Source organism: Cyanistes caeruleus, unplaced genomic scaffold, assembly GCF_971803275.1.
Source record: "Cyanistes caeruleus unplaced genomic scaffold, bCyaCae1.hap1.1 HAP1_SCAFFOLD_271, whole genome shotgun sequence".
Classification (NCBI taxonomy): domain Eukaryota; kingdom Metazoa; phylum Chordata; class Aves; order Passeriformes; family Paridae; genus Cyanistes; species Cyanistes caeruleus.
The window spans coordinates 5,467-67,943 of NW_028256046.1; the positions used below are offsets into that span (position 1 = coordinate 5,467).

At 36.0% G+C, this 62,477-nt stretch overlaps 1 pseudogene across 1 annotated transcript; it reads right to left on the bottom strand.

Moving 5' to 3' along the window:
* Nucleotides 1–3,668: 3,668 nt before the first annotated feature.
* On the bottom strand, nucleotides 3,669–57,174 carry LOC147645473 (rho GTPase-activating protein 7 pseudogene; annotated as a pseudogene). The gene is made up of 4 exons (XR_015282342.1): nucleotides 57,101–57,174; nucleotides 24,305–24,342; nucleotides 23,213–23,413; nucleotides 3,669–9,859 (listed from the first exon to the last, which is right to left on the bottom strand). The product of XR_015282342.1 is annotated as a rho GTPase-activating protein 7 pseudogene (transcript).
* Nucleotides 57,175–62,477: the final 5,303 nt, after the last annotated feature.

The window sequence follows — 62,477 nt, forward strand, 5'->3', positions numbered from 1 at the left end:
TTTCAGGGTATCTGGATGTAGGAAAGTAGTTTGATTTAGTTTGCCAAAGTTTGGCTTCTGGCCATGCTTTTTCATTTTCAGTGTAATAAAGGTATCAGCTTTTAAAATATTTTGAAGCTAAAATTACATGCAACACAAGTCATGAGCTTTAACACTGCTGAATTTTTTCATGCCTTCATATCACATGTCAATGATCAGTACTGTATGCAAACCATCTTTTTATAAGAATGTTGAGGGTGCATCCAAGAGATTAAAACACATAGTGCAAGAATATAATCAGTTCCTTCAAGATCTTTTTGTTGGGTAGAGGAGATAATACATTATCAAAATATTCAGGATATTCAAATAGAAACCTTTGTTTAATTGGATGTGCTGTGTGAAAAAAACAGGTTTAGGAAGGAGGCAACTTACAGAAAAGGATAAATAGACTTCTGTTTAACATAAATACATATGGTCTTTGCTATTCTAAGTCTTATGTGAGTCTGCAAAGACAGTGCAAAACTTCAGCTATGACAGTTATTGCTGTAATATTGAAGGACATCATGTTACAGTGAGACAATTTCTCATTAGCATGTGTGTAAACCAAGTTCTTATGTTCTATTGTTGTAAAAGCTTTAGATATCAGCTGTGACAGAGTTATGAACAGCAGGATCTGGTATACATTTGCCATACATTTACCTCAGTGCACATAGACCCTCACACATGCATTGCTGCCTAGATTTTTTTCAAAGGAAAAAGAATATCCCTCTGAATTTCAATTCATAACCATTTTTGGCCATATCCTCTGGAGCTTGGAATAGCTTTTGGCAGCAGAAGTAGTATTGTTTCATTTTCTAAAGCCATATCCAATACACCATGTGTATTTTCTGTGGCAGAAACCTCCTTGCCTTCACAAATGTCTTATGTCACCTTTGAGAGAGAGCAATAAAAGGAGATGATCATGGGCAACACATTTTAGGTGTTTCAATCATATGTACCATTATGATGGGAAGCAAAAAAAAAAATCTCCCCCCAAACCAAACCCCAAAAACCCAACCAAAATAAAAGAAAACCAAGAAAAAAATCCCACAATAAACGTTGTAGATGGCTCCCATCTTGCCACAGTTCAACTCACAAGAATGGTTCTCCTTGTTTGTTTGCTTTTAACTATCACACGGGAATTGGTTGTGTACCTGTGGACTAACCCACCACCAAACTTCTATGGTCAGGTACTCATTGATAGCAGTGGAAAAGATTCCATTGCTCAGCTTCAGCTCCCAGATCTGAAAAAGTTCGGCTGTTTTCTGTCTCCCTCTTTGATGTTGCAACATTAAAAAGCCTTTTACTTTTAGCACAGATCATGTCTGTAGTAGACAGCTGTGCTTAAAAAAGCTGTTCTGCCATAGCTATGGCATCAAAGACTCTTTAATATAGGCAGCAGTGCTCTAATAGTATCTTTTCTAATTACTGCTGTAAGTCCTGGTTTTGGATGGAAGCTGTATCTCAGTGTGCCTCTTGGATCTCTCTGTTTTCACTTGAAGGTTAATTCAAAGTGAACATTATGCTTGTGAAAGTGCCAGAAGAACAGCCCTAGGAAGCAAATTCCTTTTTTAATTTTTTTTTTTTTTTAAATTTAACCAACAGAAAAGTGTGTTGTGGACAGTGATCTCATGTAATCCAGGGTGTTTTGTCCAAGTGCTTAACTCCACTTCCCATTTGTTAAAGGTTTTACATACTATTAATTCCTTCCAAAACCTCTTCCCTCAAAAGTTTGATCTTAATTAAAAATCTGGTGTCATTTTAGCAAGTGTTCATTGGCCCATTTAACATGATCTACCACTGACAATTTATAGAGTGCGGACAGTAAATAATTGGCCGATAAGGAGTTTTTAAAGATTCATTTTAAAAACAAAATGAAAGATGTTTTAGAAGTTTTCTTCCAATCAATATTGCAGAACTGAACAAAATTAGAAATCTCTGAGTACACACTGTATGAAACTAAAGCTCTCTAGACTGGTCCCTAGAAACATGATTTTGGTGAAGCAGTAGTGAGTGACTACAAACTGCTTATAAATATAAATACTTTCATGACCATTTTAGGTAGCTCAGCTCCAAGCATAATTTGATGTGCAACAGTCTCTTGGTTTGCAGTCTAGACAACACCGTCAGCCTTGAAAATTTATTGCTGAACACTGTCACAAAAATGTGCCAAAGTAAAATTTGCATAAAGGTTATACTGTAATGGCCTGGCAATCATCCCATCCTGTTCTGAACTTGTTTTAAATACTTTTCACATTGTTTGGAATACATCATACTTCTGTCCAAACATAAAGGAAGTCTGTGGGAAAACATTCTTTAGCTTCCCAGATGGAGATAATATTTATGATACATATTTTTGTGAAAGAAGAGAAAATTCGTGATCATGTAACCACAATAATAGGAGTGCTTTACGATCACCACTTTCTACTAATTACTATAGAAAGCACAAATAATTTTAAAAAATATAAATACATCTGTTTCAGTCCATTTATATTTTTGAGCCATGTTTTCATTATTAAATGGCAAATTTAAAAAGCAAGTTTTCAGTGCAGAAAAGAGAAACAAATATTCATGACAGCCAAGAAGATTTAATTTTTTTTTCAAAGAAGTCATACTATTTTTTTTGCTTCACTTGCATCTCTTGCCAGATTCTTCCCAATGCCTTCAAAACCAGGACCATTTAATAGCAATGTGCAAATGCAGCAAATTCCTTGTGGTGAAGCAACTGTGGATTTCAGTAATAATTGCCCACTGTACTAATACTACAGACTGTAGCTCTGAGTTGTGGGTAAGAGTTAACCTTTCAAAAAGCTGTTGTGGCTTAAGATCTCTCACCAGTTTTTGATGGTGCTCATATTCACATTATGAATTTGGATAAACAGATCCATGCTCTTCTCTAAAGCCTTTATAAAGTTTGAGAATCTTTAAAAAAACCTATATGAAATTTGAGAATTATAAGAGATGCAGAAATGGAAAAAAAAAAAAATCCTAATTTCACACCTGATAAAATAGATTACTACTATTTGAAAGACCATCTTTAAAAAGAAATGATCATATTTCCAATATATGCATTTGCCATTGTCCTTTAAAAGAAGGTGCAGGTGTATGAATAGTACAGGAAAAAGGGAACCATATGATTTGAGAGTAATTTTACTGTGATAATACTATGATAGTAACTAGCTTCTACTGTCTACAAAATTACAAATTATTGCAACACCCAAGTTCAGCAAGGCACTTAAGCACTCTAAGGACACTACAGTAGTTCCACTGACATCCATTAATTCTTTTTCAATGTCTAGATCTATGCAGCTGGGAGCTGGTCTTCCATGACCATAATGAAGCACAGAAACCTTGGTCTTTTAACAGCCATCCAAACAATATTCGTGACTGTCCATACTTTCAGAATTTCTAATGATCATTATGATTTTAGAGGACAGATTTCTTCCCTGGTTGTTGGATTCCTCCACTAGAATATTTGCAAGATGGCTGTCTTTCAAAGTACTGAATGGGAAAACCTGTGAGAAATGACTGCATTTATTTATCATTTGTTGCAAAGGAATAATTAATGATAATTGACTTGAGAACCACCAACTTTGGTTGCTTTGAAGCTGTCCTCTTCCTCTGACTGACATATATTTGCAGACTGCGTCTCAGAAAAAGGTAAATTTAATTCCTTGTTGCAAAATCAAAATACAACAAAATGCATATTTCCAATTTTAATCAAGATTTCCTGCACATTCTTATTGTTTTTATTCTTGCTCTTATCTTCTAGGTTTCTTCGCAACCCTAACAATCCTAATACTTTATGTAGCAATAGTTCAGGCTGGCTCCCTATGAAAACAGCTTCCATAAAATAGAAATAACAAAACCACTATAAGAATCTTTAAATTAAAAAAAAAATTAAAAAAGAACGAATCATTAAATTATCACAATTCAAAAACCACAGAATTGAGGTAAAGGGAGATTAAGACTTCGGAAAGACATGCTAGTGATTGGGCTGGAAACTGGTATACAAACAGCAATAAAATAAGAAAAATACCTAAAATGTTTGATATTATTGTTCACAAGAAGATCATATTACTTTTAAGTCCTCACTTGAAAAGGATTATGCAATGAGAAGAAATGGCACAGAAAGAGCAGCAAAGAAACAATTTCAGTAAAACAGGTACCCCATATGGTTTTTTTGTGAAGCTTTCCTACTACCTCTCCCACGTACCTCAGTATGAGCCAGCAGGCAAAGCTCCGTAAGTTGCCCATGAAATTAATTTGTGGTGGTACAAACAGAAGCTCCTGGAAGAGCCTGACTTTCTAACTTGCCTCAAAAATCATAATCTTCGTGTTGTGAAACAAAATTTAATTCTGCTCATAACGGAAGAGAGTCAGCCTTCACATCTCATGGACAGGCATAATACTCAAGAAGCAAATATGGATGGAAAAGTCTGAATTCAAGTAAGTAACTTTTTTGCTCTCTCACATTAGTATAATTATAATTGCTGAAATAAAGAAATAAAATTTATTGCCACAGTACAGGAAACGTAAAATCATGTTTTAAAAACTCATGGTTTTCCTGTGGGGAAAAGACATTGTTCCAAAGACATGTGTCATTCCAGGTAACCTTCTACCTAGGTGTCTTTTTACATTTACTGCTAGCCTTCTGTTAATCTTACTCTTAAATTAATTTTCATCTTATTGACACTGGCAGCTGCCGTTATGCTGATATTAGCTGTGTCCTTAAGCATCCCTTACAAATCACACAGTATTTGATCTAGAAATCTGGATTAAACAGTAGCAATAATAATGAGCATTAGGAATAGCCCTGACTCTTATATTCTTTGACCTTGAAGGAATGTCTTTGAGATTACATCATCTATTTAAAACCGGAAAGTTTCTGAGCAGACCAGCATGAGGAACTACATTGTCCTACAGGAGAGAGATGAACAGTCATAGTTGTATCTGTAGCTGGTTTCTTCCCATTTATATTGAATGATTTCTAGGAATAACATCTAAGAGGAGGGCATGGTGGAGGAACAATGAAATATATGGAACAGGCCAAAATTTGTTTTGTAAGTGGAGTTTGTTAATGTTTCATTTTTTTTTAAACTTCATGGATTTTTATTCAAACTATTTAGAGCCACACTTTACAGTGCTGATTTTCTACTCATTTACTGATTCATCATTTAAAAAAAACTGTCTGAGCCTTGTTTTAAAATGTGCATTTACAAAATACTGATTATCCATGGCTGCAACAGCACAGCTGTAATTGTATTTGGGAAGTGAGTGGGGAGAATTTATTGGGAAACTATATGCCATATCCCACTTTTTTTATGCTGGTGCTGAACAAAATAGTTCTTTTTTGTTGAAAGAGAACTGAAGGAGAACTGAAATTAATTTGTTAAGAGTTCTGCTGCATTTATGAACCTTCTCAATATGCCCCAGCAGGGATTTTCCTGACTTTGCCTAAGCTTGATGAGATGAGCAGCTTGGAGAAAACATGAAATGGAGTACACTCAACAATTTGGCAGATTCTTTATGAGATAATGGCTATTTTTTTCCATTTAGAAATTAAGGCACAATAATTAAATAGTCTCCTTTTGCTGGTATTCTCCTGATAGCTGATGCTCTTCTAGTTTTGTGTAATACTGTTCACTAAAAGTTGTTGTTTTTTACATATGAACATACATGTGAGCTATTTTGATACCCCAAGCACTACAGTTTACTCTTTAGTTCCAAAGATTATTCCATGTACAATCCTGTGAAGTGACTATTTAAAAATCTAAATTTATTTAACCCAGGAAAGCATACAGAAGGCTCTAGCTGGTTTATCCACATGTAGTTAATCCATTTATGTTTCTGCTGCTCTGAACCATTAATAACCATAAACTTCATGCTGTGGATGAAGTGAACAGGAAAAACAGGAAAGCTTGATTATTTGGTATCTTTCAGTTAGACCTAATAATATCATTAACTTCTCACAATTAAATTCAGGTCCTTCCTATTTCCGAGCCTTAGGAAGTCTTGCTGAGAAAGCAAAGGAAAAGAGGGTGCTGTGCTTCAAACATTTGAACCCTGGTGACTTGAAGGGAATAAAGAATGCTGCAACAGCTGGATGTGTTTGCAAAAAGCATCTTCAGTGTCAGCACATCCATCATGACTAAAGCAATTTACTGCAATGGAGTTAGTGCTGGTCAAAGATGCTAAACTTTAAGCCCTTAAGCCTTCGAACCTGCATCCATCTGCAGAGCCAGCATATCAGAGCCACACTGTCTCTCACCTCAGCTCTGGTTTGAAGACAGCCGATCGAAAGATAACAGGGAAGGTCATGCTCTATTGCCACAATTAAAAACAGTTTAAAATATGTTAACAAGGAACAGATTTGCAAAAGAATTTAGTACCAGCAGGAGCAGAAGTCTAATCAAAGGTCCTAAGTTTTAACTGCCATGAAAATGCCTGAAGATCAGCACCTTTCTATGATCACCAAGGTGCTACCTCAAGATTTGGGTGCCCAAATACCTTTAGCAATTAATTTCCATGTACCTTTTCCCATATTCTGACCTTTATGAGCACATGATTATGTGCAACTATAATTGACAGTGAGCATTAATCAGACAGTGGTGTGTTTTAGGCCTTAACTGCACTGTTTGAACTGCTGACCTTGAGAGAAAAGGTTTTATATACCATTCCCAATCCCTTAAGTCTTCCTGTCACTGCAAAGCAAATACTTGGCTTTTATAGATGGATTCAGTTTCAAGTCTGCAATTTTTCTAATGTTTTCTTAAAGTTACAAAAGTGGCTTTCAGGGGAAGTTTGTAAACTTAGGCACATTTTTCATTGCACACTATTACCAACATAGACAACCTTTTGTAAAACAGTGCATGGTTAGATATAAGTAAGAAAATCTCTTATTCAAGAACATTGTTTGAAAAAGTGTCCTGTGAACTCAGAGATAAATAATATTGCAAACAATAGCAGATCATATCTTTCCCCTTTTTCCATTCATGTTACAGTGGTTGGCAAAGACTTCTTTAACCAAAGTAGAACAAGGTCTCCTTGAGATTTACAGACTCCACCCCCTTTTACATTACACACAATTTTGCAGTTTTTGCAGTTATCTAATGTTCAAACTTCCTTGAAGAAACTTCCTTGTTCTTCTCCTTTTTATGCTAATCTCCTTTCTTAGTTTTTCGCATTATTAGTCTCAGTGGAATTCTTATGATCTGTTCTTTAAAATATTTAATGGTACAAACACACATCATACATATGTTCTGAAATATTATTCTCATGATTGTACATTTCAAAGATGAGTATGTGACCTCCAAACAAGATCCAAGGAGATACATGAAAACAAGAATCAAATCAAAGTTATTAAAAAAATATAGCATGCCACATCTTGCTAATAATATGAAATGTACACATCAATATCAATAACTATATTTAAAAAGAAAATTTGATCCCAAAGTAAAGCAGATGAGAAATGGTTATGATAATCAATTAGTTCTCAACTACAATGTCAGTTTGGTTAATTTTCTTTTTTTAAACTTGAACCATCTTCATTAGCATTTCTGGTACTGGTAGTCACATTTTTGTTTCTTGTTTGTAACTGAGATATTTGAATGAGTTACTGCATTAACTGTGATTGCATGAACCACCAAAAGAAGACTGGCTTTGAGTGCTTCTGAAACCTTTGGCAAAACTTGCTGACATCTTCTCACCATGTTAATCTAGTGTTATTATTACTGAAAGGTCTACACAAGGAAGCAGCAGCCAGCAGCTCAGGATGCTGTGTGGGCACAGAGTACTTCAGATATGTGAATTTGTGCTTCAGTGGAACAGCTACTGAGGCACTGTAGCTGACAGACGAAACCCACACAATTAAAAGAAACCAGATGTATGAAAAAATCTCAGACAAAAGAAGCTGGATGATGTCAAATAAAAAAAAGGCAGAGAGAAGTAAACAATTACAAATTGGTTGTTAGCTAGAATAAGCAGCATAACTGGAAAAGCCAGACTTTAAGATGAATTCCATAGTGCCACAATCAGCACATCTCCTCACATTAAAGCCAATGGGAATTTTATTGCCAAGGAATCTCTCCATTAAAATTTTGTAATGATACCCTTCCTTACTCGGTGAAGACAGTGAAACTCTCTGGTTGCTTTAAAATTACAAAATACTGCTTCAGACTCAGCAATACTTGTTTTTGCAAGAACATATGCTCATGGGGCTGAGCAAAAGACCAAAGAACTACTGCAAAATACTTCCACTCCTTTTTTTCTCTTTTAAAATCTTGTTGCACTTTTTCCTTGCGCTCTCTTTTTCAATCAGGCTTCCAAACTGCTGGACACAGTCTGTTTTCCTAAGAGGAATCAGATAATAGCAGCAGGAAACCAAAAATAAAACCAAAGAGGAAGATGCGTACTCATTCATCCTTGAAAAGCATATATGAAATATATAAAAATATATAGAGAGTGAATATAAGGTACCATCCAAATTCTTAACTCAACCATTTCCAGATCTGAAAAAAAGCTTCTAAAATTTAGTTCTTGTATAGGCATATTTGGCTTGAAACTGCTTGAATCTGATAAATTGATGAAAAAAATCACTTTTTCTCTCCAGTGAATTAGGCACAGTATCACCACCGTCAGAAATTGGGGGAAAATATTAGGAAAAAAACCTGTGCTCTACAAGCATCCTACCTTTCTTTTGCGCAGTTTCACTTGATTGTCTGAATATTCGTGTGTGGTCAAATGATTCCTTACGTGTAAACACTGAATGTCTTCTGCTGAACTGACATTTGAAAGGCATTTGTTTTCAGGGGCCTCTTGAGGTTCTGTGAAACCACTTTCATCCAGACCATTTTCCACTGCCGGGATGCAAGAGCAAGGAGGAGATTGCATAAGGCCGTTGCTGGGTTGCACTGCTAAACAGAGCTGTCCATCACTGCTGGTGGATGATTCAGAAGAAATCCCACTCTCTACCACATTGCACTCAGACTTTCCAAGCCCATCTTTGAAAGCATCAGATTTCCGGCGCTGTTGTGCAATTACAGCAGTATGAAGCAGCTGCTTCCCAGACATAATAACTTCTTTCACATTTGGAGAATTGATGCAATTTTCCTTCTCTACATCTACTATTTCATTTAAGACTTCATAATTACAAAGCTCCAGGCTTTGGCCACTACTGCCACAAACATCTTCTCTCCTTTCCTCTTCAGGAACTCTATCACAGCCAGGTTCCTCACTTATATAGCCACTGATTCCAGATGATTCAGCTGCCTTGTTGCCCTCTGTTATTGGTAATATCTGTGTTAAGGAGCCTGCTCCATTTAAGCTGTGCCCTTCATCTTCGGGTTCGCTTCCTACAGCAGTGATGTGATAATTATCGCTATCCAGGCTGAGTGCAGAATAGTCATCATCGTCATCAGACACATGAACTAGAGTTTCTGTGCTGGCCTCCAGAAAATGTCCCTCGTCCTCGTGGTTATCATTTTCATCCACCTCCTTTGAAACATTTCCCGGGAAGCCGGTCACCTCTCCACTATAGCAGCACTCTGGAAATGAAGCGCTTTTTTCTTTCTGGTCCACGCTCAAAACCTCATCTTTTTCCATACTTGTCTGCAAGTTATCAGCCACAAGTCCGTGACGACATGCTGTATTATACTCCACAGGCTCCAAAGCCAATCCCATCCACTGGGTCACATGCTCTTCCCAGCTTTTCTTTCTGATTGCTAGAGACATGTCATAACAGTTCACCAGCAGACTGCAATGTACCTTCCACAGAGGACCGGAGATGTCATGGCTGTTGTGCTCTGCTCCGGAGGGAGAGAAGGTTTCATCATTTTAACATCTGCAAGAAATAAAAAAAGGCTGTGTTATTGAATCAACTCCAAATGAAAAAATAAGAAAGGGAAGGAATAGTTTAAACAAAAGTGTAAAACAAGATAAGACTGTGGGACCAGAAGGACAGGAATTTAAAAGACTGTTTTGTTTAAAGTTTTAATACTTTTCATACAAAACTTGACGGCACTCATAATTCAATACATTTTTTTCTGATTACTTTCCAATATCAAGTAAACAAAAATGGTATAAACAAGCACATGGACAAGCAAGTAGCTCCAGAGCCAAAATTTTTACAAGCTCCTCTTAACTGTGTCTCTCATAAGATAATAATTTCAATGGGTATAAATGACATTATATCTTATAGTTGTTTTACACACAGGGTAACTTTGTTTCTTCCTCATCCACGGATACCTATTGAGTGCAGAATTCTGTCTGTTTCCCAAAGAGGCAGAGAACAAATGAGGGTTTTTCCAAATTTACCAAATGTACAAACCAATTATCTTCTGAGTATCTTTGGCCCATTCAGTGTCTTATTTTTATTGTTAGTATTCATTATCTTCAGGCCAAGTTGTAATTACGAGTGTTACGTGAAACTTCAGAGTAAATCACTGGTTGTGTTTTAAAAAAAAATTAAATTCATAGAATCATAGATAAGCTTGGGTTTAAAGGGGCCTTTAAAGGTCATGTAGTCCTACCCTCTAAAACTACTAAAGTAGTTGGAAAACTACTTTAAGTTTTTGGTGTATTTCCTCATTCAAATACATTATAAAACCTGAACCCCAGCATACATCCCCCCTTGCTGAATATATTCATGATCTTCTAGTGTAAGGCATGGAGAAAACCTGCTATTTAGGACAGAGCTCTCCAGAAGGGTGGATTGTGAGCCAGCATGGTTGGCTGTAGCTTAGCTGCTCACCTGGACTGCCTGGCTCTGCCAGAGGCCACTGTCCCTGCTTGGATTTCTATGTGAGGAATTTTCACTGACTGCTGCATTAGGCATTCTGTGTGATGGCATTTGAGATACATTAATCTTGTGTCATTGCATGTGTATATTTGCACAAAGAAAAGATATTAATTTATGAATTATAAAACAAAATTAACAAGTTCACTGTCAAAAAAGAAAACAAAACTTCTGGCCCATAAAATGTTAGAAGTTCAAGGAGCAGACGCTTCTACTTTTCACTCCCTACACAAGAACTGTCAGCACTTAGCATGGATCTGGTTATTGATTTCAGCAATAAAGAAGATTAAGTAGTGAGTTTGTTCTGGGTCATTTCAGTCCACTAAGGCAAATTCTGATTGCCCACCAGGCCACAAAGCTGCCTTGACAAATCACATGCCTGAAAGTATAAAAGTATTTATCTTGAAAGAAATGCAGAATTCTGCCTGCGCAACTGAACCTCCATAAATTATGTCTTGACAAACTGACTTTTAGGACAGACTTGTACAGTACTAGATCTTTAACGTTCTTTTAGGAATGGCAAGCTTCATTTCACATTCACATTTTCCACCTCTATGGAGACTGTGCTTAAAAAGAACATATATTCATAGAGTATATGAAATTCCATGCACAAGTCATTAGAGTGTGGGAGGCTGAGCAAAATGGAAAATAACACACAGAGCCAGGCCAAAAAAATTATCTGCTTTCAGAGGCAAATTTTAGTAGCAAAAAGTTAATACAATTTTATAATTCTCTCTTCTTTCCTGGTCAAATATGAGATGAATCCTAAATATTAAAACCTAAAGTCAAATAATTGTATAAATTTGCAGCACACTCTTATTCTGATTTCATCTAAGTGTGTGTGTTACAAAATTACAAGAGTAAAAAATCAATAGTGATAATACTTTTATCTTCTGCTGCACCTTTTCCTGATGGACATTAAAGCTTTAATTAAAAATTAAAATTAAAGTAATTTTCAGCCTTTGTCTTTGTCTTGAAAAGCGGCATGTTTACCAGAAAGGGCTCAATGATTTCTACTGCCCTCCATAAGCAATGTTTGGAGTTGCACATGTGTGCATCTCATTTGTAGCTTCCCTTTCTTCCCCTACTAGAACACTACCTTCATCTACTTTAGAGAAAATTAAACATGGTTGCTACAGCCATATTGGGACATTTCTGACAACAATCAATAAAGATACTAGAAATGTGAAGGGTAAAAAGCTAAAAAATGTAACTTTCTAATGACATACCTGCATCCACCTACCTAATATTAGGCTGCTCTTAATGTGCAGAAGGCAGGCTCTCAGAGAGTTAATGGGTGTGTGTTAATTTTGCTGCTGCAGCTACATGGAATTACAGAAATGGGAGAACAGATCTGTTACTATTTTTCATTTCTTGGATGTGGTGATTTATATTTCATGGGAGATGATAAACAAATTTTACTTTAGGAGTCTCTCTGTTTTACTTGCATTACCACTAGTTTTGGCTGCTTCAAAGGCTGCAGAACAATTGTTAAACAGAGAAATACAAAATGCTTTGCTTAAAACACAAGACAAATAAATATATGACATGGGCACTTTTATTGTTCTCTAACAGATGAGTGTATGTTAGCACTTAATATGGAAATCTACAGTACATATGCCACCTCCCCAGGCAGCTTCACCAGCAGTTCCTGAAATCCCCTCATTCCCATGGTGCATGCAGGTGCTCAGACTTTGGTGACAGCTTACTTTTATTCTGCTCCCTCTCCACTCCCTAAAGATTGTGTTAAACAATTCAGCTTAGAAATTATTTTCCTGCTCTAATTGCTTAACACTTAAGGGCTGACAAGAAACTTTCTTTGTTTTCTACCTATTTACTCAGGACAACTTATTTCCTTTCACTCACACGCAAGCACATAAGCTGTGCCTTGGAGGGCTCACTGCTCCAGACTTCTGAAAGAGATTGGGCAGTGAGCCCCAAGCCATTAGGAGGGAAGGACTGTGGCAGAAGCAGGCCTTAGTAACACACTGCTGTGCAGGACACTTGGTGGCATCCCTGTGTGGCCAGAGCAAGCACTGCCACTGACCCAGCTGTGACATCCCTGCTGCCTCCACCAGTGCCTCCATTCTGACAATTCATTGCACCATATGCGACCTCCACCTTGTAATGAATAGAAAAGCTTTGGAAGGAAGAAAGTTGCAGAGAACACAGGACAGCTTACAAAGTCTGTGGCAGGAAATCTTCTGAGAGGGCAACCCAGGCAGTACAGCCCCACCATCATCCGAGTGGAATTTAATTTTTGCTAATGTTTTACATGGGATGCAAATCTTTTCTTAAAAAAAAAGGCAAAGCATTAGCTTATGAACGTAAACAAAGATGAAAGACTGTTTCATTACATTTTTTACATAGCAGGAGTATGTAAGCAACGGAGATCAAGCAGAAATATTTATTTTGTTATCATTATTTTATCTTCATTGGTCTGTGACCCCAGCCAGCAAACTTTGTTTAAGGAAGTCTAAGTGAACAGGGTCTGTTTCCTATAAACTCGTCTCACATCTCCTGGTCTGGCTTGCACACAGTTCTTTCAGTAACTCCATACCAATCTCTGACACAGAATGTTGTTTACAAATAATTTGAGATAAAACATAAGCCTTTAGGTCTTCACCCAGCTATTTATTATAAAATGCAAGCCTTCATTTTCTTATTTCCTACTTGGAGATAGATCACCTTTTGGATTTCACTGAAGTGGAGGCTTACCTTGTCTGCAGTTTCTATATAAGCAGCATTTGTAGTGCAGGGTTTTAGACCATGCTAAATCCTGCTGTTGTAGAGTTGAAATATAAGAATTGTTTGTTGTGGGGTATTAATCTAGTGGTAACCAGATGTATTTTTTTCTGATTTCTTTAATATGTAAAATTAAATGCTAAAACTGGTTTGAATTTATAATTATTTAAAAATATTTACAACTTTATTCTAAAAATCAGAAAAAAAACATAGTACTCTAAAGACAAGTTTGTCTTCAGAATGAAATAATATAACAACTTAAATCTTTTATATAACTTTTAACGGTCAGGTTTGCATGTGTATGCATGTGATGTACTCATAAATGTAGACACAGATTATTAAATAGAGGTGTTGCTGATTTTGATACAGATAAACACAAACATATCCCAATAGTGTCCTTTCACAGGATACTTCTCCTTTACTTTGATAAGATCTTACTGCTGATTTCCAGGCATGAATCAGTGGAGAGAAATGGAGACAAACAGTGATAAGTCCAACATACAAACATTCCTTCCAGCATACCCCACCATACAGGATTTTACAATTGCTGCCCAGCTATAGATCAAACAGCACACAACTGACTCCTGTTGAAGCATCTATTAGGAGAGATTCCAAGAAAATAAAGTGATCAGGAACCAAATATTAGATACATAACAATACTCAAATGAAATATTAGTGGACTTGGAACTCTGAAAGGTATCCAAGTAACCCTCTTTGCACTAAGAAATGAAATGGGAGACCCATGGAAGAACTGCAAATCTGGGGGACTGCAAGAGGGACATTCTTCCAAGGTAATGGCAAATGCCTTTGGGGTCAGAGATGAGCTTCACTTGAGAGAGAGAGCCACAGAGCCAGAAAGGATCCTGAGCAGGGACTGGAGTAGGTGTGGGAAGTACAGCCTTTCTAGGATATGAGATTATTTCCAGAGTGAGAAGGTGGGAGAAACGGGAAACTTCTCTGCACTCTTAACCTTGGGGTGCTGTGAGCAATGATTGGATGCAACAAAAGCTGGTTTAAAATCAAAGAAAAAAAAGACCACTTGGTTGTGAACTAGATGCTTGCAAATCTGATTTCCCTATGCAATTAATTGGCTAAAAAAGTCTCATTAATAACAAAAATATAAAATAACAGAAACCAGAAACTAAACAGAAAATGAGAAGTGAGAATATGTGATTGATTGATTTTTGCATAAAGAGGGAGATTATTAATAGTTTTGTGAAGGAGGGTGTTTAAAATCTGTGTTTTGTAGATTTTTCAGAGCAAGAAAAGAAATAAAATGATGAAATTTGCTAATTTTACCAAACTGAAATAGAGAACTAGGAGATAAAACTGCATATGAAACTCTCTGTACTAAATAAAGTGGAATGCAGTGATTAAAATAAAAATACTTCTAATTATAAATGCATATTAAAAGTCTCTATTATATCGTCTACCAATCTGGAAAACAAACCCAAAACTACGTCACTGTGGCTGTTATTCTGCAACTGAATTTCAAGCTCAGTGAAAATTAGAAAATATGTAGAACAACAGGCAAAAGAGAGGCTGAGCATACAGTGGCATAATAAAAAATAATTTCTAAATTCTTATTATGCATTGAACTGAAAACTACACACAATGATGCCAATTCCATCCCAGAAAGAGAAAAAGGGGAAATCGAGGGGAAATAGAGAAACAGAGGGAAACATACAGCAAAAAACAACAGGAAAGGATTTAAAGTATGGTATAGCTTCTGTCTGAAGAGCTGTTAAATACATGAATGTTTTCTTTCTGGATAAGAGAGAATTTAAAGCCATATAAAAATCAAGAGTATCATGAAAAAGGAGAACATTTATTCATTGTGTCTCATACAGGAGGAATTTGCAGAAGTCCAAAGCAGAAATAGAACAAGGAATATTTCTTTTTTTCCTCCAAGTAAATAGAAGCTATAATATATAATAAATATAAATCATACTGCAAAAAGTTCGGTATTTCTGATATAAGAGATACCACACATGAAATCAATCAAGCCATGTACCTGAAATTGTTCTTCTGACTTGATAAAGATTTCCTCTTCCCTTCAGGAATCAGTTTCATTATCCCTTTATAGGATTCTAACATATGTCATATATGCTTATTACAGTTTACTGTCACTGGAAATGCCTAACACACTTAAGGTTGCAAACATTCTTCCTTTGGAAGATATTTAACGTTACAAAAACTGATACTGTCCAGCAGCATTATAAGATGTCAATACATTATTCACCACAAAATGTAGAGTCAAGTTGGCAAGTTTTTCAATCAGAGACTTCAAAGGTCTTACTTTTTTTGTGAAAATATTATTGGGTCCCAAGATATGGGCCCAAGCTTTGTCAATATGCCTTAATGTATAGCTAGAACACATAAACCATCAGGGAGTTCTTTTATTTTCTCTTCCTCAAAAAGCAGCTGCATTACCAGTGCTTATCATCATACAACAAAGAGCTTTTACTTGTAGCCAACATGTGATTACAGTGGGTTTTAGTTTGGTTGTATTTGTATTTGGTTCATTTCCAGGGCTGAGCCTCAGATTAGCTGAGGCTCTTCCTCAAGGATGAGAAACAGGAAATGACTGGATCCAAACTGATCTACAGTTATCCAGGCTTACTAAAGATCTATATAGTTTACACCCAATTTAATTATCAAATCAAAACCAATGAAACACAACATTTAAAATACCCAACTTCATGTTTCTGTCCTATTTTGAATAGCCAATAAAATAGTGAAATATTATTTGCTCAAGTATTTATAGCACAATACCACTTTACTGTAGTTTTGTTAATGACTAATACATTAATAATCAGCATTACAAGTCTTTTTAGCAGTTATGAACATCCAACCCTTTCAGAACAGTATCATTCTGAAGTGACAACAGCCACCAAATTTATAACTGCCCAGAAAAAAGTAAAAAAGTTTTAAGCCAAAAAATAGTTTCTAGCACAGACTTTTTAAGAAGAAGATTAGACTCATCTAGAAGTTCAGACCTGTGAGTCTGCTTGTCTTCAAAATTTAATAAGATACTGTCTAGATTCTATAATAAATTTCTTGTTTCTTTGTAATAAAAGCAATTTAAGTGTAAAGGTTTAAAGTCTTCTTTTTCCATAGGAGGATTATGTGGAAAATTCATCGCTTTGCCAATCTTCCCCCCAAATCATTTTGGCTCTCTATTCCCAGAAAATAGAAAACATAATTTATAGATTGCTTACACCTTCTTTCACTCCCTGGTTGAACTGGAAGTGTCTTGAAAAGACATGAAATGAGAAATGGTCATCCCACTGGACATGGCAACCCAGAAAACTATGTCTCTACTATTTTTGTTCCTGAATTAGGGAAATGTTTCTCCACAAATATTTCTCCCCTTCCCCCAAATGGAAGACATTTCCTTTTCTTGCCAACTCGAGTAAAAAACGAATCTTTTAGCTGCAGGAGGTCTTTTTGAAAACAATATAAATTAACCAGATTGTATTCCTATTGCCTTTTAGATTTAAGACTCTAATATGGTTTTTCTATTTTAAAAAAAAAAAATTGCTGGTGCTCATTATAGCCATGAGCTATGAAACCTCGGTCGTATGAGACACCACAGACAATGTCTTTTGGTGACCAGCCTCCTCACTGAATAGCAGAGGGCCTGTTTTCATTCCCGGTTTAGACATGACTAAAAATACGTTTTTGACATTATTTTGCCTGTCTTTTGTACATAAAGAGCTGAAAATTATTTTCACCCATTGAGAAAGACAAATATTTTATCATTGAGAGTCTACAGAGAATGACTACTGGGGTGACGGTGCTTTTTGGTGGGAGCGAACCACTAGCAGAATCATTTGGAATCCCATTTTTTTTTTGCACTTGTAAAAAAGTACTGAGAGCAAAATGAGGAAGTATTTCTGGAATGTAGCTGAAGATGTGAAAAGCAAAAATTATTCAAAATGGCAGTAGTACCACTATTTCTTTGAAACTAGAGAGAGAAATAACATATAATGTACACTGAGTGCTTTGTAAATGCATTGGAGGACCTAATTAAATCCACTCCTCCAAGGAAGGGAATGTAAAAAATTGAATTTATCCTCCAGGTTGGTGAAATTGGGGGGGGGAAAGCCTGCATTCGAACCTAACAATGAAACTGATTATTCTTCATTATATTATTCCTATTTTGGAATTCAGGAAACCTGTCTGTCAAAGGACTTTTACAGAGTATGTGTATCTCATCTCTATATCCACCTTCTCTCTGCCTCTCATAGGCATAATGCTATAGCCAATAGACATTCTTCACAGTACTTTCTAGAGTGCCTCAATTCCAAACTCACCAGCTGTTCTCCTGATTTTATAATGATATTCTTCTACTCAGCATCTGTAGCCTGCCTGGAAAGATATGCTCAGCCCTGGAAATTGCTGTTTCTGAGTACATAACTACAGGAAAAATAAAACAGATGACTTGTGAGCTCACATGGAGATTTTCCCTTGATTTTAAAACTAATTCAGATATATTTCCTTTACCAGCTACAAATTCTCTTACAACATGCAAAAGCTTTTAAAAAATCTTTATATCCAGTATGGTACACCCAATTAAGCTGACAGTGACTCAATGTTTGGAAGTTGTCAGTGACGTCTGCACAAAGGTATTTGATGATACTAGAATGTAAAATTGTTTCTGTATATGGAATGCTCAAAGCCCAGGTTTTGCTGTAGACTATAAAACTCTTAGAGACTGTCCTTTCAGAAAAAAAATTCTCGTTTTAGTTGTTATTATTGAAAGCTATCAATCTTCTCTGATAAAACAGCGTCAACTGAGGATAAAATCTTCAGTCAAAATGAAAAGGGGTATCTCCATTTAGCTGCTGACATAAAAATGTGTAATGAATTTAACAGTACAACTTCTAGTGTTTTGAGCCTCTCAGGACTGCTAAGAAGTGGATTGTTAAGTGCTCCAGACTGGAAAAGTTAATCCAAAGTAACTTCTCCTTGATATTGTGTATGAGAAAATTCATGAGGAGGTCAAAAAAAAGATTCATATTTTGTGATAGTCTTAGCAAGGATGCTAATAATACAATATTAAGGTTACGAATGCTCCCCATATATATGCATACATATATTATACAGCTTTAATAATGTAACCCAAATTGCTTTGGCCTGGTGAATTTGTCACTGGTTCCTCTTGCCCCTTTCATCTTCTCTTAGATCCTTTAGCAGAACTGCACATTGCAACAATCCTCCATTTTACTCCAGATTTTCTTCACTTCTTAGTCTAATGATGTTTACTTCAAACTCACCACCAACTCCGTCTTCCAAAATTCCTTATTCCAAAATTTTTTATTATAAGGTGAACCTTCCACAAGTACCATGATGTTCAACTTGGAATATTTATTTGTTCTAGCATTAAAGGGCATTTTTAGGGGTTTAATCCTATTGTGAAACTCTCACCAATAAGACCTATCGACCTGCAAACTCTACAACTGATAAAGAGTGAGCAAGAGGGTGGGAGAATCAATAGAGATTCTGAGGTAAGATAATTAACTATAAAATTTTCTAAAGTTCAAGGGCATTTTATCTACAGCTAATAGATTTTGACACAGGGTACAATGAAATAACCAATAGAAAGTATCACAAATCACTGTAAGAAAAAGAAGAGCTTAGATGAAAGTGAAGGCTAGAGGTAAAGAGTACATAGTATGAGTGAAATTGGTTTTAATGATACACACAACTTAGGGCAAACTTTGCATTTTGAATGTGACTCACCAGAGATCACTCTGGGCATCACTAATTGCTCTGTAAGTGATTTTTCTCGTTAAAGGAAACAAGCAACTACAGTAATAGTGGATTTGAAATTAACTACCAACAAACTGTTCTTAAGTAAGTAGTAGCCGAATGCATCAGCAAATATCAATGGTGAAATATAACATAAAACATACTGAAGTTCAATACCAGTAATTATTACAATAAAATAATTTTCACATATGATATACATAGGATTTACATGTAAAAAATCTGTATAATTTCAGTTTGAGGTATAATTTATACATATATACACATGCATATGTATACATGTATATACATATATGCATGCACATATATATTAAAAATACACCTGGGTATCCAGCTAGTCTTAAAGTCCTTACTAAGAATTCATGGGGATCTTCATCTTTGGATGACATATTTAAAGCCCTAGTGGACAAGGACCTGAGCAACTGGCTCTAGGTGACCCCATTTTGAATGACATGTTGGGTCAGTGACCCCCAGAGTCTCTCTCCTAATAGGAAGGAACTCAAGATCTAACTTCTGGATATGCTATTTCAATTGCTCTGGCCCTTATGTTACTCTGGTTTTGTCTTTTTGCTTTTTTTTTTTTTTTTTTGTAAAACGAACAGAACATCAACAACCCCTCCGGACTTAGTCTTTTTTCTCCAGACAAATAATGGAAAATGGAACCAGATGAAAAAAAGAAAAAAGGAGAATACTCTAAAATATAGCTTCCTTTTGAGAAAAGAGAAAAAACATTTGTAAATTCTCTTACTCCTTCTGCTACCGCCGTCCTCAGGGACACTTCATAACAAAGAAGATACATCCCAGCAGCAAAATTCATGTTAAGGACAACAGAAAACTATTATATAAAATGTGGCTTAATACTTCTGACAATCAAGGAAAAGAAAAGTTAAGTAACTTTTGAGACTCATGAAAGTCAAAAGGGGGATCCTTAGATTGTTCCATCACCTAAAGAACAATTTTTAAATTGATTTTAAGCCCAGCACTTTACAAGAATTACTATAAGCCTTGCCTATTTAAAAACTGCACACCCAAACTGTTGTCTTTACTTTTAATTTTCTTTTAGGAGGGATTGCTTTGTGTTGAAGAGGTCTTTGTGAATTAGGCCTAAATATACAAACTTCTTTCCCCCATTGCTCTGAGTATGGAATTTGACATGAAGGTCAACAGGTACAAGTTCAAAAGAAAATTAGTTTTCAGGCCCACAAATTTATGGTGAAGGAAAGCTATTTGAATAATTCCTATTACATGGATGTAACCATTTGTGTTAATTTTTCTCAAGGCTGTAGACATAAATTTATTACTTCCTTTAAAGGAGTCATTTGATCCAACTATTTGGGCTATTTTCTTTTTTTCAGCCAAAGAACTTTAACATATCTGAAGGAACACAGCAAGGTCAAAAAACTCTAGATGCTCATTTTCCATGTTCATCATTGCTATATATCTATAAAATAATTTTCAGAGGTTCTTTAGACTAACTTTTCTGTGAAACCTATTTCTTGAACAACCATATCTTAAAAAACCAAAACAAGGTAAGCATAACAGAGAAATTAGACTAAGCAGAACCAGAAGTTGAATAGCGATTTGTTTCCAGGACTTTAATTTAAACCTTCTAAATCAAAAACGCAGGCATCTATCAGCATTATATTTACTTATAGTCTACAAGAAACTCGAGAGTTTAATGAGAAAATACTTTCTGTAATCTTTTCTGTCGTCCACCCTGTAGTTCAACTGCCTCAGGTGTCAACTATTTTCATCTGCAAGTGAGGTCAGATGAGGTCATTATATGCTTTAAACCCCAGAAGTGGTGCTGCAGAAGATAACTGCTTAATAGGAATATTCTGTTTAGTTGGAGTTAATACTAATTAATACTCATTAATACTAAATACGTGCGTGTATACTTGCAGCAGCAAGCATGGGCACACAGTGCTGTAAAAGCCACTAAAGCTAAATCCTTTGAGACATCAATGTTCCAGCACAAATTTCACGAGAATGTCAAAAAGACTCAGTCAAATTGCTCTCAACTTCTCAGTCCCACTGCTTACGTATCACAGCTCTCCCAGACCAGAACATCTCACTGGAGAAGACTTGTCCATAAGCTCATAAATGATTGTGATGTTAAAATTGACCCAGAATATACTCAGGTACAATTTACTGCCTACTGGTCGTTCCTTGTCCAGTTCAGATGCATTCCCTTCACAAGCCAGAGCCACTCCTGGCCACCCTGAACAACTTCCTTCCCCCAAATGGCAGTAAAGTGTACTGTTCTCAATCTATTGCAGAGGAGATGTTTGACCCCATTCTGGAATATCCTTCATGTCCTTTCACACCACAAAGTCATTTCCATACAGAACAATAATTTTGAAAAATAGTAAAATTTTACTAAAAATAGTAAAAATAGAAAAAAGTTAAAAGACTTGAAATACATGAACAGATGACTTCTCTTTAGTTAACAATCTGGCCAATAATTACATGGAGAAAGAAAGAAGAGAAAGAAAGAAGAGAAAGAAAGAAGAGAAAGAAAGAAGAGAAAGAAAGAAGAGAAAGAAAGAAGAGAAAGAAGGAAAGAAAGAAAGAAGAGAAAGAAAGAAGAGAAAGAAGAAAAAGAAAGAAGAGAAAGAAAGAAGAGAAAGAAGAGAAAGAAGAGAAAGAAGAGAAAGAAGAGAAAGAAGAGAAAGAAGAGAAAGAAGAGAAAGAAGAGAAAGAAGGAAAGAAGGAAAGAAGGAAAGAAGGAAAGAAGGAAAGAAGGAAAGAAGGAAAGAAGGAAAGAAAGAAGGAAAGAAAGAAGGAAAGAAAGAAGGAAAGAAAGAAAGAAAGAAAGAAAGAAAGAAAGAAAGAAAGAAAGAAAGAAAGAAAGAAAGAAAGAAAGAAAGAAAGAAAGAAAGAAAGAAAGAAAGAAAGAAAGAAAGAAAGAAAGAAAGAAAGAAAGAAAGAAAGAAAGAAAGAAAGAAAGAAAGAAAGAAAGAAAGAAAGAAAGAAAGAAAGAAAGAAAGAAAAAGAAAGAAAGAAAGAAAGAAAGAAAGAAAGAAAAATAATTTTCAGATTACTTATAAGCAGCAATTTGCAGGAAAACAAAGAATACTATATAGATTGACATAAAAAATGCTTTGCATATCCAGAACAAATTAATAATTAAATCACAACTTTACATAAAATATAAATGCATTCACATATCAACAAAAGATACTATCCTGATTTTCTCCCTAAACTCCTTAACAGTAGATTATTGTTATTTTTACTAGTTTAAGAAGAAAAACTAGTAAATCCATACATCCTCCCAAAAATTATAGTCAGCTGACATTTACTGAATCTTACTTTACCTCGTCTATATGCTTGCACAACACACAGTGGTCTCTGTATTTAATCCTACATTACTAAAAATAACCTAATTTAGTTAAAGACAACAAAGAAACCTTGGAATTTCAGATTTAGAGTGTACACCTTTAAGACTGTATTGTCAATTATACTACAGATTTCATCTAGGGCTGAGAAAAGGCTAGAAACATAGCCCAGCAGAGGTATAACTGATAGATCTACCTAAAACACTCCTCATCATCATTACCTCTGGAGTGGAGGAAAGGGAAGGTGGGGAGAGACAAAAAAACATAGCCCTAAATGCCCTCTCTGTTGTTAGCTGAGGTGGAAGAACCAAATCACTCACACGTCTAACTTTCTTCTTTAACATGCATTAAAAAATACGCAAGCAAGCCCACACAGCTCTATTTATATAAGAATGCAAATAAAGTTCAGCATTTCAAGCATGTTTTTAAAAGACGAAGAAAAATGCACATGAATTTTTTTATAGGTCTGGCATATTTTGATAAACAGAGTTGTCATGGTTTACAATGAAGTGTATATTTTAAATATTATAAATTTTTTTACCTTTATTTGTAGTGATGAGATCCTGAATGCAGAACACTCCAGTGCTGGATACTGCTTGTTTCTTTTCTGAGTTTTGTCTTACCTTCTTTTATATTTTCCTTTTCTTTTTTCTTTTTCCTTTTTTCTTTTTCTTTTTCTTTTTTTTTAATTTTAATTTTTTTGGATAGTTTAAAGTGCAGAAAGATTCCAAGACAGCCTTACCTAGATGAAGACAATCAGGAATTCAGACATGACCTCCCTAAAATCTTTGGTCAACAGAAGAAAAAAAAAAAGCCCAAACAACAAAACAAAGAAGCAAACAAACAAACAAAGGAGCCCAGTCCCAGCTAGCTCCTGCTAGCATAAAAGTTCAGATTTCGCTACTGAGATCATTGCTCTATTCTAAGCAGTTTTGCTCAATGTGTGATTCTAACAAAAACACCCTCTGCAGCTGGAGGGAGCCTTAGCTAAGCACGAGCCTGTCAAGCTTTTCCCAGTGACTTCTGTCTACTAAATTCAGACTGATGTTTTGTGAAAGGGGGCCTCAACAACCAGGCCCAGATTGCCTGAAAAGTATTTCCTGCCTTTGAGAGAGAGAGAGGGAGAGAGAGAGACAGCGAGCCTGCCTGCCTGCGCCAGGGAGAGAGCGCAGAAATGGAGGGAAAAGAAAACGTCAAGACGGAGTGTTTCAAGGCAGTCAGCTTTATACACTGCTGGGCTATTTCTGCCAAAGGAAAAAAAAATCTGTACTACAGCTACATAATGTAAAAATGTCTTTAAATCTCTTCCTCCTGGATTTTTCCTATAAAGAAATACTTTATGCATCTCTAATGCTCATGCAAAGGCAACAGTAATCCAGAACAATACAAGAACATTTCTGAAACACCTGGTCTTTGACATCAGGTAGTGAGAAACATGGTCTCAACTTAACACAGAACAATGGCAACAGGTCTAGTACTATTCTGTAGAACAAATATACACAGTTAGATAGATTCCATTTAAAGACATATGCTAAAATTGCGTTCCTACTCAAGACAATAAGCAGGATCTGAGAAAACGAATGCTACAGTTTAAACACAGTCATTTTACAGGCAGTGGAATATGTTGCTTTACCTCTTTTGAGAATCCTCCAGAGTCACACAAATCCAGCTCTGCAAAAGCAAAAGGACAGACTCCATCTTGATCATATTAGTATTTTGCTGACATAAAACACTTGTAAGTACTTCGTTCCAGTTTGACAGGGTGCCTGAATCATATCTCCAGAGTAACCCACAGCATCTACATCCTTTGCTCTATACAAATTTAGTGAATATTGTCTGTTTATCTTTTCTGCTTTCTCCTGCCTTCTCTGAACGACTTCCTCTTAGCTGTTCCAGCCTGAGAACTTGGATTACCATTTGGTTTTGATTAAAACCAGACGGACAGCTCCGTGGAAGTTTGAGGGTAAGCTAATGGAAATTACTAGTATGGCTTTAATTACTGTATCTATTAGTAATAAATATTAGCTATTCACATAATAAACTCAACTAATAAACATGTGCAAAACCCCATCTTTGGCCGCTGGTTTCATATTTAAGTGAAATAACTTAGCATTTGTTTTATTTACGTCAGAGTGACTCATAATAGTAATCAACATGTACATTTTTAATTTTTTCTTACACTTTCTTTCAAGACAGAATTAGTATTGTTGCTAAGTTTATTTGTCTTACCAAGTGGGTCAGTCATACATCTCTTACTCTCTGATGACCCCTTCAGCTGGTGTAAACCCTCCTTATTAATTTCTGGTATGAGCAAATGCTTTAACAGTTATTGATCAGGTTATTACCTGGAAACTTTGGCCTTTGCCTGGTTGCAGGGGGAGCTACAGTTGTAAGACATTGCAGATGTTTTCATACACAAAATGTCTCGACATTTACTGACCACAAAGTCTGCATTCAGCAGGCCTGCCACAACTGGGACAGGATATTTATTCTGAAAGGAGATAGAAGATCTTCTTAATTACTAACTGCTGATACATGAGTTTCTACCAGCCTCCAACAACTGCTTTTAACTGTTTATATAATGCCTTCATTAGCTCAATTGAATTTTTTCTGAAGTCAAAGGAAAGCCAGCCCTGTAGGGCCGTCTCCAACTCCCACTAATATGGCCGTATCTGGAGCTAATTTGTCAGGCTTTAGTTCCTGAGCATGTGGAACTTTGTGCTAAAATCTGCTAAATTTGCTGAATGTGGTCTTCGTTGTCACACATGTAATTTTATATATGCAGTTTTCAGCCTTAAAATTACAGTATTAGCTTTAAAAGTTAGCTGCAAAATTATGCAGGCCCAAATGGAAGTGGGTTTGAAATTTTTCCCAGTAGCTTTCATGTACATGGATAGTGGAGGTAGACAGCCTTAAGTGGAATGACTTCCCAGCCTAACCTCTGCATCTTCAAAGGCAGAGGTCTTTGAAGCCCATAAAAGGAAACAGCACATGTGCTGGTAAACTCAGAACAGCCAGAAGCACAGCCCCAGAGGTAAATAACTTCTCAGGATTATTTTTAACTACATTTGGCTACTCTCAGTTCTGAATCCATAAGTTTTACTCTACTGTGAAGTGTGATTTATACTATTTCCCTGCAAGATTTCAGTTTGGAATTTAGTGAATAAATTACAAGCTGTGAAGGGGCACATTTTATTTGCAATTATGCAATTGCACAAATTTTATAATTTTAAAATTTATGTCTATGAGAGTAAAAATAAAACAAAAAGCCTTTAGTTTCCTTGCAGTTAAAATTTACTAAAACTGTTTGGTTTTATAATACCAAAAAAAAGTAATGAAAATTCAAAACACACTATTCCAAAAAAGTAAACAAATATTTCAAGACAGAATTTTAATTATTTTTTAAGAATTATTTTTCTTTAGCTAAACTTCACTTAATATTCCATCATAAACCATTGATTTTAATTAATAAGATTTTTTTTTTTTTTTTCAGAAGCCAGTCACAAGGAATAAGAGAGATTGAAACATTTATAAGTGGGGACATATTAAACAAGTATGAGATTGTTAGAACATTATCTGCTATGTGAAACAGTTTCAAAAATAAAACAAATTTTCAATATTCTAGTGCTTGATGAATAGCTGAAAAGAAGAAAAGACCATCATAGACAATGTCTGTGCATTTCCTGTCTAAGAAAACTGAGGGCAGACTGTCTCCTAAATATCTTTTCCTGCTATCACATCTGGAGAAAGAAGGGGAATAACCAGAGTTTGAATACATATTCAAAGCTGCTTTAATAAAACTTTACAATGGTAGAATAGAAAGAACATGTGAAATCAGAACATTTAAGTCTGAAATCTTGATAATTCTGTTTGATCTTGAACAATAAATAGACCAGAAAAAATAAGTCGAGGAATGGAATACTAATGAGAAACAAGGAAATTCAAGAATAAGACCAGTTAATAGCACTTCCATTGTGGTCAGACTGACTATACTAAAATGATAGAATTTATGTCCTTGCTATTTCTAAGCTTAAGTTAAACACAAAGGTGGTCTTTTTTCTTGGCACATCTGTAACTCAGAAAACTGTATGTCTCAAAGTTAGGCTATGTAAATCAGGTATTCAAACAACTCCAACTTTTCTTTAGGTAACATCAGGTGAAGAATTCTAATATTCTATTCTTATTATGATTATATTTTATTTCTAAATAAGAATGATGTAGAAAAAAAATCACATTTATTCACAAACCTTAAATATTTTTGTCATACTAGGGCAAGCTGAGTACATGACATATTGTGGAAAGACAAACTAGCAATATGTTATTTCCATGATGCTATATAAAGTGAACTATCAAAACAATTAAAAAACAAAGAAGAATTCAAAGTAGTCAAGCAATTTCTGTTGCAGCAGTACACAGACATTAATATAATGCAGATGTGGATATTTTCAGACACTCTTTATTTGTCTGAAGATCTGATGGTCTTTTCTAGACCTCAAACTACATATGATGATGCCACATCATGTGTAGTTCTTTCTGCCACAGTTTAGTTCTTTCTCAGTCAAATCCTTACATAAAGTCATTGAGAATTTATCCGAATTTCACAGTTGGTCTATAGGAAATTATTAACATAATATAGCTATGGTTTACTGAATTCAAAATTCATGTAATTTCTGTGAAACAGTATCATCAGGGTTTGTGGACAGACCTAATGCGTTTTTGTACTTAAAAAGCAATCCTGCTGAGAAAGTGATGTGCTAAAAAAGAAAAAAGACACCTGTGGTCTTACTCTTACTTGTCTTAAGAAATAGAAGTTGCCATATGCCTTACAGAAAAATAGGAAATCTTTCACTAACATCTTCCTTTTTTCCTAAAGAGCATATTTAAACCTGATATATTTCCCCTAAAAACTGAAGAATAGAAAAAAATCCTATTTTGTTTAAATACACCTGGAACTGCTGAAAGTACTGCAAGACAGAGATGAATAGCTCTATTTTAAAATATATTTTCCATCTTGCAATGTTTGTTGCTGTTTCACAGTGGAATTAGCTGATTTCATGTGATTTTCCATTACTTCCCTATTTCATAAGTATCAAGTACATGATTTTGTTCTTGCCAAGATATTTTATGAAGATATTTTAGATTTGGTAAAATCATTATAAAACACAAGAGGGAGCAGGTGGAGGGAAAAAGAAGCATCCATCAGGCACACACAGATTGGCATAATAGCATAGCTGGGGATCAGGCATGGGAGAAACACAGATTTCATGCACTAGCCCTGTTCAGGGACATGACCGTGTTTCCTGTGTGCTTGCTAGGTCCCAGTGCATTGAACTGCAGTATAAATGTGTTGCATGAGGATGTCTGAAAAAGACTCTTTACGATTTCCAAGTTGAAATAAATTTCCAAGTGACCATTTAAGCAAAATGAAATAAATTTGAATATATTAAAACTGTATCTATACGAACAACTATTCACTGCCAAGACTTCATGAACAGGATATAAATGGACCTGCTTGAAAAAATCCTCATCAAAATCACTAGGAGAAGCAGTAATATGTATGTGCATCACTATGAGAAATAACATTGGGGTTTTTTATATGAAACATACCAAATAAAATAAACACCCCATTTAAATATGCAATTTGCTAATTTCATTTCTGCAGTTTGGAATATTGAACTCTAATCGTCAAGGACTTTACTCAGTAATTGAGACAGAAATAATAAGATAATTTTTTAAAGAAGCCACGAATCTTGCGTGTATTGATATACCTTGTTGTTCTCAGTGATGTGTTAACAAAGATTATCATTAAGCTATTAAAAGGTAAAATGAAAGGTAAGGCCCTTTTGATTTTTATTCAAAGATTCTAACTTTTCCACAGAAGATAAACTCTCAAATCTGAGGTTGCTGCTGAGGCAGGCCCAAGCACCAAAATATGCCAAATGAAGATTGACATGGATTAAAAGAATGCAGTGACTTCCCAAATGAGTCGATGATAACACTCAGACAGATTACCTAGTTTTAGAACTGTTTGTTCTCTTTCCTGTTTTGGGATTTTTGATCATTAGCATTCAGGTTTGAATGATCCAAGAAAGGATTTTGTTTATTGTTGTGACGTGCCTCTGGGAGGCAAAGAGTTTTTTTTAGATAAGCATTGTCCCACCTCAAACCCCTTGTGAAGGGCAGCCCAGGAGTTCTGATTAGGTTTGAGTCCCTGGGGTTTTCTCCCTTGCTGTTTTCCTAGTGGTCCCTGACCCTGAACTCCACCCTCAAAGGTGGAGACCCTCACAAGTTCTGTCCCTCGAAAGCCCCTGCTTTGCCTCTGTTCGAGGCTATCTGTTCTGGATTTGAGTTTGTTCCCATGTTGAATAAACGGTTTAATGAATGGGAGCCCGTCTCGTTGGTGTTCCATGCTGCTCCCCAGAATCCTGCTGCTTCCCTGGATGAGATCCTGAGGTTGTGGACTACAACAGTTTATAACATAGTAGGCTATTTTAAATGTGTTAGTGTTGGTTATATTTTCCCAGATATGGATTGTTAACCATTGCTCCAAACAAATGTCACTTGTTTTCAAGGTTCAAATATTGGTAGAAATTTCTGTGTAAAAACATTTTCTTCACTAATAGTCATATGAAATCTTTTCAGGCTACTCTGTTTTAGTACAGCAAAACATTTTAGAAACACCAATGATAGAAGCAATTAAATGTTTTAAGGAGAAGTGAAAATTTCCTCAAATTTGGTCTGAAAGTGTACCTGTTAGTGGACATGGTGGTTGATGCACACACCTTTTCTTGTGTTGGCAAATTGATGACAAAACCTGTAAAATTACAATTACTGGAGGCCCCATAGAAATAAAACCTGTCACAATCTACAACTTCATGTTTCTAGACAACTAACTCTTCAGCAAGACATTGTAAAGCTATTTGGTTGACAGTGTGACACAATGATATAAACTGAAGTTAAAGCATATTTTCAAGAGCTCATCAAAGACTAAGTAGTTCTAGTCTCTCTGGAATATGCTATCCAGATTTTGGCCTTGCTTTTGCCTTTCAGTAATTGATCAGTTATCTGTCATAACTTGGCAAGAAACTGAGAAAGTTGTATAGTGTTGACTATATTTTACATTTCCTGTTGTGAAGATTGTATCTTTTATTTCAGGGATATCTTTCAAGCAATTGTTAGTTTTTAAATCAAGCCCCTCTAAAGACAGTATTTCTTTTAAAGAACACAAATTTCAAGAAAAATCTGAAGATACATTAATTGCCTTCTGTTTTCAAGTACTGTACAAAACTATTGTAGTTACAAGAAGAATTAAAAATTATCTCATGGGGTGCAGGTGGTACATTTTATTTCCATAGGATTGACAAGCACTGATAAAGCAGAATGCATATGGTAAATGAGTATATTACGAGTATATGAGAAATATACTATGAAATATTATGAGTGGACAATATGCAGCCAGGTTCTTCAACATTCTTCATCCCTCAGTGAAGACAATTCTTTCCTTAAATCTCATTTCTATGAATGTTCTTGGGAAGATGTTAAAGTACATTTACTTGAAAAGTCACTTTTATTGCTGTTAATGTTCTTGGGATAAGATCAAAATAGTTGCACTAAACTCAGGGGAGATTAGTGCAACTAATTAAATTGAATTAAATTCAATTCAAAATAGTTGAGGATCTGGTCCTGTTGTTCCAGACTTGTTTGAGCTGTTTGGATTCATCTTTCCTAATTGCTTTCAGACCTGTGGGATGCCAGTCTCTCAATGGCCATGGCCATTTCTACTTAGCAAAACCTCCTTGAGAATTTTCAGACCTAGAACCTTAGAATCATTAAGGCTGGAAAAGTCCTCTAATATCATCAGTTTCTACCATTAACTCAGCACAACTGTGTTTCCCCACTAAACTATATCCCCAAGTGCCACATCTATGTACCTTTTGAACTGTTCCAGGGATTGTGACTTCACCACTTCCCTGAGTAGCCATTCCAATGGTTGACAAACCTTTCAGACAAGAAATTTTCCCTAATAGTCATCTAAATGAATCATCTAAACCTCCCCCGGAGGAACTTGAGGTTATTTCCTCTCTCCCTCTACTGATACTTGTTTTGTGGTATCTCTGTGTTTATATCAAACATTTTATATTTGCCCACCTAGCTAAAATATAAGAATATAAAATACTATAAAGAATAAGGAATATGTAAGAGTATAAAAGTTCTTGATCCATTTCCTAACCTTCTTTGTGTGGCTGGCTGCATAAGTGCATTCAACAACCCCTAGGAGCTTATCATTCTTTCTCATTGTAATAACATGTAAATTTGTAGCTGGTGAGAAACACAGTTCTGGAGAAACACAGGGCTTTGTTTCTTCTATTTGGATATGCACACTCTGCTTAAAATTTCTACAGAATCTATGAAATTTGTGCAAACTCTGCCTTTATTTTCTCTTTTGCCAAATATCCTAAAAAATTACCCTGTCTGTATCACTTTTCTTTCCATTACTAACCTGTTTCATCTTCAGAGTCAATAAGAAAATACTTATAATGGTAATGTATTTGTTCTTAAAACAAACCAAAAAATGCTGTTTATCTGTTTCCTGAGAAAATACTTGGTAGACAAATACAATTATTACTGTTCTCTTGTACAAACCACCAGTTACTCAAAATCAATTCAGATTTGCCAAACAATAGGGAATTATTGGCTTACTTCAGACAGATTCCTTCCTGGTATATTTTATTTAGTATTCATGAACCTTAGCTATGCTGACTTAAAGCAGTTTGCATGATTATTAGAAGAAAGAAGTTTGTCTTTAGACATTCTAAGAGTGCAGATAGTAACCGTAAAGATAAATGAGACTTTGTGGGAGAAAACTCCTCAGCACAATACATATTACAGATGTAAAATTAGTAAAAAATTAATAATCTTAATAAGTTTAGTATTTAATATGTTACTAACATATTACTAATATATTTAAAATATATATTAAAATATTATTAATACTTTGATAACATCACAAATGCTAAAAGCCTCCAGGGTGCAAAGATATGTATTTAAACATAATTTAAATGTTTGTACAAAAAGTATTTATGAGATTGAATGTTGCTCTTTAATCTTGCTATATTTTATTCAGCATTCTGATGAATTAAGGGAGGTCCCAACTTGTGGTTCATATTAGCTAAGGCAGCAAAGCGAGAACAACCTTTCCTCCATCTGTACATAGACATATCAAGGGCTATTAAACAAAAATACAAACACTGGCTTGAGTTTCTCATCAAAACTTTTGAGGAAACTGGGGGACAGAAGACAAGAACTAGCAGGAAAATCCTCCCACTGAGGTTGTCTTGTTCTTATAATATTCCATGACTCGCCACTACTAGGAATCTGCTCTTGGCCACTGTAAGACACAGAATATTGGGCCTGACCTTGCTTGTCATGTTTTCTTACGACTGTCCTTGTACAGAATATCCAATTAAAATTCAAGAATATTTCTGACAACTATTTCTGACAACCTTATGCCTGTTTCTGTTATCCCCTTGGAGAGACAGAATTGAAATTTACAACATTTGTTAGCATTTTAGTTCAGTGTCTCTTTTGTCTGCTTCCTAACTTACTAAAAATCGAGAACACAACCTTTTTATGAGCAATTTTTTTTCCTAATTGATCTTTATGGAAATAAAATACAGTAAAGCTTGGGTCTGCTGGAACTCAGAGAAGGGATGAGCTTCCTTATTTTTATTAGGCAAACACACACACACTGTGTAATGAGCTGTGGATGAGGTTGCGGTAGCAGGAATGTGTTTGATCACTCCAACATCTGAGCTGGTGCTGAGAAATCTGCCTTTTGCTCTCTCCCAAGTGAGAGACTCTGTGCAGAGTCAGGTGGTGAAGATAACTCCTCATGCCTCTTTCTGCAGGGGAAGTAAAATTGTTCATCCCGCCCAGGGAATTCATTACGCTTTCCAGGAGAAGACTTCTTCCAGTCTTTTCTTTATGAAGGTAGGGACCTGATCCACAGAGTGGAGAGCTAGATAATGCTGGGAGAAAACCACCCGGCTTTTCTACCTTCTCCCTTTCTTTTCCCTATTTCCAGCAAGTATTAAAATTGCAATGGTAATTAGAATAATGCAGTGATGAGAATAAGGAGGGCATTAATAGTACCAGCAACTTTTTCAAAGGTGGTTTCCATTCAGGAATGGGATAGGACTGTATTGGAAAAGTGCAGTAACTTTGTTAGGGGATAAGGACATGTGCTCATTTCTTTTACAAATATGAACAAAGACATATCTGCAACACAAGCACCAACTGGGTTGGGAGATAACAACCGTATGTTATGTACCAGCGAAACCACATTGTTGTATGCTGAGCTATATATTTCTTACTTTTTCATTTTTAACTCAACAAACGCCAACAAAACTCAAACCTCTTCGACATTTAAATTAAAACCAGAGGAACTGGTGGTTTCTACATTAATCTGACCACAGAACATATAAGGAAAATAAAATGCAAGTAATGTCTCCATGAGATGAAATGAAATATCTGATGCGCAACTACTGATGACTACGAATTAAATTTAAGATTTCTGCACACCATTTGGCTAGTTCAGTATTTCAGTCTCCATGAACAACAGCAGTAATTAAGGGAAAATTCTTGTGTTATTGTCTTTTACACTTAGTTTCTCAGTCCTAAAAGGCTTAGAGCTCTCACAGAATACTCTCAGTAGCTTTCATTCTCCTTTTACTCTCCAAGTATTCCTAAACTGGCAGCAACCAGCCAAAATTTAAAGACAAGACAGATATATGTATGCAACTCTGAATATATCTCACTAATCTGAGAAACTTACCTCAAAGAGAAAGGAGTTTGAAGAAAGAGCTGGGCCTAAACAACTTGGTTTCAAAAAACAAAGAAGACTAAGCAATCAAAATGCATTGAGACTATTAGGAAAAATAAAGAAAAGGAAAAAAGAACTCAAAGACCACGATTTTTGTCCACTTTGCTTTTCTAGAATGGAAATTTGTGAACCCCAATAGTTGTATTTTTTAAAGCTTCCTTATTAGTTGTTTTTAACATGTAATACCATGAAAAAACTAGAGAGAGACATGCTTTGATTCTGTTCCTATAAAATTTTATTTTGTTGCAAGACTTCTTCCATTTTTTCAAAAATGCCTGTAAACCAAGACTATCAGTTATTCATGGAGCCTTTCAAGCTACACTTGCTGGATCAGTGACTACATGATCTTGTGGTCTATTTGGTCTGGTCTTGGGCCACAGTACTTATGTCTGCATTGGTGAGTAGTGTCCAATGAAAGTAAAGCTGCAGAGGGAAACAGCAGAGGAAGTGAGATCTACATTATATGTAGATCATTCAGAAGCTCTTTCTTTAAGTAGTAGGGTGACCTGGGCTGGATGTATTCAGTGTGCTTCATGTGATGCAGTTTATTTGCATCCACATGTTCCTAAAACCTGCTATTAAAACACAGTAAATAAGAATTACTAGGAGATTTTCCTAAAAATATGCTTTGGATTTGTACTAACCTGCTAATGTAGGTATATTAGGAATCTGGAAAAAGAGGAAACCTCAGTAAGGGAGTTCTGCAACAACCCTTCTCAAGAGAAGTTTTGGTTGGTTTTATTGGTTTTGTCATGGGCAGGTGGGAGCCTTTATTAATCGTAATTAGACATTAGAGTGGCTTGCTACTGTTTCTTTAAAAATTAGCATTAAAGATTTTATTAAATTCATTATAACTACCACTATGATATTTTTTTCACTAAAACTGCATTGCTGATTCTGAGTAGAAAACAAGATCACATACAGCTTTCATCTTGAAGGGTTTCCGCTTCCCTTTTTGCAGAATAAATATTCTATTCATCCCTTGCTGATGCTTTCTTCCTCTTTCCATTCTTGATATTTTCATTGGCAGTATTTGATTCTTGCATGGTATTCTAAAACAGAGAACATTTCTCCAAATTTAGCTTAGTAAGACATTTTTTCCCTCTCTCTCACATTCCCTACTTTTCTTAGTCTGACTACCATGATTGTTCAGAGCTTCCCAGCTGCTAATCCTTCTAGAAGTGGCAAAACTGACAATGATAAAACTGTTTTCACATCTTTTTTCAAGACCACGTTTAACTTGAGTGAAACCATGATAAGCACAACAGTGGGCTTTGAGTGTGTGCAGTATTTTAGAAACATTGAATTTTTCCTCAGAGAGAAAAAATCTCAAATTTCGAGGGACAAAAGAAACAACACATACCAGTGTAAATAATAGCATTATGTGTATCTGATTCACTAATTAGATTTTTATAAATGTCAAAAGAACAGGGAAACGGCATCCTGTTATAAAAGTGGATAAAAAATGAAAAAAAGTATATTTTTCAATTCACTGGAGAGAAGATGGTAATGAGAAGATATCTGACAAAGAGTGACAAATTATACACAGCAAATATTTGCAGGGAAGATCAAAGAGTAATAACATATAAGGGAAAAAGATACCAGCTATGTATCTTCAAAAAGAAATGAGGTGAAAATGAAAGGAGGTAAAAATGAAAGGAAGTTAAAAAAAAAAGGAGTACATGCTCTGTTGAGATCTGAGGACTCCAGCAGTTTTGCTGACCTAAAACTGGTTGGAATCAGACCTGAAGATTCAGCAGATGATATATTTAAAGTGAAAAACAGGAACTGTTTTATTCTGCCTCCCATGACAAACTGATATTAAAAAAAAAAAAAAATTGATATACATAGCCAGGAGAAGAATTTTGGGTAACCTTATTTTGTCATCTGATTAATCAAAGAAGAAAAATACGAAAATATCAATGTTTGATATGAGTCCAACTTCCAGGTCCTTTATGCCATACTAGATTTGTAAGATTAGTTTACATACTGGGGAGAGGAGAGATTAAAACCATCTTTTCTGAGAGAGAGGCAGGCATCTGGACTGCTTCCCAGACATCACAGAAATTTTTCAAACAAAACTTCTAGGTGTTCAAAGTAATAAATATGTCAAGGACATGTATTGTACTCTTTTACATGGAGTTTTCAAGTTGTTTCCTCTATTCATATTTTTAGCAACATAGACATACAAATATATATCAAGATATGGTATATCAAACACTATCATATCCACTGATTTCCACAATGCTTCTTTTTGTAGTTTCACTTGTGTTTAATATATTAAATTTTGCATTAGAAATGGACAGAATTTTTACAGTAGACATGAAGTCTTGTCTGTCTAACCAAGATCAATGTTTTAATTGTCTTGGCTAGGCTCATAGGTATCTTATTTTCAGTGAACTCACCCTTTTTATTATGTGTCAGCTTAGTTTTAAAGAAGATATTGTAATAAATTCTCGGTTACTTGGTTTCCTCTGTGTGTTAAGGAGACATTTCTTTTCCTTCCTTACAATTCAAGCTAGTAAGTATTGATTACATGGTGACTGTCATAATTACCTAGAAGACACCTATAAGCAAAATTCAAGAACTTAACAGGGCTAGCACAAAGTTATTATGCTAATCTAAGGGGGAATTCAAAGCAGAGCACAAATGGAAACCCTGAAATATGCTGTTCTGCATATCTGGGTAACCCACAAAGCCCATTAGATATAATTTTTAAAGATCAAAGTGAATTCTAAAATCTTTTCCACATCTTGCAGTTAGAAAGAACTAGCCTTTTCAAACATTTCTCCTTTTGGAGACAAGGTGTTCCTGGTACATAGTGGCCCTAATTATTAAAACAATTAAATTGTGTATTTTTTTCAGGCTGAAAAGGTGAAGATAAAGGCCCTTTGGCTTTAGTCAGTACTACCCTCTTGGGTATACTTCCCATTTTCATATGCTTCCTAGATGAACTTCAAGGGACAAGGGAAGAAAATCCTAATACCAAAGGACTAAAAGGAAAATCTTCAAATTATTATGGCCAAGTCTGACACAGCGTTCTAATACTGAAGCAGGGTTTCTAATATAGATCAACTAGAAAAAGTACTTAAGAATGCATAGGAAGACAAGTTTCTTCTGAAAAGGAGCTCTAGTGATGCAAAATTTCTTTGGTTCTTCTCCAACCAAAGTACAATTGTACCACTTGAAATATTTCAGCACCTCATTAACAGCCTTATAACTAAATATTACCTATATATAATGGTTTACATTTATTTTTGTCACTGACTCAAATTTTATGATCAAAATATCAACTCCTTCTATAATAGTAATAAAGGGGGGGTTTTACATTTTTAGGTTAGGTCATTCAGAGAAAATGGCCAAATGTGTAACACTATTATTTTTGGGAAATAAACATCCCGACTAACACCAAGCTTGTGAATCTCAAGACTTTAAGCTACATTCCTCAGTAAGAGAGAAACCATCATGAGTCAGAGTTGTCATAAAGTACTGTGATGCCTAGATAACTCTGGGCATCAGAGGTGTAATTGCACTGGCATTTCTGAGGACATGACAGATATTATTAAAGTATAGGATGTAACTTTATACTGTAATTTATTTATGTCACAGTTAGAAATTAATACAGTAATTGTATCTTGTGATTTACAGTGAATACAGCTTGAGAAAATAAAATTTTTACCAAAATATTTTCCTCTTTTAAGCAGACCCATTCAGCTAGAAGCATGCATAACTGCAATTTCTCCTTCCGCACTTGCAGTTCAGAAATTTAACCTCATAAACAGATGGAAGCAATCATATATCACATGGGGTTTGAGAGAACTAGAAAAATGAGCTGGTCTGCAAGAAGAAAAATCTCGAGAGCAACTGAGTTACAAGCTCAGTGTTAAGGTCCAGTTTCTCAGTTTGTGAGATTTTTGCTCACATTGAAATAAAATTTTCCCATTCCAGCATAGTTCAAATTGGAATCAGCACATTTAAAGCCTATTCATAATAGGAAATTTCAGGAAGATTTGGAGATTAATCCTGATGTACATAATGAAGTGATCTCCCAATACCATCCTTTGAAAGATGATAATTTCTGGGAGCAGATCTTCAATCCTGAAAAGTTTCTTTCCCATCTTGAGCTCTCTTTCCCCTCCACCCCCTCTTTTCTTTTAGTTTATTTTTGTTGTTGTTTTTTATTTGTTTGTTTTTTGTTTTGTTTTGGGCTTTTTTGTTGTTGTTTTGTTTTTGTTTTGTTTTGTTTTGTTTTGTTTTGTTTATCCCTCAGGTACCAGTATTCATAATTCAGTTTAGTCTCTACTTTGTCAGGGAATAAGTTTGTTAGTTAAATACTTCACAACTTTCTTCATTTATCCAGTTCAAAAAACCTTAAGGTCTCCTACCTATCCAAAAGGTTGTTAAAGGATCCTGTGTAGGTTATCTACTTGCTGTCCAATGTGCATATCCAGGCCAGGCAAATCCAGAATAGATGGAGGTCTTCACAGTCCATCAGTGACTTGACTTTTGCCACCTGACTAGAAGCCAGAAGTTGAGTCAGTGTAAACATTAAAAAGAACAGGGGAACAGTATGGGAACAGTAAGGAAGCTTCTCAAATCTTCAGGATTAATTAATGATGAGGGAGTAGGGAGAAAAGATTTCCTCTTTGTAGGGTCTCCAAAGATTTATGAAGTAAATTGCAGAGCATAGGGCAGAGGGTCAATCCTTTATCAGATGAACCTGAGATTATAGTTTCTTCTAGTCACTATTTTATACCAGTTACTTTATTCTTCAAACTTAGATGAGAGAAAGAGAGGACAAGCAAAGTCTAAACATGTCAGATCATAATCAGCAGCAACAGGTTCCAGACATGCTTCACCTCACCATAACTTTTCACCAATCCAGTCCAGCCATGCTTTTCAGTTATGGATTTATTTTAAGCTCCAAAATGAATATGGGTACACAGTGTGCAACACTCACACATCTTGAAGACTGGGTCCTGTAAGTACCCAACAAACTCCCGAGATGCCACAGAGCATGCTGAGCTATGTTGGATTATACTCAATAACACATTTAGATTCCCATGCTATGAATCATGCCATGAGTCAAGGCCTAGTTTGGTATAGCACAGCTAGCTTTGTTTTACTGAAGAAATTACTATTAATGCAGAAGAAAGTACTTATATAGGAACTGTAGAGAGGAACATGAGATTTCTAAACAGAAGCATAAACACCACACACTAACACATATCACTTACAACCTGTTATTATTACTATTATTATTATTATTATTATTATTATTATTAGTCATTCCTTTGCACTCTTAATCCATAAATATCCTTCTTATAAGACCTCTTGTGCATGGAAAAATAAAGTCTAATGTAGAATGATTCTGTGACTAAATCATAGATTGGCAGTGAGGTTATGAATTGTTCTGGTAATCATATGCTAGTTTGTCACGTGATGCAGTTGATGTGACTGAGTAACATTCAGTAGAATGAAACAACAGATTTTTTAAAAGGTGTTAAGTCAAAAAAATACAAATAAACAATGGAAGTGTAATACAGATTATGGCCTTTAACACATAGTTTGCCTGCGTCATCTCCTAAAATTTAATTTCAAAACATTTGCACAAAGCCTTTAGCATTGTTCAAAGTACAAGGCTAGAAATACAACTCAATTTAGGGAGTAAGGTACTATTAAGAGTTTGGAAGATAAGATGCAGAGAGCTCTGAGATAGCACAGTATTCAGTATCATGTCTAGCTTCATTATTTGTTATATTAATGGGGCTTTAGAGAGGTAAGAACAACAAGCCCTTAGTCTCCTATGCAGTTAGCAATGATCCAGTTCTAATAAAGTAATTTCAAATGAAACTTTTGCCGATTAAGTTTTACAGCACTGAAGATATTTTAGAGATGTTTTACATATTTTGATGTTTTAACTGAAATTTTGAGCAGGCACTGAGTTCCTGAACTACTCAGAGTTTTAGAATAGTTATTAGTGGAAATATAAAAGTACATGCATCGTCAAATTAATTCCAAATTTAAGGTAAGTCCAGGTAAGCAGAAAGGTACCTCCATGACCCAGGTTTTTTATAACACAAAACCAATATGTATAGCAAATCAGCATAATGTATGGAATAAATTTCCCTATCTCTGCCTCCTGAATTTGAGTTTACTGATTGATGAATTTCCTGGAAAAGAGAATAGGTTTTGATGGGATCTGCAGGAGTTTGTGACTCTGATTCTAAGAGAACACTTGGGTGGTATCAATAAATACTGCTGTACTTTAAGGGTCATGAGAGTCTGACAGGAAAATTATTTGATGAGAGTGAGGGTGCCAGTAGACAACAGCAGAAATGACATAAGGAGGTGTCACAAGAATGAAAGCTGTAAATGATGCAAAAGTAAAACTAAGTGAGCTGTTGCTAGAAGTGTTTGTTCATGAGTTGAATGCAAGGGTTTTACATTGCAGGCTAATAAGGTCTCTTTTATTAAATATAAGCATTTCCTCTGTCTTGGATTTCCCTGCTAGGCAATGACACTTAATTCAAGAAACAGGAGTCAAAGACACAAATTTTAAGGCAACAACAACCTAATGAGGAAATACTTTGTTCCATGCTTATTTCTTCAATGAAGCAACCCCTGAGGCAATTAGAAATGCACATTAAGATTGGTACCAATTAATATTAACTTATTATTAGTAGCTGATATGTAAGTTGCTGGCCTTGAATTTAATTTTTTTTTCAAACTGCTCATAAAAATTCAATATGAAAAATATTCACATCAAATCTTTTTGCAAATAAACATGGAATGTCACGTTTTAGTATTTTTTGCATTAAATTCCCGTGTTGAATGTCTTGATGCATTCCCATCTTCAGAGCCACTCTAAAATTAGGATTTTGTAATTTGTAATTTGTCCACTATAATTGAACCCCTGGGTTGCAGTTTCACCAGTGATAAGATTTTAATTTTAAATATTGAAAAGAAGGTTCTACTAGGCCTGCACAGTTGCAGTGAAATAACCCAAAACACACAAACCAAAAAGCACACACAAAACCATCCCCCACCCCCAATCCCTCCTCAAACACATCTATTCCAAGAAGAGCATAATGTTAAATATCCACCCTTTAACTATGCCAGTGTGGTTTTGTGGTTTAATATACTATAGTATGTGAAAGGTGAAATAGAGCTATAGCAAATATTTGTGTGCATGCCCACAAAAAGTTAAATATACCTAAATATAACTGCCTCACTAAATTCCAAAGCCCATCATCAAAAAATACTGGAGGATGAGCTCACTCACAAGTGAACTTTTATATATACTTGTGTGTCGGTGTGTCTTCTCCCCCTCCCCCTATGGGTGATGGAAGTCCAAAAATCTCATGTACACACAACATCTGGGCAATGCCCCACTCAGTATGAAGTAGCACAGACATCTGTGACTAATATCCAGATCATTCCATTTGTTGGACTCAAGACAATGAAAACGGTGGATGAAGTTTAAAGAATTTTTTTGAGGATTTGTGGGTGGCCAGCCAGTATGACTAAGATACACTTTTTAACTGCTTCAAACAGACTTCAGCCTGACTGGTCAGTCCCATGTGGTCAGTACGGAAAAAGTGGAAACCAGTAAAAAACCCTCCCATCCCACTGGATTTTAATCATGTCCCTGCATAACTTATTCTTGATAACCCTTCCCCTCAAAGTCATGCAGCCAAAATAATGGAGTCAGGAATTGCTTTGGTGCATTGTTGTCACAAGATTGCTAGCATATTGAAGGGAATTCAGAGAAAAAAAGTCAAGAGTTTCAAAGGAGACTGGAAATGTCAAGAGAAGGATTGAGATAAGTATGACTTTTTGTCATCTGAGAAAGATATGAATAGTATAGAGTTCTAAAAATATTCTTTACAAAGTCTAAGAAAGCATAACATGAGGAGCCAATTGCAAAATGATTTAATTATAATGCAGCCTCAATAAAAGGGCATTTAGGGAAACACAATAAATCTCTATGTCTCTACGTTATTTTACAGGGTAAAATAACCTTCTGTTCCAATCTCTTGCACAGTGATTTGCAAAACTGTGTTGCATGTGTGAATCTGTTCTTTCTGCTGACTGCAAAAATCCCAGAGATGTAGTAAAGTCAAACAGCAAAATGAGGACAGGTGTTACCTGTAAGGATGGTGAGGCAATGTAACAGGTAGTCCAGACGTGCTGTGGATGCCCCAGCCCTGGCAGAGTTCAAAGCCAGGTTGGATGGGGTATTGCGTAACTTGGTCTAGTGGCAAGAACTTTGGAACTAGACTGTCTTTAAAGTCCCTTCTAACTCAAACTATTCCATGATTAATAAGGCATCATTAATTTATTAAGGAGGATGAGGATCTCAAGAAAGAGAGAATCCAGGAATAGAAAGACACATAAAATATATACTAAAAACCTCAAAACAACAAAATATTAAAAAATCATGCTGAACCTGGTCCTGCCCACCTATATGATGTCTCACTCAACACAGTGTTGTAATGATGCAGCTGGCATTTGAAGTTATCTTGAGATCAATGGTAAGTTTAAACTGATTCTCCGTGTGTACTGTGCTGCTCTGCCCACTACATCCCACAGGAGAAACAGTGTGAATAATTTCAATTATTTGAAATATACATAAGGACGTGAATAGTCAGGTATGTGCAGCCCAGACTACTCTCAGTTCAGATATCACACATACTATTTTCAATTTACAGGTCTATTCTATGTTTGAAAGTGCATGAAGACCATAGCACATGAAATTGATAGGTTCTTATGTTTGTACATCCTCCAGCTGTCATCCAAAAGTTCTTCAATCCCTGTAAAGCAGATTAATCTATGTACAAAAGTAGTCTCTCCTCTTTGGAAGTCATAATTGGATGGCACCTGCCTCTTTACATGTTAATTTACAGCCAAGACTATGAGAAGTACCTGCTCTAAAAGCAAATATTAGGCTTTGGACTATGCTGACACTGAAGTTTGTAACTTTAACTGCAGATAAATTTCCACAGAGTCTAAGAACATTTGGATTCAGTAAGCTCCTGAAATGAAACAGAACTAAAATAGACTCGAGAGAACTGCTAAAAGGATGGGGTCATAGCCAGGATATAATTTATTGCCAAATCAAAAGCATTGATTTCAACAAGAATGAGAATCTAGCCATAAAAATATTCCCACAATCCACCCACATTAAGAAGATTTTGCTGTGAGACACACTGCAGGTTGAGGTTTGGGCAGATATGACCAATTTAGGCAAAGGAAGAAAAGATGAAGACGGCTTCTGCTGACTCTGAGAAAGCAATATTGACTAAGAGCCAAGACTTCCCTGCTATGCAAGAAGCTGTACCATAGAGCTCAAAGTGGACATGACTAGCCACTTCCCCAGATGTGTCAGCTGGTAGCTATTTATCTTTTGATATAATAGATTTTATTGAAAGTAAGTGGTCTTTTTCTAAATTAATAACTTTCATTTATTTTTCCACATTATGCTCTGAAAAGTCCCACAGCAGATTCTACATAGTATAAGTGGTAAAAAGACCAGCTAAGTTCTAGGATTTATATAGAGCTGCATTCTCTCTCTGTGCTGTAAGTTCTCTGCATGAACCTAAGCAATAGTCATAAAATGTTCTTATCTGTCCTTACCTGCTTTCCTGTTCTTCCTTCTATGGCAACTCTTTGCTGCTCTCCTGCTTTCTCAAACTGGCCAGCTTCATACCAATAATTTCCTACCACATGGTACATCCTACCCAGTCTTTTGTCTTTACCAGAAAGAAGATAACTTTCTTGGCACTATCTTTTTGTTTCATCTACTCAAACTTGAAACAAAAATTATCCTCTTTGGGTAGAGCGCAAGCTTCATACAAGCTTCAATTTTATGAAGTGGGCTTGTGGATTTATCTTTATAAAACATGAAAGGTGTGTCATAGAATCTCTCTAAATAGTATTTTCTCTGCATGTTTTAATTGCAATATTTCAGCAGTAAGACATCCACAAGCACAAAACTACAAATCAGTCTGTCTCATGTCTATGCCTGCCAGGGTCATGGATCAGATCCTCCAGATAACTCTCATAAAGGTACATGGAAAATAAAGATGTGATGGGTGATAGCAAACTTGGCTTCTCTAAAGGCAAATTATGCCTGAAAAATTTGGTGGTCTTCTATGATGGATACAGAGGTAGTGGATGGGGGAAGAGTGACTGACCTTTACCCTGTACTTGTGCAAAGCATTTTACACTGTCCCACATGATACCCTTGTCTCTGAACTAAGAGTTATGGATTTGATGGACAGACAACGGCGTGGATAAAGAGCTGTCTGGATGTCTGCACTCAGAGCTGCAGTTGGCAGTGTGATGTCCAGCATGGAGGGCAGTGACAAGTGTTTTTCCTCAGAGAAAGGTGCTGGAGCTGGCACTGTTTTGTCAGTGAGTGCACCCTCAGGTGACAGTGAGTGCACCCTCACCAAGTCTGAGCATGACACCAAGCTGTACCAACAGTTCATGTCACAACTTCTTGTATTCCTAAAGTGGGAACCCCCCCACCAATGCTTTGGGAATGGCTGACCAGTGCTTACACAGCACTGAGGTTTTCTTCCCCCAGACTCTGCCTCCCTCAATGAGCAGAGCTGAGGTTTACAAGAAGCTGAGAACAGACAGCTGACTCATACTGGCCAAAGGGATATTCCATACCATATGACATCATGCTCAAAAGTAAAAACTCAGGGAAAGAAGGAGGATGGGGGGACATGGTTATGGTGTGTGTCTTCCAAAGTAGATGTTATATTTTCTGAAACCCTGCTTTACAGGAAGTGGCTAAACCTCTGCTTGCTGATGGGAACTAATGAATAAATTCCTTATTTTTCTTTAGTGTGTTGTCCTGGAAGACTGCCTGCTGCCATCCTAAACAAGGAGGACTCACAGTACTATTTATGTGGCAGAAGTTTAATGTCTTGTTTTTTTTCTTCTGTTAAAAGTAGCCCAGGTTGCTAAAACTGGACTGGGAATTGCTAAGAACTGTGACTGCACTGTATCTTAAAATTAAGCCACATATCTACTGCACTGTCTACATCAAATGTTTTGGCATTTTGCCATCAGATTGAGAGACTTTTCATACACGGAAAGATGTGAGTTTCTGAACTGCTTGGGAAGATTTCATGTTGCTCTGCAGTTCTGAGGTGAGCTCTGTGCAGACCTTCACCAGAGAACATTTTGTTATCCTGAATTTTTGCTGCTGGGCACCTCAGCAATGTGGCACAGCAGCAAAACCCATCTGTTTATCTCATAGGCTCAGAAAAAGGACTCATAAACATGAAAAAAAAAGCTCTTCCAAAGCAAATGATTTATATCATCAGTCTTTTCTCAATGGTAGAATGCCCAAAATACTGACAAAACTGATGTGAAATTCCCCAGCAGGGCTTCAGTTCAGAGGGCTGATGCCAAAGTGTAGTAAGCTGTCAAATACATCTTCTCAAGCAGTGTATTTACAGTCATTAAATTCAAGTTATTTCTTCATCCCACTGAAAATGGTGTGAGGGCTTTCACGGGAGAAAAATTACTAATTGGACGGTAGGAGAGGAACCTTGGAATTTTCAGTGACTGTAGAGGCTGTAGGCTGCAGTCATGTCCTCTTATGATGCATCCCAAAGTGCAGATAAATACCAGAGACCTACTCCTGCAACAGCAAAAGGAAATGCCAAATTGCCCAGGAGATGCTGAACACTTCATATAGTGGACATGTCATGAGGACACAATCATTAAAACATAGCAAAAAGACATAACTGTGCAGACAGTGTCCAATAAAAAGCCTTTAGCTCATTGCTAATTAAATCATTCCCACTGTCCTGTTGTATCAGTCCAGCCCTGCCCTATTGGATGGTTTTTAGCACAGCAGAGGCTGTGCTGTCTTTCAGCACACCAAGAGTAGAAGACAGAGATACTCAAAACCAAGTAGGCCCTCAACCAGTAGTTCTTGTAAGCATTAGGAAACACATATAAAATAACTCTGGTATAATTTGTTTCATGCTTTCTTAGGGGAATTTAGGAGAGAAATTAAAAATACAAGATGAAAAGTATCTTTAAAGAATATTTCCTTGAATTTTCAAGCTGGCCTCCAAGTTCCATACAAATAGAAAAACACTAGTAAGGTAAGAAATCCATTCCATATTTCAGTATACAGCATATGCTAATGATTGAGTGTCTCAGTTCAGCCACAGCTTCTCTCCCAGGATGGGTGCAGGTACATTCAGAACTGCAGCATGTTAGACATTCCAGAGAATGATGAAGCCCACGTATAAAAAACACAGAAAAATTATGCACAGAACATTGTTTAAAATGCTTTGTTGTCTCTTGCATTATTTCCTAAAACTTATTATACCAATCACCTGGAGCATAAATCTGTCTTCAGCATCTGTTCTTCTCTTCTAAAGTAGCTCCCCACTGCCCTTGACTGTTGCTTTTGCATACAATTCTTTATCAAACCTAATTGGAAACAGCGCTGAAACCAACACTTACCATCTCCCATGCTGTTTAACCCCTCTGCATCCAGAACACTGCTGAACATTGCACATGAGGATGTAATCCTTTGAGAAGCACAGGATTCTCTCCAGTGCTGAACCAGGTAAGCCCTCCTCATAATTGGGCCTGCAGGGTTATCTAAATGTCCCATGAAAACTTAGGAAGCTTAGAAATTCAGGGTTTCAAAGCTGCCAGTTATGAACAGAGACAGAAGCATCCTGCTGCATGAGTCTTATGGAGCCGACAAGAAAAAGCAAAGTTTGGTCCCTAATAATCCCACACATGTATCACAGTCACCTACAAGTACAGGCTTGGGGGTTATGGTAAGAGTTATAGATATACCTTAAAATACCTTATAATAATCTCCTCCCATTTTAGTTCTAGTATTAGCATTAGTTATGGCTGTGTTGCAGAGAAAACAAAGTGTATTTTTGCGGTTCTAGTTTAAAACAAATAAAAAGAAACAGAGAGGATTACTTTTTATTTAATAAAAAAATAATTTTAGGTTAATACATGGAAAATTAATGACTCACAGGGTGCACTGCAGGTCACAGGGGAAGCATAAAGCCTTTCATTTCCAGGCATCACTGATTTGCTTTCATTTGTGCTCCATGATTATATACCTAAATCTTTAAAAGCTTTGAATTTTTATGAACTAAATATGATGTTGAAGCAGTTGTTTCATAGGAGAAGTAGAATAAAAAATAAGGAATGTTTCTGCACATATTTGCATCTTCATAAACAAAGTAACACAAATCTTTTAATTCCTTAACTGGTTCGATGGTGTGACTGTATAATAACTTTATGTTTTGCTTCATTTCGAGAATACTTGACTATCACATAAGTAGAAATTCAATGTTTCTAATTTTATAGTTTTAAACTGATGTTTTGGGGCTACATATTATATAATCTGTAATAAATAACTTTGCTGAAAAAAGAGAGGAATCAGTAAAAATCAAATTTACTGTCGTATGAATATGAAGTGTCTTAAAAGTGACTCATAGAAGCTAACTGGCTTTACAAAGTCAACCACAGATGTATTCCTAAACCACAAGTGTGGATAAGTCTATGACAATATCCTCCAGCAATTTATAATTTCCCTCAACTCATGCATTACATCAGCTCCAAGGTATTTCTATATGAGTTTAAAGTTTAACTAATGACTAGGAAACTTTATTCACTTTCTCTAAATCACATATTTTTCCTCAAATGTCAGATATTCTGAAATAGATTTTTTTTTATTTCCAGTCAAAGCAAATATAGCTGTGGGTCCAGTTTCCCACAGTACCTTCAGCTCAGACTCCTTCATTTTTGATGGAAATGCAAACTTTTAGATTATATGTATTGAGGTTAAACCTTCAGTAGTACCCCTGATCAATAGAATCACCAGCCATGTAACTTATGAAAAAATATAGATACTGATGGGCACTACATCTTTAACTGTTGTAAATATTTAATATTCTTCTGCCTGAAATGAGAAACAGAACAGAAAAAATATCCAATTCCTTACTTCACTGCTCTATTGATTACATTATTCTTTAAGAAAAAAAACTATAAAATTCCTTTCTCTCTCCCTCTCTCTCTCTCTGTATATATATGTATATAATACCTGCAGATTACATATTTTTTTCTCTAGTTATTCATATATAGAGCCATACCACACATTTAAATATGAATTAATATTTAGTCGAATTATTCATCAAATAATTCAATATCAAAACATAACAGTTTTAACACATTTACAAAGCTAGCTTGCTCTTCTCTTGATATATAATGGAAACCCAATGCAACAGCTCCAGTGGCAATCATGCTTACTTTCAGTTGGATACTCAAATAGGTAAATTTAAAATTTATGAAGGAACTCATGAAAAATTTTAAATTCCTGAAAACAGCAACATATTTGTCTTAAACTCTCACTAAACTGACTGGCCAAGATTTCTACCCTGTTCTCAGAAGGCAGCTGTCCCCCTTTCCACAGGAGAGTTGTATTATATTCGTAGGAGTGTAAGTCCCATGCTTGTTTCCTTGTCACTTCATGATTATTATTATTATCTGAGGTCTCAGATGAAATGTGCACCAAAACACAAAAATGTATTGAAAATACATTTTTCAGGGATTGTGTCCCTAATCCAATGTCCTTACAAATGCTTGTAATCCCCCTTAGCATTTTGCATACTCTGTTCTTTTACCCAATCCAAATACCCTTCTTAAAAATCAAACTTTTAAAATTTCTTTTTGTTATGAAAATAATTTCATTTATCAGAAGTATGCATTATATTTGACAAATGGAGTAACTAATAGATTTGTAGAAATTACTTAAAATCATAGAGTTCTACCATCAACCCTGCCAAATCCACCACCAAATCACGTCTACATGGCTTTTTACTATATTCTGGGATGTTGACTCCACCACTTCCTTGAGCATCCTGTTTCAATGCTTGACAGCCCTTTCTGTCAAGAATTTTTCCCAGTAATCAATCTAAACATCCCCTAGCACAATATGAGGCCATTTCCTCTTGTCCTATTGCTTGTTAACTGGGAGAAGAGACTGACCCACACCTTACTACAACCTCCTTCCAAGGAATTGTAGAGTGAGATAAAATAACCACCGAGCCTCCTTTTCTGCAGTGTAAAAGATTTCATCAGCCACTCCTCACAGGACTTCTATTCCAGACCCTTCACCAGCTTCTCTGGATATGTTCCAGCACCTCAATGTCTTTATTGCAGTGAGGGGCCCAGAACTGGACACAGGATTTGAGGTGCAGCCTCCCCAGTACTGTGAGTACAGGGGGACAATCCCTGCCCTGCTCCTGCTGGCCACACTATTGCTGACACAGGCCAGGTGCCATTGGCCTTCTTGGCCACCTGGGCACTGCTGGCTCCTGTTCAGCTGCTGTCACCAGCACCCCCAGGTCCTTCTCTGCTGGGCAGCTTTCCAGGCCCTCTTCCCCCAGCCTGTAGCACTGCAGGACTTTTTGTGACCAAAGTGCAGGAGCCAGCATTTGGCTGTGTTGAACCTCGTACAATTGTCCTCAGCCCATCGATCCAGCCTGTCCAGATCCTCCTGCAGAGCTTTCCTGACCTCGAGCAGATCAACACCCCCACCCAGCTTCACCCAGCAGATCATCACCCCACCCCCATCTGCAAACTCACTGAGCTTGCACTTGACCATCTCTTCCAAAATCCTGTCAAAGCTATTAAACAGGGCTGGGCTCAACATTGAGCCTTCTGGAACCCTGGTGATTGGCTGCCAGCTGGATGTAGCAACATTCACCACCCCGCTCTGGCCATGGCCATCCAGCCAGTTTTCTGCCCTGCAAACAGTAGTTCTTAAAGAAGCATCTACAAGAGCACTTCTGCCCAACAGACTACAGAAATATCTGTAGGTGCCCCTTTTATAAGTTTGTAACTTGAGTTCCCTTCTGGTAGGAAAGATTCCCTTTGGTATACTTACAGGTTTTTTTTTCGAATTTCCAACTTTTAAATTTTTCAAAAAATTAAATTATATAACAATTGAATTTAATTCCTAGCACTTAAAGAAACAGTTGGTTATACAGAAAGAAAAAAATAACAAACAAAGAACATGTACCTAGTATCTATAAAGTTGTCTCATTTTAAATAACATTTTTCATGTCCTCTTCAGTGTGTGAGCTGTTCAGGTTAAAAACACTTTTTGAACAGGTTTTGCCTGTTACCTAATTAAACGTGCTATAACACTTTTTAAACTTGATAAATAATGCATAGCAAAGCAAGATTATGGTGGGTGAATATTAATGGCAGGAACTAGAGCATAGAAACTAATCTATAGTCAGAGAGCACTAAAGTACGGAGTACTAAGTGACATAAGTAGGCTAATTGGATGCTTCTTACAGGAACAGATTTCTGCAAACATTAGATTCACCTGACAGAGATATATTTGATGATTCTTGGATAAGAAAGGAAGAAAATTCTTCTCTTTTATGTCAAAGTAACAGAACTGTGTCTTGACATCAAGATAAAAAAACAACCAAACAAAGAAGAAAAAAGAAGAGGTGCACCTAGTATCCTAACAGATTATTATTTTCTTCCTCATTTATTTCAAGAATTAAAATAATTGTTCTTACTTTTCTCACAATCCTTCTCCTACCCTTGACAAAGACTTAGGTTGTTAGAATGAGATTTAGGAAAATAACCATTTAGCAGTAACGTATCTTGATCAATGTTTGCATATGGTCTAGATGAGGTAGTTTAAAATAATATAGTTGCCCCTCTGTTCACAGAGTCTGGAATCAACTTCTGACTTGTGGATTTTTTTAGTTTTATGACTTAATTTTTTTTAAAAAAATGGTAGCCACAGCCCAATGCACTGCAGAGGCATAGATCAGTAGCTAGTCAGTAGTAACTACATATCACAGTTTGTGACTCTGACCTGTGAGTGGTAATGTGGATAGTGACCAAATCCCACACAGCAAGTGAGAGATAGAGAGGGAAATAGGAGCAGCAAGAGCTGACAGTCTACTCAGAGCATTCCCTAGGTAAAGGTGGGAAATGCCTTCCTCACTTTTGACAGCAACCTGTCCAAAGGCTCACCTGCTCAGCTTGATCAAAGTCCAGAACCAAGGGGAGCCAGTAGAATAACTTTGAGGGAAAACTCGAAAAAAGACATATCAATGCAAGGGAACTGCCAGGAGCAAGCACATACTGTGCTATAGCTCTATCAAACTGAATCCATTAATTGTGTCTTTGATAGAACCCAACATGACTGTCAACTGTATGAAATCCAGCATGAAATCCAGAAAATTACAGCATCAACCAAATCTTAATCTTATACATAGCTAAATTCTCTATATCATTCAAGGCTGTTCTCTTGTGAACAGCTATTACAGAGAGAAGGGAGAGTGTGTATGCCATGTTTGCATTACTCGTATATGTGAAGGCTTCCCTTCACAAAAGCTCAAATTAAAATAAAAAAGTGAGGTTCTGGCACAAAATCACCTCAGCTTAAATTCATGAGCAAAGAAGCTGTGCTGGCAAGTGTGTTAATTTATGGGAAAACTCTGGATAAAAAAATCCTAGATAGCTATCTGGCCTATACCTAGGCTTCCATTAATCTATTAGATGCCAAATATTCTCTGAAACTCTCCAGAAAATTGTTTTTGTTCCTTCTGATCAGGAAGGACACCCTTGGTACTTTACTGACTAAGGTATTTTAGTAAAGCCAGGGCACAAATCCTGAGTATCAGAGAGCTGGCTGAAAAAACATTAGTCTGCATTGCACCAGTTTAGAGAAAGATACACATAATTACACTTGTGTGATTTTTGCTGTGTCAATAGCATTTTCAATTAAGTGAATATAAGGTCAAATAAAGCTGGACAACTTTCAGTAGCATTAATGGAATCTAGATAGAATGAACACTGTAGATGAATTATCCAGAGCACTTGTAAAACTGATTGCTAAACCAATTAGAAGCCTTTCAATGAGACTTTACTACAGGGAAGCTGTAATTCAAGTAAATAAAACCATGGCAAAACCACAAGTACATTAAAAGAATTATTACCTAGACAATTAATAGTTACCTCGTTGCTCCTTATGTATAGGTTGTATAAGTGTATAGATTGTTATACACTCTCTAGTCATCCTTTGAAAAGTGCATCTTTCTTAAGTGGTTCATGAACAGCGTTGAATTTCAAGGATATTTTTGCATTTTGAAAGATTCAAGAATGCATCTCACCTTTGTATATATACACATCAGACTTGTCATACATATATAACAGAAGTTAATTCCAGGACTTTCAGTGGAAATTTATGCATATATACTTACATTTATACATATATATGTATCCATATCTGAATTTACAGCTTCATACTTTCCTATACTCATGGTTATATTGTAAAAACAAAATAGAAATCTAAACATTTCTTTAGATTAAAAAGATATTTATATATGCTTTAAATAACACATAACTTTTTCTACATTTGACACACTGATTTATGCATGTATATGATATAAAACCATAAGTAAAATTTAAGTAACAAGTACCTCATTATCTTACAGATTTTTGTTAAGAAAACAAGATTAAGTCTTGTAAGCTTTCCCATTCATTTGATTTTTTGGTGATATAAATCCATACACAACAGAAAATGAAATATTTTCATATCAAGCCAAAACCACCCTTCTTTTGGTTATAATTATAATACCTCAAGTATCACATACAGACTCTTAATTCATATTTCTGTATTTGTACTGCACCAATGGTTTTATCACCAAAGAAATTTACTTTAAAGATACATACTTCATTGTGATGAGCTCTAAATAATCACTATGAAGTTAGCTTATGCTAAAGATAACACAAAGATTAATGGAGGGGAAAGAGATGCCTGCTGTATAGACAGTAGTTACTGAAGGATGAAATTTGGTTAAGTGTAAATTATTTTCTATCAACTGCTGCCTCCTTCCTTGTTATGGCTCCATGTGCAGTATTCAACCACAGGAACATCTCACTTCTATTTTATTGCAAATTTCTTATTCAAAAGAGGATTCCCCAAAATATTCTTTAGCTATATGCTATGCTACTCCTCCATACTCTTCAACACAGCCACTAGCCCTTTGGGGTAATGGGGTGGTTTCATTGTGAGAACAGCCATTGCCTTTCAAAGAATGCCTCTTTCAAATGCTTAGGAGGCAACTAGGCATGGGAAAAAACACCCCAGACTGAGACAAATAACACTAGGTGTAACTTGTGCACATCCACAGCTACTGAATGGCTGGAGAGTTCCAGAACAATTGCTACACTAACTAGTAATTTTGTCTCTGGCACTTGCAATTGCACTATTTTTGTCCCTAAAGGTAAATCAAGAGAACAGAAATAATATGGGAAAACCATGGGGGAGCAGAGAGATGTTCCAAAAGCTTTTCTTTTTACTATGCATATTAATTTCTGCATGAGTCACTCCAATTACATATAGTAATTTTGTAAATATATAATGAAGTCAGAATATTCAGCACAACAAAAGGATTTTTTTTTTCTGGTGGTCTGCAATAAGCATTTATAAAGCAAATTCTTAACATCAGAATTCTTAGCCTGTTGTTCAGAAGTGCATTTATCAGATCCAGCAAATTAGCAGCTTTATCAGCTACCAGCAACTAACCAGGTCAGTATGAGCAGATATAGGGGAGTTATTAAGAAGATGCTATCAATATATTCTATGATGACTGTTTGTCCTCAAGGCTCTGCATGACATTATCAGTAAAATCTCTATTCCTATAACTATTTTTTCCACTTTTCACCAGCTCTCAATAGAGAGAGGAGTGGAGAAAAGAAGTATCACTCCATCATTCTCCAAGCCTTGCCTCTGTAGCAATGTCACCGCAGTCAGCATGGACTTATTTCAGAAACCCAGATATAAGCAATTTTAAGAGCTCAAACTTGCTTCTCTAAGAAAAAAGTGGTTGAGGGGCTTAGGAAGATTATATTAACAACAGTGCATTAAAGTTTCTGGTATTAATTTTCCTCTTATCATTTAACAACATAACTGAAACAGCTTTTTCCTGGATTGTGAATTTAAACAAAAAACTAAAAGCCAAAAAGCCAAAAACTCATACATATTAAAAAAAACAAAAACCCAAACAAAACCCCAAACTAAACAAACCTCCTGTTCCAAAAATCCCTCTCCATTCTTCCTTCCAAACTGCATTTCATGGTGCTCTCTGATTTTAAACTATTACTATTATATAGCATTGTAAATGTAATAAAAGGGATTGCAGAAGGCAATTTCATCATGAAGTCACTTTCAACCAAGTTAATTTTATCCTAGGGTAAGACTTGTGTAGTAGGGACAGGTAGTACAAAAGTAGGTTCTTTCTTTACCAGGGAATAAAGGATTTCTCCTTCCCTCTCTCCCCACACAATATGTTTGTGTTTTGCATCCTTCCTAAGTTTCTAAGATAAGGAATTTGTATTCTCACCATACAGTCAGATTGCAGTTTGGACAGTGAGTTACTTTTCCTTGTACTTTTCAAACTACAGAAACATGAATTATATGTACTTACTATTAGTGAATATAAGGTTTAGACATTTTCTTCCTCTCTTCCACTTTCTCTTTTTGTTCCTTACTCTGAAAACCCATCCAGGTCCAAATCATGCACCTGGATGCTTTATGTTTTGTTTCAGAGAGGGATAGTGGGAAATAAAAACAAAAAAGATAAAGCAAACAGTGAAGAAACTTTTCACATATTAAATTTGGATGTTATTCAATTGTGAGAAGAAAAAGACAGATTATTTCTCAGTGTCAAGTTTCAAAGGATGCAGACTTTATTTTGCTGCACAGTTCTGATATACCATTCTCAAAGCTTTTTTGTTCCCAAGCTAAAGGAATGGAAGGGACCTGCTCAGTTCATCTGTGTTACGTGCTGGAGGACAAGTGAGATTGTGAGAGACAAAAGATTTGTGGGGGAAAACAGAGGCCCAAAGACTGTAGTAAAAAAAAAAATTGTTTCAGCAATAGTCAAAGCATGATTATAGATTAAAGCCCACTAAGGTTAGCGGGCAATCCTATTAGTGTTGAATATGTTCAAACTCTGTATAAATCAAGAAAGAAAAGAACTGCTTGCTCAGGACAGCTTTGTTAGTATCAAGTTAGTATCAGTGGAGAACACTGCTCATATTGCTGCATTGCACAGTATCTCCCTGAAACCAAATAGCTGAAACTTAATAAGCCCCTGCTCAAGAGCCCTGGAGGTAAAAGCTGGACCCTGGACAGTAGAATCAAGATGTCTGAAATTCATACACTCCCAAAACATGCTAAAAATTCATGTGTCACAGAGATGTTCTAAAAAGAACTTGGCTGTTGGGAAACAGTTTCTAGTTCCTTATCAACACTTTATTTACTCTCTCTGTAAAGCTTCAAATGATGAAGAAAATTATTTATCACATATATATGTTATAACAAACTTTGAGCACATGTTGAATTGACTGCTGTTTTCTGGACTTCACATAAGTGACTCCCCAAAACCACAGACAGCAAGAACAATCTCCCTGGCAGTCTGCTTGACACATGTCCATGTGCCCCTACACACAGTGAATCACAGCATGTTTAGGTCAGTCCAGATGTTCTAGTCTGAAGGGTGAAACTAGGGCTGCCAAGCTCTTCAGTGGCAGTAATTTTTGCGGTACATAGTTATCACTGAGACATCCTCTCCTTCTACAACTTCATATAGTTAAAATTATATCCTGGGGTTTGGGCATACCTTCACACCTATTAATGGTCATGATATCACCTGTGTTGTCAGTTCATCAGCCACCCCGGTAGTAAAACAAAGGGTGATGCTGTTACCTCATGCCCAACTCTTATCCAGATTGTTTTAATTTTATATTTCACCATGTGTTTATTTAAACATGAGTTAATGACTCCATTTATGTTTTTGCAGCTGAATCACATTTTTTCTGAATTATTTTTTCCCTCCTCAGTATTAGGTGGTATTAAAATTGAGACATTCAGGATAGCTGCTGCTGGATGAGCAATGAAAGGACAAAAATCACAGATTAGTTTGGGTTGGAAAGGACATCCAAAAGCCATCTAGTCCAACCCCTGCAAAGAGCATGGACTTCTTCAAATACTTCAAGTTGCCAGAACCAATTGGCAGATATGGGCTTTCACTGAGTACAGCGGGTGTGCAGAGTTTGTGATTAGGAAGAAGATAATTCTGATCACTAGAGTCCCCAAAGATGGAGCAATTGTAGGAAATGCAGGAAAAGCAGCTGGCTTTTCCTTTTTTTAACCAGGAAAATCATTTAAACATTACTTGTGACACTTCTGATGTCTGAATCCTAGTAAGGAGACTTACTGGGATTCACACTAGGACTCTAGTAAGGATCTAGATGTCATTAAATAGTCTTCTTAATCTAGATGTCAAATAATTTATGTTGTGTGTAGCTGGCTATGCAAACTAATGAAAACCTACTTCAACAAAATGAAAATGTAATATAATTCCTCATACAGTAATGTGGAGAGCAAACAGTATCTAAAACATGAAATGTATTTAATAAATTGAAGTATTTCCCAGCACTCACACAAGCTTTTAGAATCTGAGAGTAGAGGAAAATTTTCATTGCAGGTTAAAATGATTTTTAGCCATTTATAGTTACAAGTTGGTGCTCTATATATCACATCAACAACTTAAATCTCCAAAGTATTAATGTCTAAAAGCTCTGTCTAAATGCCCTTGCTCTGTCTAAAAGCAGTTTGTTAGATAAAACCCAATAATTATAATTAAAGATGAATGTGCAATTACTTTAAGAAAGAATAAAACCAAGCTTTCCATTAGGAATATATGAGCAGCTGTTAAAAAAAATAAAATACTGTCAATACTGTCTCTTCATTCAATTAACTCCTAACCTTGCAGACCACAGATCATTTAATTTATCAGCACATTGATTAGGCAGCTCTACATTTTGAGAGCACTTCTATGCCATTAGGTTATTAGATCCAGCTAATTTCTTTCCTGAGAACTACATGAATACATTTGACACATTCATTAGCTAATGAAGTTAGAAGATTCATATCAAATCCTTTCTGTAAATATTGAGAACTAACATTATCAAAACTCCAAGTCATAGACAAAATATGTATCCTTTTTCAAGGTATAATATACAACAGCTAATATTTTAAAATGAAAATTTTTATTTCCTTGCTGCTATGAAATTACGAGAAACAAGGAAATGATGTTAAGCAAAAAAAGACCCCAAATATTAGCTGTCAAAATCATTAATGATCTATTGAGTATAGAAGCTCTCCCTTTAGTATTTTAAAATATATTTGAACTATATATCCTCTCCAAACAGTAATCTTCACTTCTACTGTTTGACTGACTGTGAATGCACAAACCTTAACAAGCTATTCTTATAGAGTCAGATTCAGACACATTAAAAAAAAAAATCACCTTTCTTTTTAATATTAAGTGAACAGATAATGCAATATGGAAAGTAATTTTAGGTACAGAAAATAAATAGAAATGTTTCCTTATGTTTTCATGAGGTGTGTAAAAGAAAGCATTCTCCTACCTTAGTCAAAGATGCTTGCTGCTGACTGACTGGAAGAATTTTACTTGCATCCTAGTAAACTCTTGAACAGTAATCCTGTTATGTGTCTACAGCAGTTTCATGGGGGTGGGACTTCTGTGTAATAATGAATTCACCAGGGAATCTTCCCTTTGAAAGAATGTTGCTACAGACAAGGAAACCACTCTACACTTACTGTCACAAGCTTTTGGATGATTAGGTTATGATGCAGGGAGTAAGTACATGTGCACACATGGAGTGATGCAGATTCAAATATTTCCTATATGCTAAAGCTTTGACAGGAGGAAAACTGCAGAAAGCTTTACAGGGAAAGTACATATACATGTGTGTGTGTGTGTGTGTGTGTGTGTGTGTGTGTGTGTACGTATATACACTTTATATATGCAAAAAAGGAGAGGCACTAAAGGTCATTAGGAAAAAAAATATATTTATTTAGTCTGTAAGGGTGTGGCAAAATAGCATGTCTGGGTTTATTAGCAATTCTAATCATTTAATCTGAGGAACTCCAAGTCTAGCATGTCAATCCTTACCTAAAAAATACCTTAAAAAATTAAGACTATCATAATCCTAAATGACATACTGCATAAAAAGCAGATACACACCCACCCTACTGGCTATCACTAATTTCCTGTGTAGAGTGGCAGCTCAGACATAATGAAGAAGCTCTGTAATATGTTAACCCAATAACATAAAATATAGCTTCCTGCAAGCTCTCCAACAAAGAGCAGTGAATTTTATAATGATTATTATTAAGATGTATGAGCAGAAAAACCTTGGAGAGGATTTGTGGTCACTTGAAACAGCAGACAACAGATATGAGCACAAATTGATACTTTGGATGAAAGAGAGGTATATCTGGCAAGGTTATGGCAGTGAATATGACAAAGGGTAAAGGGTCCCAAGTATTCAGCCAACCACCTCAGTGGGGCTGTAAGAATAATGGTTATACGACCCCATTACTGGACTAAGTGAGCCTATCAGCCTTTATTAAATCATCCAGTACCTGATCTCATTTACAGATAAAGAGCAAAACAAAGCTGACTCATGGACTTCCAGCTCCTCAGAGCTGCTTTCCAGCATGTAAATCCCAGCCTATGCTGGTGTCTGGGATTATACCCCAGATGCAGGACCCTGCATTTTCTTTTACTGAATTTCAGATGGCTGCTCTCTGTCCATCTCTCCAACCTGTCAAGGTCCTTCTGAAGGGTAAGCATAGCACCCTGGGGTATCGGCCACTCCTCCCAGTTTTGATGCATCAGCGGACTCAGATGAACGAGCAGATTACCTTCTGAGCAAGTCACTGATGAGTAAATTAAACAGTACTGGGCCCAGTATTGAACCTTTGGGGACAGTACTTGTGACAGGCTTCCAGCTAGACCCTGTGCCACTGATAATGACTCTGGGATCTGCTGTTCAGCCAGTTCTCAGTCCACTTCACTGTCCACTCATCCAGCCCACACTTTCTGAGTTTGCCTATGAGGATGTTGTGAGAGACGAGGTAGCTGTTTGGGTGCCAAGGTAGACAATACCCACTGCTCTCTACTCATCCATCCAGGGAGCTGTTTCATTGTGAAAGTCAATCAGGTTGGTCAATCCTTCCAGTGGCTCCACTTGTCTATGACTTTTATAGCTTTCTTATTAGCAAACTCACAAGAGGTACAAACAGTCTTAGCTTCCTTATGTATAAATTCCAGCATTCATTCAGGGTGTGAAAGACAAGTTCAACTCCCTTCCCTTCAAAAGCAACCTGCATTTCTCAACTCCATGCAACTGCCCTTACCAATAAGTCATGAAGTGGTCTGTGTGTTCCCACACCTTTTTTTGAAACTGTCCCAACAGGAATGCCACATTCAAGAATCTCCATTACTTAAAAGACAAACCAAAAGAATAAACATCATCCTAGAATGCTAAAATGTGAACATTACCTGAATAGCAGATAACAACCTTATCTAAAGTAGAATTCTGAGGATTTCATTTCCAGAGCAATGAAAAGAATTTGCAGTTGCTCAACTCAAAGGGCAGAAGGTGAAGGAAGAACCGCGAGGGAAAAGAATGATAATATTTAGCTATGTCAAAAGAACAAGCAGAGATGTTTCCCATCTTTATAGAAGACAGCATAACAAGGAAGAAACTTAAACTGCAGGAAAAAAGGCTTTCCAATGCCTAACCCTTGGATCTACCAGTGAACAGGGAGACTCCTCAGTTTTCTTATTTGTCTGGAAGCCTTTAAGAACAGGTTGAAAAAAGTATCATAGATAATGTGGGAAGAGTAAATTTTATATTGGCTGAGAGAGGTGATCTGGACGTATCTACACAAATTTTTCTGTACAAGTTCTGAATATTCAGGAGTCGGAAATGAGGCATGTTGCTGTCAGAAATAGTTTATCCAAACACAAGTATAATTTTTTTTTATTTGTAAAAATATTCAAAATAATTATTTTGATAGGAATTATTTCTGTCTATAGAAGTGTGAATGCCATCCTGCTAATAAGACAATTAAAAGTAATATAACACTAATTTATCGCTTCCATTAAATTTTAAATATATACTAGATGCATTAATTGAAAAGCTTTTATCTTCACCCAAAAACAACTAAAATAATACAGACTATTTATCTAAAATAAAGTCATCCTTTTTCAATTTGATGCAAAAATTAGGATCATGTAAGACTGCATTTCATACTGGCGGGACAAAACCTATATGTCAGATGTACTAGACTTCTCCAAACGCTGTGATTCAGCTCTTTATAAGAAGCAATTGCATCCTAGTAGACCTTAGAATTTAATTATTCAGACCTAACAGGCTGACTTTACTTAGGATCTTCTTTTATTCATCTAATATGTAGTTGAAAGTTTGTTTTAACTTCTGGCCTGTGCATTGCTTGTATTAAATTACTTGTTTTCACCTACTTTACAGATTACTCCATGGAAAAGTGATGCCAGACAGACAAGAGATTGTCTTTTAAGTAGATAAATTACATTCAGGCCCCTTTGCTACTGTTAGATCCCCAGACTTGCAGTTACACTTCTTCTATTTGATATTTATAGTCAGTATTGGATAAAATTCTTCTATGTTGTTGTTCTTTAATCACTTAAACTGCAATGTTTTGTAAGTAGCAAGTATCCTTTGATAAAGGAAATTAAATTCCATAAAATGCCATTATTCTGCAAACAGTGATTGGATTTACTGATACTGTGCTGTAGAACTGTGACCAGGGTTTAGCAATACCTGCATATCATCAGACCATTTGATTATTTTGGGTAAAGACACAAAGCACTTTAGATATTGGAAACTGCATTTCATCTGCAAGCTGTAAACAGAGACACTGATTGTCAGGAACAAATCTGAGCAGAATCACAGCCCAGTGGCATTTAACACAAGTAAGACATTTTCTCACATAAGTGTTTTCTATCCTTTACCCCTTCCAGTCACAGAAGCTCAATCTGCATCTCCAGTATACAAAATCTCAGACAATTTTCTTTACTCTTCCATGCTAAAGTGCAGATGATGTGGACAACTGGCACTGAGCTAACAGGGATTCTGTATTTCAGTAAGATAATGATAATGTGTAGTATCTATCACTCTTTACTCTGGTGATATAGAGGCTTCTCTGTGTAGTCAGTTCTTCTAAACATTAGGAAAACTGCAGAGCTCTTGTTGCCTCTCCGGGGTAAAAAGTACCACTGCTATTATTCACCAGGAGCATACTTCACATTTTCTTCCAACAAGGGCTGTCAAAAGAGAACCTGGGGCAGCCCTCTCTAGAGTCACCTGGTGTATCTAACTTTTGAGTTATCTAACTCTTCAGAGATTGCAGAAGTGTACCTAAAGGTGTTTTCGAGACAGTCTATTGAAAAATGCCATCCTGTACCATAACATAAATACCTTAAAAAAAAACAAACTGTTGCAGAGGTTTGGCAATACAACCTTAGTAATAACATTTGGGGTGACTATGCCAGCATATTTACCATAAACATACTTCCCATAGAAACAATAATTTTAGAAAGTGAATATAGAAAAGAAAAGAAAAAGTGAATATAGAAAGAAAAATACAAGGTGGACCAAAATGCTACAAATAGACTGGGATACATCAAACAGTATTGCACTGAGAAACAGTTAATAAATACCTCTGTGCATATTTGATCCATTAAGAGGTTGCAGTCTTTTGAATTATTTTTCTTAACTGTACTTCTGCTGCTGTATATGAAATAAAAGACTGCAATAAGGAAAAGTCTCATAAGATGCTGCAGAGAAGACTAGCAAAAACTTTTGCATTCAGTGTCTTCATGATTGACTTGGCGTGTGATGTTTAGTTAATGCTGCCATAAGTTTCTTCAGAAGTTCAGTGAAAAAATATTTTTTTCCTTCTACAGTTTTTCTGGAGATGCATCACTGCACTAATGTACTGCTTACCACATTGAACAAACTGCTTTCCAAACTTTTACTAAGAACACAGATCTTAATTCCAAGTATTATGCTGTTTATGTCAATACAATTCTTAATGCATTCCTGTTGCTAGGATAAGTTTGTTTATGGCTTGTGGATGAAGTAATTTTCATACACTTTTTGTGAGGATCCCCTGTTTTTCATTGACTGAATAGTTACATCTAACCTCTCCTGCCCTCCATGCGTGGGCAGCACTTCCTCTCTTTGAATCATATCTAATATTTCAATGGCAGCATCAGTTCTTACCAGCACCGAGAGCATTGTGCTAACATCCTAGTTATACTGTAAGCAAAAATAATTATATCTCATCTCTTCTGAAATCCAGGCACTGAAATAGGAGCAACCCAATACACTTTAATGAGATTCCTTTCTACAAGAGTTTAGCCTCCTGTCTTATGCCAGCACATTAAAACCACTTTTCCTTACACTTAATTAACAGGTATAATATGATTCAATGGTTATTAAAATGTCTAGGATAACTTTTGCTCTTTTAAGTGTCATTTGTCTTGGAAATTTTCCATTCTTACCAAGCCAGAGGGTGGTTGTTAGGTTTCAGACTGGTAGAGAAATAAGGAAAACACTGCTGTATCTAAACTACCACAGGGTAGTGATGAATTAGAAAGAATACAGAAGACTGAAAATATCTTTACTTATTCAGAACACTCAGTTTGTCTGGTTAAGTTATCTATATTATTTGCACAATGGTCACATTTAGTTAAACCCAATGTGTTTCCTTTGATTACATAACATTTCAAGATGAGAACTTCTCATGGCACTGTGGACAATTACCATTCTCAAAACGCTGCTAAAGTGACATCCAGGAAAGCATCCTCACTACCCTATTCTGCAGAGCTTGTGCAGACAAATAAGAAATTAAAAACATGGGGGAATTTCTAATCTCATACTGACAATT